The sequence below is a fragment of the Mesoplodon bidens genome (genome assembly GCF_964165515.1).
Source record: "Mesoplodon bidens genome assembly, chromosome: 15".
NCBI classification, from domain to species: Eukaryota; Metazoa; Chordata; class Mammalia; order Artiodactyla; family Ziphiidae; genus Mesoplodon; species Mesoplodon bidens.
The window spans coordinates 67,788,163-67,848,409 of record NC_138171.1 but is presented as its reverse complement, the minus strand read 5'-3'; the positions used below and the strand labels follow the sequence as shown (position 1 = coordinate 67,848,409).

Below are 60,247 nucleotides of genomic sequence, written 5' to 3'. Positions count from 1 at the left end.
CATATCGTGGGACCTTCGATTTCAGGTTATTTGGGGGTTGATGTTTTGTACTAGTGGGTGGGTTTGAAGAAGGGCATCTTGAGCGATGGGTAAAGGTAAACAGACAGCTGGTGACAAGACAGCCCCACACGTGGCTGCCAGGCAGAGGCGCTGGGCTCAGCTTGGCAGGCGGCTCACAGATGCTCTTTGGGCCAGGGTGTTGCTGCAGAGATGCTCTGGCCTCCAGGACCGGGCCTGCTGGCTGAAGCCCATCCCCCTCTGTGAGTCCAGCACCGGGGGTACCGTGGACATCGTGGGGCCGAGGCTGGAGCATGAGGAGACCCCGGGGGCCCTCAGTGCCCCTGCAGGGGGGGGCGGGGGGGGGAAGGTGATGGCGGCGTCAGCATCTCCTTCCGGGCATGTGACTGCTGCGCGAGGTGACCTTTGGCCACCTGCACCTCCTCACGTGGGAGGTTAACAATAAAGCCGACGGGAGGACGGGGAGTGTGTGAGGTGGTCTCCAGGATCCTTCTGTGCCTGCAGGGGCCGGAGGAAGGACCCAGAGCTCTCAGGAGCCCCTGTGGCCGGGAGGGATTGACTTGTAGGAGGTGCCGATCAGCTGTGCCTGGGCGCTGCCGGGCGGAGTGCGCAGGTTCATTTCCACTCTTTTTTTTTTTTTTTTTGCGGTACGTGGGCCTCTCACTGCTGTGGCCTCTCCCATTGCGGAGCACAGGCTCCGGACACGCAGGCTCAGCGGCCATGGCTCACGGGCCCAGCCGCTCCGCGGCATGTGGGATCTTCCCAGACCGGGGCACGAACCCGTGTCCCCTGCATCGGCAGGCGGACTCTCAACCACTGCGCCACCAGGGAAGCCCCATTTCCACTCTGAAAGTCAAGGAAATCTTTCTCTGGGAACGTTTGGATGGTGAGGCCAGTTTCTTATTTCCTCCCTCCCATCCATCATCCTCCCTTGCTCCTCTCCTCTCCTCCCCCGTTCCCTCCCCACTTCTCTCCCTACTTCTCCCCCCTGCCCCCTCCCCTGCCACCACTGTGGGCAGGGCCTCATGCCAGGATCCGGGCAGTTTAAGTGGTACATCCCGTAACTCAGCGTTTCTTTGCCGAGTCAGCACTTTTTTCGGACGAAAGGGAGGGAGGGAGGAAATAAACCCTCTTTCCGAGCACCTACGATGCACCGGGCACTGGGCCAGGCACCCCTCGCTGCATGATGTCCTCTAGAGCACTCCTGGGGGGTCAGCATCCCTGTGCCAGGTGGTGGGGGGCAGGGGAGGCAACCACAGAGGCCGTCGGTCGGGCTGGCCGCTGGAGGGAGGGTCCAGGGCCCCTAAATCTGGTCAGAACTCCTTTTTCCCTCCCTCTCCCCACCCTCCCTTCAAAAAGGAAAGATAAGGCCTCAGGTCCAACGTTGGCTACACCAGAGGCAAACGTGAGACTAGGGCAGGCTTTGGGGGATCCTCACCCCTCCGGCTTCTCTGAAGGTAAGACTCAGTGCTGCGGGCCAGCCTGAGGGGCCACCATGGGTCCTGCTCTGCTGCATCTGAAGGTCTGGGTGTTTGGGCCGAGGCTGCAGTGCCACGTGGTCTAAATGGCCACGTTCCAGTATCAGCAGTGGCAGGGTTGCCCTTGGGACCCACAGTGGCATGTGGGGTGTGGTGGTTGCCCAGTGCAGCCTCAAGGGACACAGCCAGTGCTGAGGGCTCAGCCCTGGTCCAGTGGGCAAACTGGGTTGTGTCTCAGCAGTTGATACAGGGGAGAGAGGCTACAAGGTGGCTGATTTGCTTTCCTCAGTTATCTGGCATTCCTGTAAAGGAATATCTCAATGACTGGCTGGGCCAGCTGGCCTGTGGCTGGTTTTGCATAGGGAATTGTGAACTAGCTGACGTGATGTTCTCTTTAGGGTCAGATTTTTATTAAACAGAACTCTTCTGGTGGCATGTGACAGAAACTCAGTTTAAAATGACTTTAACAGAAAAAAAGAATGTATTAGCTGTAATGTCTACGGTTTTTCCAGCTTCAGGGGTGGCTGGATCTAGGTGCTTAAATCATATCATCCTTTATCTTTCTGTCTTTTATCCAGTTTTCCTCCAGGTGGCTTCTTTCTCAGGCAGATTCAAGTGGGGGCTGGATGGCCATCTACTGCTCTGGACGTCTGTACAGCAGCCCAGCAGAAGGGGGGGTTATCTTTTAGCCAAAGATCCTGGGCTGATGCTTCCTGTGTCTGACTGGCCCCGTCTAGCTCTTGTCATCACCTCTCCCCTCCAACCCTAGCCAATCACTGTGCTCTGCTGGCCAGGCCTGAGCCATGTGCTCCTGCCTCCTCCAAAGCAGGGCTGGAGAGAGCAGGCTGGCTACACCTCTGGCTTGGGAGGGGTGGGAAAGGGCTTCCCCAGCAGAAAGCAGGGTGCTGTGCCCAGGGAGGAAATGGAGGTTGGGTAGGTGTACCAGCTAAGACAAGGCACAGCTGCTGGAACAAAGATTTCCAGCATGTGGTATGGCTTAAAGAAGAGAGAAGGGTGTTTTTTCCTCACCTAGTGGCTCTGGGTTGGCCAGAGCCATACAATCACTCAGGGACTGGGACCTCTTTTTTTTTTTAAAAATAAATTTATTTATTTATTTAATTTTGGCTGTGTTGGGTCTTCGTTGCTGCATGCAGGCTTTCTCTAGTTGTGGTGAGCGGGGGCTACTCTTCGTTGCGGTGCGCAGGCTTCTCATGGCGGTGCCTTCTCTTGTTGGGGAGCACGGGCTCTAGGCGTGTGGGCTTCAGTAGTTGTGGCTCGTGGGCTCTAGAGTGCAGGCTCAGTAATTGTGGCACGCGGGCTTAGTTGCTTCGCGGTATGTGGGATCTTCCCGGACCAGGGCTCGAACCCTTGTCCCCTACGTTGGCAGGTGGATGCTTAACCACTGCGCCACCAAGGAAGTCCTGGAACCTCTTTCATCTGTTGCCCTGGGACCTTGTGAACATGTGCATGGTTGCAGCTGGGGTTCTGGTTTTCAGCCAGTAAGAGAATTGTCCTGGTTTGGTTTCCTCCAGAAGCTGCTTCTGAGTCAAGAGTTCAAGTTCAAGTTGCTGGCTTAGAAGGTGATCCCAGAAAGCAACAGATGTAGGGAGGTGGGGAAGTGGGACAGGAAAAGAAAGACAAAGAATGCAGGGACTGTAACTGGAGAAGTTACTGATGTGGGCAGTTGGAGCTTAATCCGAGAGGGGATTGCTGGGAGACAGTTCCCCCACAGGAGGGGCATAGCAAGCCATGGTCCACTAGCTCCCCATGCCTGGGGGTTCGGTTGAGGGTGCTGGTGTTGGGGGCATTCATTTCTGGGAGCTTCCAACCTGCCCTCTGCACTGGCCAGGCATGCTTCCTGTGCCAGGAAAAGCCCTCAGGCAGAGTTCAAGGGCTTGGCCGTGAGCAATCTTATATACCAACCACATACAGCAGATGCTGAGGGGACCTGGGTGGGGCAGCCCTGGGTCTGGTACAGGTGTGGACGGGTCACACCCACCCTCTGAAGCTGCTGCCCGGACGTGGCACACAGCCCTTCCACTCACATTCCAGGGTGAGGATTTTGCCACGTTACCTGGGGGGCAGAAAAATGCAGCTTCTCAGCCACAGGCTCTTGTATGCCAGAGCGAGGGACGGATTACGGGAGCAACTCGCGGTCTCTGGCGTGGCAGGCAAAGCCAGCTGACGACCACCCGAGCCTCTGACCCCCTCCTCCTCCCAACCCTGTTTGTTTGTCCTGCTCTCAGCCAGCTGTCAGGAAATCCAGCTACAGGGTCCAGGGTCATGATTTAGGGCACTGGTTCTCAGGTTGGCAGCCCTGGAACCTTAAGTCTATAAGTGGTGAGGGTGGAGATGGATGAGCTATTGTCAATATCTTCTGTCCCTCATTGGAAACCATCTACTAGCTTGTACGAACTCCACCCAGCAACATCTTTGCTTTTGGTTGGTGTTAGGTCAGCACCTAGTATGGAAACTGATTCTTGTGCTCGTCAGAAGTGCCCCTGGTGGTTTGTTTCAGAGAGAGGGATCTGTTATCAACCTATGTGCTTTATTTGGTTGATGTCTTAGGTTGGGTTCCTTGAAGCAGCCTGAGACAGGGAATCTAGGGTACATGATTTACTGGGGGAGGCTCTCAGGAGAAACCAGTAAGGAGGTGAGGGATGCAAGTTACAACAGAGAGAAACCAGGCAAGGCTGTGGGTTCTGCTGAAGTCTAGCCTCAGCCCAATCCCAGGGGGAGCTCTGGAGTGTGAGGTGCCATGGACAGTGTCCCGCCGCGAGGCCAGGGGCCGGCCATTGGCTGTGGCTTATCCCTGGGGGTGGGGAGGGGGAAGGCAGGACCACCGGCTGTTCAGCAGCCAACCCTTTTGGAACCTGGGGGTGGTTCACGTGGAGGTTTCCAGGGTGAGGGAGGGAGAAATCACAGGAGTGGATTCTTAGGGGTGAAGGAGATTTAGGTCCAATAGCTATACTTTGATAAGGGCCCTCTATGGGAGCTAAAGGAGAGTGAATCACTTATTGCAAATTATGTGGTGTTTGGGGGGGGAAATAAAAAATGTTTTTAAATGTATGCAGAGAAATGTCTTCCCCCCAGATTCGTTTCTCATCTGCCAAACCTCCTCTACTGTCATCATCAGCCGCTCTTAGCTTCTTGTGTACCTTTCTTGAGTTTCTTTACTCATATAGAAACAAATAGGAATATATGTATCCTTGTTCCCCACTGCTGTTTTTAAAATTAACGTATAGCATTATGCATACTCTTTGGAACCTTGCATTTTTCTTTTTTGAATTTTATTTTTTTTTATTGAAGTATAGTTCATTTACAGTGTTGTGTTGGTTTCTGGTGTACAGCAAAGTGATTCAGTTATACATATATATTCTTTTTCATATTCTTTTCCATTACAGTTTATTAAAAGATATTGAATATAGTTCCCTGTGCTATACAGTAGGACCTTGTTGTTTATCTATTTTATATATAGTAGTTTGTATCTGCTAATCCCAAGCTCCTAATTTATCCTTCCCCCCTCCATTTTTCTTTTAATAATACATCTAGTAGCTCTTTCCATAGTAGTACAAAAAAGTGATCTCATTCTTCTTTATAGCTATCTATTATTGTATTGTATGGATGTACCATAACTTAGGTTATCTGTCTTCTACTGATGGACATTTATGTTGTTTCCAAAGTTTTGCTACTACAAAGAATGCTACAATGAGTAACTCTGTACATATGTGATTTCACATATGTGCAGACATATCTGTGGGATAAATTCCCAGAAATGCAATTATTAGGGCTAAGGGTGGACCTGCCATAACATTGATCAGTATGGCCCAATTCCCCAGCATGGAGATGTACTAATTTTTTTTTTTTTCGGTACGCGGGCCTCTCACTGTTGTGGCCTCTCCCGTTGCAGAGCACAGGCTCCGTATGCGCAGGCTCAATGGCCATGGCTCACGGGCCCAGCCACTCCGTGGCATGTGGGATCTTCCCAGACCGGGGCACGAACCCGTGTCCCCTGCATCGGCAGGCGGACTCTCAACCACTGCGCCACCAGGGAAGCCCGAGATGTACCTATTTGATTAGCAGTCCCACCAGCAAAGTGTGAGATGGCCCTTCTCCCCACCACCCTGCTGACCTTATATTGACATGGTTTGGGATTTGGACCAATCTGATAGGGGAGAAATAGTTTCTCAGTGTAATTTTGTTTTACGTTTTTCTTATTCTGTGTGAGAGAAAGAGGTTACATGGCTTTTCATATGATTAAGGGCTGTTTGTAGTTCCTTTTCCTGGGAGCTGCCCGAATGCCCATTTTTCTGTGGGGTGGTTGGTCTTTTTTTCTGCCCAACCTGTAGGAATTTGTTTTGAATATATCAGGAAGTTTTGTTCTTTGTGGTCGAAGTTGCTGGTTTTCTCCCAGATCGTTGTCGTTTATTCTTCAATTTTGCTCATGCTGTTTTTTTTGTTTTGTTTTTTGGTTTTTTGGGGGGGCCAAGCAGAAGTTTTGTGATGTTTATGTAGTTTGAATTGATCCATCTTTTTCTTTTATGGCTGCTGGAGACCGAGTCATACTTAGAAAGGCCTTCCCACTCCAAGGTTGTACCGGAATCCTGTCAGGCTTTTTTCTAGGACTTTAACGGTTTCATTTTATCACGTATAAATCTTTGATCCATTTGGACTATTTCCTGGCGTATAGTGGGAGGTATGGATCCAACTTTATCATTTTCCAGATGGCTGACAAGAGATATTTTTTAACAGGGAGCTGGTCCAAAACACACCAGAAAACACTGTCTTCAGGAAAAGGTCTTATGCCTCAGCAGAAGGTATTGCAAATTATAGTGAGGAGCGTTTTCTTTAATTAGCAGAGATTCATTTGTTCAGCGAATATTAACTGAGTGCCCACTGTGTGTTCGGTACTTTTCTAAAAACTGAGGCTGGAAGAAATGGACCCAAGTCCTTGCTCTCCAGGAGTGCCCATTCTCCTGGGGGGAGACAGATAAGAAATAAGCAAATATAGACTATGTGGGTTTTTTTGTTTGTTTTTTGTTTTTTCGGCTGCACCGTGCAGCTTGTGGGATCTTAGTTCCCCGACCAGGGGTTGAATCCAGGCCCAGGGCAGTGAGAGCACCGAGTCGTAACCACTGGACCGCCAGGGAATTCCCCTATGTTAACTAGTATAGAAAAAATAAAATTTGGTGTTCCAGTTACTATGGCTGTAAAAACTGTGTCAAAACGTCGGGGCTCTCTGGGGCAGGCATTGGGACAGGGCACAGCACAGGGGCAGAGGGGATGGCTCTCTGCTCCAGGGCGTCTGGGCCTGTGGCCTGTCGGAGGGCTCGTTCACTCGTGCATCTGGGGGCCGGTGCTGGCTGTCGCCTGGGGTCTGGATTCCCCTCGCTGTGGGCCTCTCCTTACAGGGTCTCTCTGTGGGTTTCCTCCAACGTGGTGGGTGCCCAGGGGCGTGTTCTGAAGCCTCCGGAGTCCTGCAGGGTCACTTCTGCCGCATTTTATGTCAGAAGTGAGTCCCTAAGGCTGGTTCACATGGAGGGGAGGGAAATGAGTCTCCCTTTTGATGGGAGGAGTGGTTCTAGAAGAGCTTATGGGAACCATCCATGTTGCTACCGCCCTTTTTAGCAAATGGAACCTGCCACCTACAGCAAGGAGGCTGGGACCAGGATGGACAGGAGATGTTGGTGGGGAGTGTTGGTGTTTTGTTTTTGGGGGGGCAGGGACGTGTGGCCTGGAAGAAGTGAGGGCAGAGGGAAGATCAAAGGCCGAGGCCGGGAAGCAGGAGTGCGTGCGGCCTGGGGCGAGGAGAGCTGGGGCGAGTGTCGACAGGTCAGGGAGGTTGGGGGACAGGTCAGGGAGGTTGGGGGCAGCCGGCGGCCACTGCAGGCCGTCGTGAAGACATCAGCTTTTCTTCTGAATGAATCAGGAAACCATTGAGAGCTTGGAGCTGAAGAGTAACCAGATCTCACTTAGCTTTGAGCGGACTGGCCGTGGCTGCTGTGGGAACAGATTTGGAGGTGGGAGACCTGGGTGGAGGTGGGGAGGCCAGCTAGGAGGCCACTGCAGAAATAAAGGCAGGACACAAGGAACGTTTGGACCAGGGTGATGGTGGAGGAGGTGGCGGGAACGTCCAGATGCCGGATATGTTTTTGAAAGCAGTGCTAACGGGGTTTGTTGATGAATTGGACGTGGGTTATCGACAGACCATACAGCTTTCTTTGTCTGGGGCAGTTCCAGCGTATATATGAACGGCACGATCGTCACCCTGGTGATGAGAAAGAGAGAGGAGTCAAGGATGGCTCCAGAGTTTTTGTGCAAGCGTCGCAGTGCCATTTACTGAGGTGGGGACGACCAAGCCTGAGGAGCTGGGTTGGGGAGGGGTGGGGTCAGGAGTTCCGGTTTTGAGCTTTTCAAGTTGCTGATGAGCCATCCACGCTGCCTGGGAAGGTGGGAGCTCCCTCTTGAGGTCGGAGGTGGAGATGGGAACCTGAGCCTCGCTGGAGCAGAGAGCGAGAAGCCACAAGGCTGGATGCTGTCCTTCCAGCGAAGAGAAGCACCGCGGCCACGTGGGCACGCCGGTGTGGAGGTTAGGGAGTGAAGGGGGGACCCAGTGATGGGGACTAAAAAGCAGCTGTCATCGGACAGGAGGGACGCGGTGGAGGCAGTGGGGCGGGTGCACCTTCACGGGTGTTTTCTGTCACCGGTGGGCACCTGCTCATCCCTTTGAACGAAACCCTCAGTTGTGTGTATTTCCTCATCTTCAACGAAGGACTGTGAACACAATCCGATCTGTTACGAGTGACCTGGTCACTTCATAAACGTCGCCTGCGGTCACACCGTTTGTGTGCAAGCCTTGGCGAGGTGCCGTGGTCCACGGGCTGCTTGTTCCCGCGCCCTGCAGCCCAGGCCATCCCACCTGCCGCTGCATGAAGCATCTGCCCTCCCCCCGGCCGTCACTTTCTCCTTGTCCTCTCACCGCGCCTCCTGCTTTCATCCAGGACTTGTCTGATGACCAGCTCGCAGGGCACCCTGGAATCACAGGTGACGCGGGGGCTGTCCTGTGACCTTTGGTCCCTGTTTAGGCTGCTTCCTTACTTCTTCATTTTTCCTGGATAATTGCTTCCTGGAAGGTGACTTTTGGATAAGCGGAGTGAACTGTAAAAGTTATTCGGATTCACCTGGTTATACAGCAGCAACTAACACAACAGTGTAAAGCAATTATACCTCAATAACGATGTTAAAAAAAAAGTTATTCTGGGCTTCCCTGGTGGCACAGTGGTTGAGAGTCCGCCTGCTGATGCAGGGGACACGGGTTCATGCCCCGGTCCGGGAAGATCCCACATGCTGCGGAGTGGCTGGGCCCGTGAGCCATGGCCGCTGAGCCTGCGTGTCTGGAGCCTGTGCTCAGTAACGGGAGAGGCCACAACAGTGAGAGGCCCACATACCGCAAAAAAAAAAAAAGTTATTCTGCTGCCAACTTCATTATGTTGTTCAGTGTTTACTAGGCAGCCCCACCCCACATGTCTCAAATGTCACGTTAGACCCGGGGTGGGGGCTGCAGGGAGTGACCCATTAGTTCACTCATACAAGTATTAGTCGTGGGCCTACAGACAAAGCAGGCAAAAAACCCTGCCTGTCTGGTTACAGTACATTTTGATTTACAGAAGGTAGGACATAGATAAATTAGTGAAACATGGAGCGTGTAGGGGGCGCTCGGTGCTGTGGAGTCACCCAGCAGAAAAGGTGCCTGCGAGAGCCGGGTGGTGGGGGGCTGTGGGTGAAACAGGTAGTCCTGGGCCTTGGTGAGATGACGGGGAGTCTGCACACAAAAGCTCGGGATCCAGCAGCATCGAGATCACATGACTGTTGTGGGTCAGGGCATGTCCGGTGCTTCCCATCACGCCGAGGTCAACTCCCTGCTCCCCTTCCGTGGCCCGCAGGCCGCCCCCTGACCTCGTGGCCCAGCGCTCAGCTCCAGCCTCGGTGACTCTGCTTTCCTCTCACACCCCAGGCACAGTCCTGCCTCAGGACCTTTGCACGCCCTCGACTGCCACATGTCTCTCTCCTTCACTTTATTCTGGTCTCTGCTCGAATGTTGCACAATCAACGAGGCCTTCTGGGTGGCCGGCCCCCAGTGCTGTGTCCCCTGTGCAGCCCCCTCCCACGCCGAATCTGTGTTGGCCCCGTGACACTAACCAACACTGTGTGTCAGAGGTGATGCTGTGCTACTCCATGCCTAAGCCTGAAGATGGCCTGGCAGCTTCTGCTTTTGAATTTGGGGAGCCCTGAGCTGCCACATAAGTCCGACTACCCTGATGGAAAGGCTGTGGGAAAGGCCACATGGACAGGCCACCCAGAGAGGGAACAGCCCTGAGACTGCATGGAGAGAGGGGTCCAGTTCTCCTGACATCCCAGCAGAGCCCGGGCTTCTTGCTATCCTGCCAGGACACAGATGTGTGAATGAATCACCCTGGTCGTTCCCACCCAGGGAAGCCTCAGATGACTGTAGCCCCAGCGAAACTCCACGGGGTGGTGGTGGTGGGGGGGCAGAAGAACCACCCAGCTGAGCCCAGTCAGTCCACAGAATCTTGAATGATAATAAATTGATTGTTTTCATCACTTAGTTTTGAGATGGCTGCAAATAACTGGAACCCTGCCCCTGGCCACCCACTCAAATTGCAGCCTCTGTCTCTATTTCCTTTCTTCTGCACTATTTTTCTTCACAGCACTTGAAGTTCCTGACATTTATACATGCATTTGTTTACTATCCATCTCTCCCACTGCCCTGCAATCTCCATGAGGTGGGAATTTTGTTCGTTCTGCTCATGGCTTTATCCCTGGAGCTGAGGACAGTGCCTGGTTCATAACAAGCCCTCCATACATACTTATTGAATGGATGAGTTGATTAGTATCCCCTCTTCTGAGATCAAAATGGCCTTGGTTTTAGAATGATCCTTTTCCTCTAAGAAAAAAAATCCAATCGCCAGCTCATAAGGGCACACACTGTTCTGTGAGTACCTCCTGTAACTGACCTTAGGCCTGAGAATCTGCACATTTTTATTGAACTCCTGCGACACGGAAGACTGCTTGGAAAACTAACGGATAAACATTTAAAAATAAAACAGCAACTTTAAACGAATCCAGTTGTGAGTTTGGAGAATCCCCTGTGTTCCCAAAGTGGGGACAAGAAGCAGTAGGTGATGGGAAGCCAGCCAGAGGAAGGGATGGAGGTACCAGGCACCAGGTACCAGGTAGGAGATGCATGGAGGGCTGCTCATGCCTCCCGGGGCCCGCACACCCCGCCACGGAATAATCCCCCAGAGAGGCCTCCCGGGCCCCAGAGTCCAGCCTCCTCTGCAGAGGGCCTGAGTCCTGCGGCTGCCACCACGGTCCACACAGTTGCTATTTCGGGTCTCTCCTTGGTTCCATCCGCCTGACGTTTTCTCATCGGATTCCAAGCCCAGTGCACCATTTTAGCTGACGTGGGGGAGTGTTTCGTGGGGACAGCAGATGGATGGGATGACAGCTAGCAGGCTGGTGAGGACAGCTGGGAAGTGCTTCTCCTGTGCCCGAGCTGTTGGCTGTGCACGTGCCCATTGGAGTCTGGACGTGCCTTGGGAGCAGCAGCCTGCGCTGGGGACGCTGTGCGAGCTGCTTCCATGTCCTGTGCTGCTAAGCATCCTCGTCCATTCATCCAGTCGACCAACTAACTCACGGACTGACCCGGCAGCAGACCTGAGGCAGTGGCTTATTTGCCCCCAGGAAGTGTGAGGTGGTTGTGGGGAAGTGAAACACAAGAGAAGAAAGCCCGGGGTTAACCGGGAGCAGGTTACCACTGCGGGCAACTGGGCCTCAGCCCCACTGCGGGGCTCAGGGCACCCCAAGGGGTGGGGAAGCTGGGCTCTTCACCCACCACCTCCTGTGCTCCACTGGCTGAGGGTGAACCCCCGGGTGTTACCCTTGTGGAATTCGGTCTGCCTGCAGCCCGACGAAACCTCCAGGCACAAGTTCTCAGGTTCTTACTAAGATGCCTTAGCTCGGGCTGGTACAACAAAGTACCATAAATAGGGTAGCTTAGAAACAACAGAGATGTATTCCTTACAGTTTTGGAGGCTGCAAGTCCAAGATCAGCGTGGTAGCATGGTTGGGTTCTAGTGAGGGTCCTTTTCCGGGTTGCAGACAAATTCTCGCCAAATTCTCGTTGTGTCCTCACGTGGCAGGAGGAAAGCAAGCCAGCTCTTCTTCCTGTAAGGCCACTAATTCCATCATGAGGGCTCCACCCTCATGACCTAATCGCCTGCCGAAGGCCCAACTTCCAAACACCATCGCATTGGGATTGAGGCTTCAACATACGAGTTTGAGGGGACACGGCCCATTGCACCATGGTTTAGAACAGCGAGCGCTGAGGGGACGTGGACAGGGCGAGGCAGGGTTTGCTACACCGACCAGCACTGCCTGTGCGTCCGCTGCAGGTGAGGTGTGGGGCCAGACCTGGGGGCAGAAGAAACACAAACCGTCTAGTGGGGGCAGTGGCTGTATGAGCAGACGAGGTGAACACTAACGCAGAGGCCTGGCTCAGATGCCGCGGGAGGCAGACCACACTGAGGGCAGTGAGGAGCTTTGCAGGGCAGGGGACGTGAGCCGGCTCTTGACAGCCGCATGAAGTTCAGGGTCATGTGCGCGTGGTCAGCCGCTCACAGCGTCTCTGCCTCGCGTGGCGGCTGCCTTCTGTGAGGCTGGACGGCTGGGATACTTGCTCCCCCAGGCATTCAGCAAAGGGGGCTGGGCTCAGTCAGCCCCACATCCCAGGGTGACACCCTTGGTGCCAAGTGGGGAGGGACAGCAGCCCAGTGGCCCTGGTGACCAATCAGAGGGTCCTGGCATTGGAAGTGGTCGGAGAGGCCTCTGGCCCTGCCTCCTTGCCCAAGTCGTGTCTGGCTGGCTCCTTGCTTTTAAGACCACACGGGTGGGGAGTGTGCCCATGCTTTGTCACCTGTGCCAGTGATTAAGGAGCAGACCGTCCCTTCCTTGCGCCCACTTCTTCATGCTTGGCCTCAGGGAATATCCTTATGACCTGCTCTGTTTACACAGTAGCTTACAGATTAAGAAGCAAAGTGACACACCCGCTCATGATCGGTGCTTACAGCCACTCCGTAAGGCAGGTAAGAAGTTATTAGCTTTGGGAAACCAAGGTTTCCCAAATGCCCACAGATGGGCCCGAGGTGACGTAGCCAGGACGTGGCAGGTCCAGGAGGCACACCCGGGTCCTCATCCTATGTGTCTCCCTCGTTTTAGAGCCCCCCAGAGGCCCAAGGGCTGTCACGAGGGTGGGAGGGGGCTAAACAGGCCATTCTCTCCCTCTGGTCTCTGGTCCGGCCTCAGCATTTCCCAGATGGCTTGAGACCATTTTGTGTGCTGCCCATGTGCTGCTCTGAATAACACGAGCATGCAGTGGAAAAGGCCTCTTTTCTCTCCGTATTGAGAAGAAAACCCCTGTAGGCTGTACCTTTTGGCCCTTCTTTTGCTCGAATACCCTCTTTAACCAACAGAAAGCAGGCCTCAGATTTGGCCTTCGGAAAGCAAGGGAACTGAGAATGAATAGCACTGTTTTGTTTTTGTTGTATTTATTTTACGGCTACCTTCTGTTTACAGCAAGTCATAGCTGTTTTTCAAGGTGGTGGTGAGATAGTTTGCTTTTGAAAAAATTTCTTTAAATAAGAAGAGTGAAACTGTTGAAAGAAAAACATCATGTAAATAATTGTCTAAGTGGGGTAGTGGTTAAGAGTCCACCTGCCAATGCAGGGGACATGGGTTCGAGCCCTGGCCCGGGAAGATCCCACATGCTGTGGAGCAACTAAGCCTGCGCACCGCAATGAAGAGTAGCCCCCACTCGCCGCAACTAGAGAAAGCCCGCACACAGCGCCGAAGACCCAATGCAGCCAAAGATAAATAAATAAAATAAATAAATTTATTTTAAAAAAATTGTCTAACAGCCCTCACATATGGTAAAAGACCTGGTGGTGGCACAGGAGTGACTGAAGTTTAGGAAATACTTGTACCCAATAGATTAAACGTCTTCATTATTCATAATAGTAAAACAGCTACTATTGAGTATTGGTTATATGCCAGGGACTTTAAATTTGTTATTTCTCATCTTTATAAAAACCCTATGAAGTAGTTATTTTTTAAAAATAATCTTTTACTTTTCTTTTTTAAATTTATTTTATTTTTTGGCTGCATTGGGCCTTTGTTGCTGAGCGTGGGCTTTTTCTAGTTGCAGCAAGTAGGGGCTACTCTTCGTTGCAGTGCGCAGGCTTCTCATTGTGGTGGCTTCTCTTGTTACAGAGCATGGGCTCTAGGCACGCGGGCTTCAGTAGTTGTGGCGTGTGGGCTCAGTAGTTGCGGAGCATGGGCTCTAGAGTGCGTGTGGGCTCAGTAGTTGTGGCACACAGGCTTAGTTGCTCGCAGCATGTGCGATCTTCCCAGACCAGGGATTGAACCCATGTTCCCTGCATTGGCAGGTGGATTCTTTTTTTTTTTTTTTTTGTGGTACGCGGGCCTCTCACTGTTGTGGCCTCTCCCCTTGTGGAGCACAGGCTCTGGACGCGCAGGCTCAGCGGCCATGGCTCACGGGCCCAGCCGCTCTGCGGCATGTGGGATCTTCCCGGACCGGGGCACGAACCCGTGTCCCCTGCATCGGCAGGCGGACTCCCAACCACTGCGCCACCAGGGAAGCCCCAGGTATCTCTGTTTTTGATGAACAGTATCTAACATTTTCGTGCACTCATCTTCCTCAGCTGTGATCTTAGAACTCTTCACAGCAGACAGTCCAAGGCCCTGGCTTGGAAGGACGTTTCACTGGGGCTCAGCTCAGCCCTCAGTGGCAGTTTGCGGGCACATCCCAGACGCCCACCTGCTCCTGAGCCTCCTCCCCTGGAGGATGAGGGTAGCTCAAGGAAAGCCTGCCTGGCTGGAGCCACAGAATCCCACCACTTTATAAACAGCCTCGTTCCTAATCTACCTCCCTGCTCCTTTCTGAGCCAGCGAGCCAGTCCACTGGCTGGAAGTTTCTGTCCAGAGCTGTGCAGACGGGTCTCCATGCCGTTGCACCAGGAAAAGTGAGGACAAGATCACAAGCTGCCTCAAAAGGGGAGAAGAGAAGAACTCTCACGCAGTTGCTTCAATTCAAACCAGCTGTGAGTGACTAAAATGCCCAGTTTATCCCCAGGTATACGTGGGTCCACTCGCATTTGGCTCTAGGCCCCTAACTGCAGTCCACTTCTCCCACCACTAGATGGCAATCCTGTTTTTAAAATTAATTAATTAATTAATGTATTTATTTTTGGCTGCGTTGGGTCTTCGCTGTTGCGTGCGGGCCTTCTTTAATTGCATCCAGCGGGGGCTGCTCTTCGTTGCGGTGCGTGAGCTTCTCATTGCAGTGGCTTCTTGTTGCAGAGCACAGGCTCCAGGTGCACAGGCTTCAGTAGTTGTGGTGCCCGGGCTTAGTTGCTCCGCGGCATGGGGGATCTTCCCGGACCAGGGCTCGAACCCGTGTCCCCTGCCTTGGCAGGCGGGTTCTTAACCACTGCGCCACCAGGGAAGCCCGGCAATCGTGTTTTAAAGCAGATTTTATTCAAGCAATAACACTGTTGAATTTAAAAAGTAAAAAATAACTTTTCACCCCATTATGTTGGAATAAGTCTTAAACCCTTTTGTGAGTGAAGATGAGGGAAAGCAGGACGTTTCAGCAGCCACTGGTGGGCGTGTGAGCTGACATCACAGTTGTCGGGGGACTGGGCAGTGATGCTCACGTCCTGCACGTCCTGGGACCCGGCAGACATGGCAGGTCTCACCCTTGATAAGGACGAGGATGGCCAACATGTACTGTGTTCCTGCTGTGTGTCAGGCACGAAGCCTCATTCAATCCCCACAACTCTAAGAAGTACTATTTTTTTTTTTTTTTTTGCGGTACGCGGGCCTCACTGTTGTGGCCTCTCCCATTGTGGAGCACAGGCTCTGGATGCGCAGGCTCAGCAGCCACGGCTCACGGGCCCAGCCACTCCGCGGCACGTGGGATCCTCCCGGACCAGGGCACGAACCCGTGTCCCCTACATCGGCAGGCGGACTCTCAACCACTGCGCCACCAGGGAAGCCCTAAGAAGTACTATTATTTCCCCTCAATTTACAAATGAGGAAGTCAGCCACATAAAGGTCAGGTAACTCGCCCAAGGTCACAGAGCTCATAAGTGGCAGAGCCACAATCCACACCCTGCTTCCACTGTGCTGCACACGGCTCTTGTGTTCCAGGAAACAGGTACACGTGGGGGTGCTCACTGAAGCACTGTCTGCAGCAGAGAAACACTGTTGGTCTAACAGCCCACGGGCGAGACCGTAAAGCACAAGGGGACAAGGCAGAGCGCTTGGGAGGCGTGCGCTGGATTTAGTGGTGGTCAGCCTGGATGATCTCAGAGACTGATGTTGAGACATAGCAGTAAAAACCAAACACAGAAATTAGAACTGTGTTATTCATGACGACCAGCACAGGTATAAGTAGTAAGACTATAAAAGGATACGCTCAAAATAGCGCACCCCGTTTATGATGGTGTTTGTCTCAGGGGAGAGGCAAGTGGGATTAGGGAAAACGGCTTTTATCTGTAGTGTCTAGTATCTTTTTTCTCTCTCTCTCCCTCCCTCCCTCTTGAGCAAAAAGGAAAAACCTCAAACCCTACTCTAACTCAGAATAGCATTTTATGATTATCTTCAGAAAAACATTTCTTTTTAAAAATATTTATTTGGCTGTGCCGCGTCTTAGTTGCGGCATGCAGGATCTTAGTTGCGGCATGTGGGATCTAGTTCCTTGACCAGGGATTTAAGCCGGGCCCCCTGCACTGGGAGCGCGGAGTCTTACCCACTGGACCACAGGGAAGTCCCCATGAACGCAATTCTTACACCTGACAGCTGTGACTGTCAAGGCAACAGGTGAGCCTTTGCTCAGGCAGGGTATCTCCCCAGAGATTCCCCCAGGCTCCCTCCTTGGGTGTAAATAGCTCATGAGTTCAGCAGGTTAGACCTCCAGCCACAGTCCATCTTTGTTAACCTGGAAAAGAGGGATGGAGGGAAAGCGGGGAAGCCCGGGAGAGTCAGTTCTGCCTTTTACTTAGTAATTGATTGGTTTGGTTTAAGACAGTGCTTTTCTTTAGGACACCAGCTCCAAACAACTGAGGTGTTTCTTTAAACATAAAAGTTCCAACTGTTCCCTTGCTTCGCTTTTTGTGTGTAGGAGGAGGGTAGGGTAGGTTACAATCAAATATTTAATTGCTCAGGTGGAAAGGTCAGTGATTAAAAGAAATTTCCCCCCTCCAACTTCTTCTAAAGCTGTAGGCAAATTGGTTACCTAGAAACACAATGACTTATGACTAACCCACCTCCTGTATTGACCAGTGTCAACACATATGAAACCATAGGTCATTTGTTGACAAGTTTTCCTAGAACTATGAAAGGTTTATAGAGGTTAATGTTCCCAGATTAACGGGGGCTAATGGCTTTGAGCAAGAAGCCAGGTCTGAGGGGAAAAAAATTGAAAATTGGTTTTTAGTGCCAGCATGGAGCTTTTGCCAGCTGCCACATGCATTAATAAGAATGTGTAGGGAATTCCCTGGCGGTCCAGTGGTTAGGACTCTGCACTTTCACTGCCGGGGCCTGGGTTCAATCCCTAGTCGGGGAACTAAGATCCCACAAGCCACACAGCCGGTGGGTGGCGGGGTGGGGGGGAGTGTAGAATTGCAGAGGAAAGGTGGAATAGCTTGGCGTGCAGATAGCTTTGACTCTAACGGATTGCCTCAAAGCTCAGGACGGTACGGCTCTGTTCTGCACTTCTGTGAGGAGGCCTCCTCAGAAGAGCAATCTATACTTCCTTTTACAAATACTTTAATTATCCTCGATTCGAGGATAATCTCTCCATCGCAAATCCTGTTTCCCTTCCCTGGAGTTTAATATGTCACATCGCTTAGGGGAACAAGTGGTTCCAAATATTAGGAACACCCACGGTAGTTCTGGAAGCGCTGTGACTCGTGAGAAACCTCCTCTTCTGCCGTAGTAGTGAAACAAGCTCTTTTCAGTTGACCTCCCCCGCTCGGGGGACTGAGCCTCCTTCACTGGTGAGCCTCAGGCGTGTGGCGGATGCAGGGAGGAACCGGTGCAGTTCCAGGGGCCTTAACTGTTTTCACTCTCACCACGCCTTCCCGGTCGGACTGAGGGTCTTTCATGGTACAATTCGCGCCACCTCAGGTTGGGAGACTTGGGACAGAGTGACAGGTCCGAGGTGTGTTTATCTTAAGCCGAGAGAACCTGCTGGGTCTGGGCTCCTCAACTGTAGGGTGAGGCTTGGTGGAGCAGTGGCCACACCTGGTGGGACAACTCCGAATGCTCTCACTTGGTTTCTGACTTTGGAAATTACAGGCTACAGGAATATACGCTGCTTGAAAAATATGCGAGGTGTGTGGAGTCAACACCAGGTCTCCCTCAATCCTCCCCGCTCCGACCCGAAGCTTACTTTCCGTGTGAGGTGACCGTGGTCAAGGGCACCTCCTTCGTGTGCGCATGTACATACAACACGCCCCAGAGCTACTGGGTCAATGGTAAAATTCTGAATTTAAAAACAAAATCTAAACAATTCCAGGTTTGTGAAATCACTCTATAAATGTACAAATTTAAATAAAAAGCAAAACCAAAAGCCTCATTCCTTAATCACATCTTATATTTTATTTCTTATAATTAATGGCTAATGAAGGAAAAAAGTGTTACTATTTTAAGACAGCAACTGTAACTTAAATGCTAATCTACTCCATAACACAGGGAGCCTTCCCCCAGGGCTGTAGTGGGCGTTTATTAAGTTTCCCGAACCCAGGGGCAACTAGTCAGTTTTATTTCTTATCAAACATAGGAAAAAATTACATATTATTGTTTCCCATAGCTGGAAAATTCCACAAACAATACATTTTCTCCATGCACACAATCCCTTGACTCAAACCAGAAGCTAGCTACCAAAATACCTACAATTACGATTCTCAGACTGGAGCCTGGCTGCTTCTGAGGGTTATTTGGTGGGATGCCAAGGGGCACTGCCCACGATAAGGTGAGTATGCTCCATCTGTCCAGAGAGCAATGCCTACTTGAGGCTAAGGAATCATGTTTATTTTTCAAAAATGTCAAATGGAAGCTTTTTCCCCCAAATGAAATACAGGGAACCACATACATAAAACAAGTTTTAGGAGCCGGCACTAGCAGCAGTAGTTGGCTGATACGAATTCTCACTGCACACATACCCTAGGGGTGCGCGCAGCCCTCCCCGACGGCGTGCCGAGGGGAAATGCTCGGCACACCAAGCCTCACCGCCCTGAATCTCTCAGTTCAAAGACTGGGCGTCCTGCCTGGGACACAGAAAGGTCTATGGGGGTCCAAGAGCCGCCAACACTGTGCCAGTGTTGCTTTTGCCCTTTTTTCGGGTAAATGCTAGTCAGAGGTAGCAGAGCTGGTCTTTTATGTGCTAAAGTCCAGCTCTTTAAATTTAACTTTTCTGGCTTTGCCGTTTTGGTTGCAATAAACTTCAACAAATTACTAGTTCTGCTTGTGTTACTGCAGCTCTCAGACCCTGTGGCACCTCGTTCCAGATCACAGCAAACAGCGATACATGTTCCCAAACTTTGAGAAAGCCCTGAATGTTCCCACACAGCTTCCTGCCCTTAATCTAGTTTCCGAATATTCTGGTTCTTTTCCTTCTTTGTATATTCTTCTAGTCGAAGAAGCCACTTTGCCCAGTACTGGGAGCAGAGCTCTGCGTCCATGAAGTGTGGGTGGGCAGGGGACCCGTCTTTGTAGGCAACCACAATCAAGCCGCACTGAACCTAGGAAGGAACACAGGGCAATTCCAGCATCTCCACAGTAGCAACACAGTTGAGGTCCATTTCCTTCTCACTCCAGGGCACACTCAGAACAAAACAATCTACAGTAACAGCTCCTAACTCAATTTCTTTTTTTTTTCTTTCTTTTGCTGTATCCGGGCCTCTCACTGTTGTGGCCTCTCCTGTTGCGGAGCACAGGCTCTGGACGCACAGGCTCAGTGGCCATGGCTCACGGGCCCAGCCGCTACACGGCATATGGGATCTTCCCAGACCAGGGCACGAACCTGTGTCCCCTGCATCGGCAGGAGGACTCTCAACCACTGCGCCACCATGGAAGCCCCCTAACTCAATTTCTAAGATGGGTTGATGAAAGACTGGCCCAGGATACACACGAACACAAAGATGACAGTTAAGACACTAAAGAATGGACTGTGATCATTAAAGAACTATTAACACCAACAAAAAGCCCAGGAAGAGGGGGAAAGTGCTTTTTAAAGTGGTGGAAGGACAACAACAGAGTAAGCAGTGGGTTACAAACAGAATAAAACCCTAAGGAGGGAAGGAGCTATAACCCAGCATCAAGCAAAGCTTTAAGTAAGTGGAGGCTCCGCGTCCTGACCTGAAAGCTGTAGTTGATGTCATGGTTTATGGCACCAACATACGCCACGACTTGCAGCGGGTTGTCAAATGTATTTTGGATGAAAGGCTTTCGCTTCTCCGATGTCTTCCAATCAATCACACACAGCTTGCCCCTAAAGAGAAACCAAAGGAAGCCCTTGAAGGTCTTACACATAGTTTGCTACTTGTCACCCAATGACTGTTGCTTCTATTCCCCACATTCCAAGAAGACGGCTCTCCTAAGCTTTACTTAGGGTTGAAGAGGGGTGACGTTCTTTCCTTTGAGCCCCTCATTCAGGTCAGCCACGAGGTATGACGGAAGATGCTTCCTAAGTGCACCCATGGGAGCTGCAGGTGCGGGCCCAGGTGTGAGTGCTGGGGAACAACTTCTCCAACACAAGCTTCTAAACTTTCTAGAAGTTTCTTTGGACCTCCATGGTTTAACAGTTGACAAGGGAATTGACACTATTATTATCTTAGTTGATTTGGGTTCAAACGTCTATCAGAACGAACCACAACAGACCAGTAGCAAAGTCCCCATCGTAAAGGACTAAGTGCCTCAGAAACCAAAACTGGAGTTCAAATCCATCAACACTTAACAGGCACCAACTATATGCAGAAATACAAACAAGAAGACCTGGTCCCTGTCCTAAAAGTTTACATACAGGGTAGAGATATTACTATTAGGGATATTGGGAAAATAGAAAAATTCCTGCCACTTTTTTTTAGTTAAATAACCCGTACATCCCCCACCCCCACCCCATCCCGGTGGACTTTTACACTTGCCAAGCACAGATGTCAAAAGGACCGCAGGGCGGGTGCACTGAGAACAGGTGATTCTCAAAGGGCTCTATCTGCTCACTTCAGCTTCAAAACCAGCAGTTTAGAGGGAGATTTGCACAGAGTTACCTTCCTGTCACCATAGCCCTAGATTACAACTTATGCAAGGTATTTATAAAATCTATAAAGTCTAGAATAGCACCGTCTGAAGAAATAAAATGCGAGCTACACACATCATTTAAAATTTTCTAGTAGCTACATCCAAAAAGAAAAAAAAAAGGTGAAATTTTAATATTTTATTTAACCCAACGTATCCAAAATATCATTTCAATATATAATTAATATTAAAAAGTTATTAATGAGATATTTTACATTCTTTTTTGTACGAAGTCATTGAAATCTAGTTTGTATATTTACAGCATACCTCTGTTTGGACTGGCCACAGTCACGTGCTTAATGACGGCCTTTTATGGCTAAAGGCTACTCTACTGGACAGTGCAGGTATACAGGTAACATGTCATCTTTATAACTGTTTTCTATTGCTGTAGAGCTTGACAATCTATGCAAATGAAGAGAGGGCCCCAGCATCCCCAGGGTACTACCATTCCCAGTTCTCTCTCTTGAAAAAAATCAAAATACCCTACAGTAAAGACTTCTGCCACGTACCACTGTTTCTAGCAATGTACTATAACTTGTAGAACTTAATAACATGGAAAAAAACTTAGTAGTATAAACCCAAATTAAAATTGCAATGAGACAGTCCACAAATAGCTCTTTAACAAATAAAAAGAGCTAATTTATTTTGCTCAGCCTACTTTATTTTGAAATGCAGGCTGAAATGACGAAACAGTGTTAAAATGCATGTTCCCCATGGCCCCGCAATTTCCCTTTTAGGTCTGTACCATAGAGCAATGGTTTGCTATCCTGGGTGCAAGTGACACATGCCTGGAAAATTTAAGAAGTATTCACGCCCAGGCCTACTTCAGATCAACGGAATTTATCCAAACCTCACATATCATGCACCAAAACAAACAAACCAATGAACCCGTGCACCTGCCGAGAGAAACTCACGACAGAATAGGAGGAGACACGGTCATTGCTGTAGTTTGCAACTGAAAAACTAGAATAACCTGAGTGCTCCCAACAGGGAACTGGATATGGTTCATTCATACCCAACAGCAGTTAAAAAGAGAGAATAGGATCAAGAGAGAATAGGATCAAAATAATGTTGCTAACATTTACTAAGTAGATAGTGTGCACTTTAAGTACCGTACAGGGAATGTCTCATTTAACGTCTATAACAAACCTATGAGGTAGGTACTATTATTTGTCCTATTTTACAGATAAACAAATTGAGGTACAGAGAAGCCAAAGCCAAGTAAGTAGCCCAGGGTTAAGAAGAAAAGCCAGAAACCAAACTCAGGCAGCCTGTCTCCAGAGCCCAGTAACTTTTAACTGGAGTTCCAAGGGTTTCCACTCACAGATTTTCCCCTTATCCTGTTGTATCGCTCATATGCTTTTATTTTATTTTTTTTGGAATGGGGTATCTGCAGGTTATATCTACCCTTGAAATATGGAGTAAGTGGTGAAAACAGTAACAGAGCAGCAATTTAAAAGCCACGGGAAGCTTTATTAAGCTCAGAGTTCCTATCCATGTCAATCACTGCCTGGAAGCCAGGCAAAGAGTTGATTTTCAGGGCCAACAGATCAAGGTGCTATTTTTAGGGAAACAGGAAAGAAAATGCAGGAATCAAATTGGATCTTATGGCTGGTACTTTGCTTGGGGTGGGGGGGGGGGAGGGGAACATGCTGGAAAACAGGCCATCCTAGGGATACTGGGAAGTTGTACCTTTTCTCCACGAAACACTTTGACTTCGGAATGTAGATTTACAAGGATGAGATGGCTCTTACCTGATGTGACTTTACAGAGGCCACACCTTGAAGCAGGAATTAAAAGGAAAAACTAGCATTGGAAGGGAACCATGTGTCCAACCCAGAATGAATTCACCTCCACACTTGATGTAAAAAATTGAATACTTACTGATAATCAGCTACACAGTCCAGCAGACCTACATACTTTAGGGTCTCATGTTTAACAGCACTTTCCAGAGCCTGCACTCCACTGACATCTCTCAGAACATGCTGGATACTTTGGATGTAGCCAGATTTGAGGAGATTTTCATCAGGTTCTTTTAAGTTCCCCTGGGGTGACAGTATGCTTTCCAAGGCTTCATGAAACCGTTTCCCTTGTAAAAACATGTCTGAAAAGAAAATCGGGGAAAAGGAAAACAACAGCAATAACAAAAAACCCCCAAACAAAGCTAATACTAAGGAACAGATACTAAACTCTCAACAATCAAATTAAAAATTACATGAATTACCTTTAAGTGATAACCCCTAAGACTTGTGAAATACACTAAGAATGCACTTTGAAAACAAAAGGGACTAGAAGAGCCTAGATAATAAGATAGATTAAAATGAAGTATTTCTAGTAGCATTAGGTCAAAGCTAGAATTGAAGATCTGGGGGCTACAGGACCACACCTAGTGAATTCACACAGAATTTAAGTGTCCGTTTAATTTAGGTAACCAGTAAGTTAACTAGCTGTGATAAATAGTTATTAGACATTTAGGGAACTGTGCTTGTTTACAGTTCTTTTTACAACCAAATCTTCATTATGAACTTAGGTGGAGGCATCCTTTTACCAACAGGCTTAGTGACTGGCAAAGAGTGAAAATCAAGGCACACACTAATGTTGTGAGATTTGGGGCAGAGGGGAGGAAAATATATGACATTCTTCTCCTGCACTTTCTTTTAGGGCAAGAACAGCCTAAGACAGTGGCTCTGTCCTGAATTTTTTTTCCTCATACACTATTTTTTTGGCCTCCATGTAGCATGTGGGTTCTTGGTTCCCTGAGCAGAGATCAAACCCGTGCCCCTTGCAATGGAAGCATGGAGTCTTAACCACTGGACCACCAGGGAAGTCCCTTCTCATACACTTTTAAGAAAAGAGGACACAAACATATTCAACAAATGCAAGAAACACTACATATTCACTTGACTCTTGATAAGGGAAGGAGAGAAAGAAAGAAAAAGAGGGCATTGTTGTGCTAAGCAGTGGCCTTGGCGCTTTCAAACTGTTAACTTTCAAACACAACAACCTGGCAAGATACGGATCATCACCCCCATTTTAATGAAGAAGGCCTAGGCAGTGCTGTTAATTTGCCCCAGGCACCAGAGCGTAAGGTCATTCTGGTCCCTCACACAGCAGAGTGAGAGATGAAAAATCAGGGACCATCAGTAAGATACACACAGAAACAGAGCAGGAGCTATACATGCTTGGAGACAGACCCACAGAAAATGAGGAAAACCATCTCATCTAATGAGGTAATGCCAAACCATATTACCTTTGTCAAGTATTTTTTACAAAGATTTTGAAAGGTCAGTTCTACCATTGGCAAAAAGTGGAATTGCTTCAGGGAAATTACTTGGAAAGTGAGGTGAAATTCAACTGAGGAAATAAGTTATTCTACTCCAAATTTACTTGGCTTAATTGGACTTATTAGCACATAAAAGGCCTACAAATTTAAGACTTACGGAATTAAAACCTAGGGAAAAGAAGAGCAGTATTTATCTACAGACTAGCTTTACTGAAGCAGAACACAAACATGTTAAAAACATGAAGGAAAAAAATTCATTTATCAACAGCCAAGCAAATAGACAACTCATTCCCCACTGCAGTCTTAACCCCAGGGAGGTCTTCATATGTAAGGGGCAACAAACATGGGATCTGGGTTACAGAATCCCTTAGGATTGTAAAGCTAAGAACATTAAACATGATTAAACTTGTGAAAATAAATCTTAAAAGATTCAAGAGTAATTGCAGATAGCGTCAAGTCAGAGTATTCACTCAATAAATTAAAGGAATAAAAGTGAAATATTTTCAAGTCCCAGTAAATAAAATGTATTAAAAAAAAAATGAGTCTCCTATATTCTGATTGACAGCGTGGATATTTTAGAATTAAAAAAGTCAGTGTAGGACTTCCCTGGTGGCGCAGTGGTTAAGAATCCGCCTGCCAACGCAGGGAACACAGGTTCGAGCCCTGGCCCGGGAAGATCCCACATGCTGTGAAGCAACGAAGCCCGTGCGCCACAACTACTGAGCCTTCGCTCTAGAGCCCTCAAGCCACAACTACTGAGCCCACGTGCTACAACTACTGAAGCCTGCGCGCCTAGAGCCCGTGCTTCGCAACAAGAGAAGCCACCGCAATGAGAAGCCCGCGCACCGCAATGAAGAGTAGCCCCCGCTCACAGCAACTAGAGAAAGCCCGCGCGCAGCAACGAACACCCAACGCAGCCAAAAGTAAATAAAATAAATTTATATAAAAATAAAAGGCAATTAGCTCCTGCATATAGTCCTTGCCCCAGGGAGCCAAGGAATTTACATGGGGCTCCGACCTTGACCATTTTGGCCATGTCCAAGTGCCACCTAAATACTTAATATTTTTCTTTAAAACACGTGACCACAGGTTTAATGTGTTATGCATACACACAGGTTTTTTCTAAGATGCCTCAAAATAAGTGCATTGCTCTTAAATTAAAAATTAAAGTGCTTGTGTACCACGAGGGGTACATGTACTGCTCTCTGGGAAGCATGGCCTAAGGAATGCTCAGTGTAAAACTTAGCTTCAACAACTATAATCCTGATGGGGGACCAGGTAATTCTCCTGTACCATTGGTCTTTTCTTTCATCTTGCTTTTGAATGGAATCTATTTTTTTTTTTTTTTTTTTTCTTTTTGCGGTATGTGGGCCTCTCACTGTTGTGGCCTCTCCCGTTGCGGAGCACAGGCTCCGGACGCACAGGCCCAGAGGCCATGGCTCACGGGCCCAGCCGCTCCGCGGCATATGGGATCCTCCCGGACCGGGGCACGAACCCGTATCCCCTGCATCGGCAGGCGGACTCTCAACCACTGCGCCACCAGGGAGGCCCAAATGGAATCTATTTTAAGAAAGCTATTCTCTCTTGTCTAAGAAGTTAGTGAGTTAGGAGTTGAAGGCTGAAGTTTATCAATTCTCAGTTCCTAATGAAGAACATCTGATCATCTCAATTTACTAAGACCTAAATACAGATCACATGTTCTGGCTTATTGACCATCTTTAAATTTATGGGTCAGTCTCTGATGATAAGCAGAGCAAGGGGGTATTTACTAGATTCTGAACAGAATGCCTAGCAAACAACTAGAATTCCATTATGAGGCGATCAACTCTCCCATAATCAAACAAAACAGGCAATTCTAACACTTAAGTTTGTAGCTTATAAAATAAATGAATTTCATACATCTTTAGTCAAAGTACTTGATCTCTGTGCTTCAATTTCATCTGTGAAATGGGGATAATAGTATCTGTGCTTCATAGGGTTGTCATGAGGATTGAGTTAATATATAAAAAGTACTGTTAATACTAATTATCATTTGAAAGTAGTTTCTCACTAGTTAACGTTAGAAAAAGAACAACTCATCCTTTTGACACTGGTGCTGTGTTCTGGAAAACATAATAACCATACAGAATCAGGATTAAGAAAATTACTTGAAGTATATTCTGCAAAGCCATCCTCTCCCAGTTCCAGAATCATCCGACGTTTCCACCTCTCCAAACAGGAAATCTGTTCTGAGGTCATGGTCTGCTGAAGGATTCGGGTCACACTTGGTATCATATTCCTTTGCAAAGGGATTTTCAAAGGAATTGTAGGATCACTTGTTGCATTTGGTTTTCCGCTTTTCTCTGGATTGAAGAGAGGACACCAGTTTCGTGGAACTCCTGCTTCTTCTTGCTTTGGGGCCTTACACTTCCTCACAGGTCCGTAGAGTAAAGCATCTTCCTCAAACAAAGACTGTGGCGGCTGAGCATGGCCTCTGAATGATAAGACAGACCTTACTAAATCAGAGTACTTTTCTTGGTCCACTTCTTCATAAGGGTTCACTTTTTTCTTCCGGCCACACAAATAAGAGGAAGTGGAGAAGACCACACGGGGGGCTGGTTCTACAGAAAACCCCTTTGAACTTTTAAGCTGCCTGCAGATGGTCTGAAATACCTTCATCTTTAGATATTTTTCCACTTCCCTCTAGTCCTCTTGTAATGTCGAGGACCTTTTTAATTTTGCTTTCCTATCAAAGAGAAAATTGGTGTTAGATATCAAATGTGTTAAATATTTGAACCATCAAAGCGAAAGCTGCAACAGTATGATACTGCACATTAAAATTGTATTCGGTAAGTTTTTTCGACATGTTTAACAGAGGAAAACAAACCTGACTCCATACTGAATCTATTACTTTAGCTCTAACCTTTGTGCCCTGTTGCAGGGGGCTTAGTCTTTCAGGCTCTGCATCTTTTGGAAAAGTACGTTGCCTATAGCCTGAGATACACAGGAGAACCCATTCTCAAGGCTCTGACCTTTAAAGGTATTAACACTTTTCCAATCATATAGAGATTAAAAAGTCTGCAGGACAGAAAATAACGATCTTGTTGCAGGTATATAGGAACACTGTGACCAGACCTGCGTGGACAGCTGTAAGAACAAAGGATTCTGGCACCGAGAAGTGGGCAACAAGCAGCCACACCCCCTCCCCTTTTAGTATAAAAGAAGCCTGAACTCTAACTGGGGAAGATAGTTCTTTGGGGCACAAGTCCACCATCTTCTCTGGCTGCTGGCTTTCTGAATAAGGTCTCTATACTTTGCCCTAACAGCTATCTGTCAATTTATTGGCTTGTCCTGCAGCCGAGCTTGGACTCGGTAATACTCGGACAAAACTATTTCTAAAGAACCGGCACCTGTTAAACGTGAAGTAGACAGCTTGAAGTAGACAGCTTGAAGTAGACAGCTTGGGGCCACAGGTCCCCAGCTATGGAGCCATGTGCCGGCCACGAAGGGAGGCGTGTGTGAGACAAAGAAACACAGGACGCTGGAGGGGCGGCGACAGAGTTAACAGTGCCTCCACTCATCCCTGAACACCAGATTCTCTGCTACGTATCCTGCGTGGAGAGTTCTCATCTAACCCCTCACACCCTCCAAGGTGGGCACCACTGCGACCCGGCCCGCTCAAGACACGGCACTCGCGCTCCGGAAGGGTCCCCATTGATTTGCCGGCCAGAGGCCATCAGCAGGGCCCACGGCCCAATCCCCGCTCCGGCGGAGGCGGAGCCCCGGCGGGGACAGGACGGCGGCGGCCCCTCGGGCGGGCGTCGGGGTTAGGGAGGGCCGGCAGGGGAGGTACCTCGGAAGCCGGCGCGCTCCGCTAGCTCCAGGGCGCGACAACCCCGCGAACAGGTACTTTCGTCAGTCCCGCGCTTTGCTCCCGACTTAGGCCCCGCCCCAGGCACGGCGGCCCCAGCATGCACTGCGGCGCTCACGCCCCACCCCTAGCCCCTCGTGCACCTCAGTGGACACTGGAGCGATCCGTGGGGAGACCCTCCCCGCACGCAGAAGCGCGGGCGCCTCCAAATCTCGCGCTCTCGCTCTATCTCTCACGAGATCTCGTTTACGTCAGAGCTCGTCGCCATCTTGGACTCTAGCTGAATAATAAATTCCCTCCCTCCAAGAGCGCGCAGCCTTTCTTGAGAAGCGGCTCGCTGGGAGAGTGCCTGTGGCGGCAGGTGGTCGGCAGCTTCTGCGTGGCTCGGAGCGAGGGTAGGCCCCGCGTAGCTTGTTTGCCCGGCTCCAAGATGGACGGCAGCGGGGACGGGGGAGGCCGCCCTGGGGGAGCACGTGGGGCGCCGCTCGCCTTTGCCGGGGCTGCTGGGACGGTGGAGGAGTCGCGAGGCCTCCCGCCGCCGTCGGGCAGAGAGGCTGGCGGAGGCGGGGCTGCGGCCGCCCCCGAGACGAGCCCTGGCGGCGGCGGCGGCCCAGCCTCTTCTCTCCTCGCACAGCCAGGCGGCCACGCTCGAGGCCCGCGTCGCCATGGCCGCGGTTCCCGAGTTGCTGCAGCAGCAGGAGGAGGACCGCAGCAAGGTGAGGCCCTGGCCGCCCTCGGCCCCCGGGCCGGGAGGCCCTGGCGGTCACCCAGACCCCACGCTCCTTGCCTTGGTTCCCGGGAGGGGCTCGCGGGGCAGGGGCCGGAGACGCTGGAGCGCGCGCTCGGCGTGGAAAGTTGCTAAAACTTCTCGGGGGAGACAGCGCGGTGCACGCGAGACCCGTTTTGCAGCAAACGACGGAGCTCGAAACCGCGCCGCAGCCCCTCCAAAATACTGGGGAAATTCAGTCGAGTCAGGTATCGGGAGTGTGTCTCTTGCGACTTCATAAGCGCTCAGCGCGCCTCTCTGGGAGGGAGTTCAGTCATTTTTAGGAGGTGCTCAAATAGTTGAACTTAATTTTCGCTCTTAAGATTTGCGTGTTGATGTAAGGTACCCCCATGCCGCTTGGATCTTGAGGTCTAAAAGGTGACTAATGCAGTCAATTTATGTCACCATAGCCAATTGAAGATTGAGGCAAGCCTCTACTTTGATTGGTCCTTTACTTATAAGTTAGTTTGAAATATACAGGGGTTGGTATGAGCCGCAACGTTTTGTGCAGAATCGTCAACAGAAACGTTTTTCTAACAGAAAATGAAAAAAAACTAATCCAGGAATTCGAGGCGCTCTGACATTTAAGTAACGTGGAAGGCATCTCTTTAGAAATCAAAGGCATTTTTGATCCACAGCTCTTTGGAGAGACCTTTTCATCTAGTGGTGCCAAAGCTCGCAGAAGGCTGCCGGATTCTTCAGCAAGGGGGTCACTGCTGTATTAGTTACTGAAATGAAGCGTGAGGATAGGGTCTTGGTTGGGGTATTTTTATTTCTTTCAAAGTGGAAAGAAGTAATTTTTTTTCCCCTCCCTAAAGCCGGAAGTGGGAACTTGAGAACCATTTTTTCTAGAACATTCCAAAGGTAGTTTTCTCTCTAGAAGTTTAGATGGCTGAATAGAAATTTGGGTAGATGGATTCCCCCCCCCATCCCCCACCTTCCATCTTCTTTCTTGGTCCAGAATTTATTTTAGACAGCTCTTTACAACTTCAATCGACCTTCCTATTTGTTAGTATAGTATACCTGTGGTTGGTTTTTAAAATAACTTCCCCACCATTCTGATTCTCGAGCAGAAGAGGATTCTGAAGGCTGTTTCCTGCCTCCTGGTTTTAGTGACTACAGGAAAGGATTTTATAGAATTATCTTCCTGCTTTTCTTTTAATTGCAGAAATAAGGAAATAATAAACTTAATAAAATATTACTCTAACACGTGGTTTCATTTTTCTTCCTGGTGTCCGATACTAGTCCTGGGATGTGGATCAAGTCTAGATGATTTTTACTGTTCACCAAAGGGGAGTTTGGGACAAGAGTGAAATAACAGGAGGGCAAATCTTGGGCAAACTGTTCTCTTGCTGTAATTTAGCTTTGTTAGTTAACTGAAATATTTTTACATTTTTGCTGAAAATGTAAGTTTAAACTTTCTGATTGCCTTGGAATTTCCATGAGGATAGGGGTTCTTGAGGTTTAGACCTGCTAATAAGGCAAGGAACATAATTAATTCTTGAGGATTTTGAGTGCTCCTGCAGAACTTTTGGCTACTTTAGCAAAAGAGGAGTACTGGCCTATATCCGGTAGCCTGGCACTTCCATTTAGTCGTATCCTTTTGAGCTGAAGGTGTTGATTTGTCTCCTTTCCCAGAAAGCAGTTGTATGATTAATTTGTTCTTTAACTAGTCCTCTACTGATGGGAAAGATGGTGTTCTGGTCTTTAAATTTAGAAAAGTGATTTGCTGAGTCGAGCCCCTGAGAAATTTAACTGAACCTTTAACACCATTAGGCCGCATCTTCATGATAAACTGGTGTAGTGCAGCCCCCGCCCCGCCTCCCTCACTGGCTGCATCAACATTCTAAGGTGTCTGGAGTTTTTAATGGTTGGGGGGAGAAATAGAGATTATGCAGAACCTTGTTCCCATAAGGTATTTACCCAGGCTTCCTGTTTGCCAAGAGGTCCTTTAAACAGCGGGCATCACGTTTAGGCTCCCACTCACAGACTCAGTGTATGTCTATTGTGATGAGTCTTGGTCCCGTTAGTCTTGCCAACCTGCGGCAAATGGAGTGCGAGTCCTGATTGTCTCCTGGGATTTTTATTATTCTTAACTTGTTAGTGGACTGAAGCAAATGATCACACAGGAGAAGCTTTGTAGGGGCCCTCCCCAGCCTAGCGCTGTTACTTTCACTAGTTGGTTACATGGGCTTTGGGTGGACAGTGTTTCCTTCCCAGAGCCAGTCATTAACGTTTTACCTTTATGCTGCTTCTCTTGTTTGCAGATTGTTAACTGGTGTGGAAGTTGTCTCTAGGGACACCACTCTCCACCAGCTTAGATGAAGAGTGTTAAAATTTATGTTAGTATAGGAACAGTCCTGAATTTTCACCAATACTGTAGCAAGTCCAGAGTAACTGATTCTTGTGGAGTTAAGTTTTCTACTATGTTTATGGCTTGACTTCTTAAATTCGGGAAGTGTGGCTTCTCAGAGCTGCCCAAGCCTTAGTTCTGGATCAGTAACTTGCAGGCAGTGTCTTAAGATCCCCATTTGTGAATACTACTATAGCAGGTCATGATCTGCCTACTTTTTTTTTTTTTTTTTTTTTTTGGCTGTAGGAAGAAATGGCCTAGGGCGACTATGAGAGTATTTTCTGGATTCTGAGATCCAAATTCTCAATTGGTATGAGACCTAGTAAGTGACTAACATCTAATGTAGAGCTTCAGTTTAAACCAGGGTTTCTTAACCTGAGCACTACCGATTGACATTTTGGGCTTGATAATTTTTTGTTGTGGGGAATTGTCCTTCCTGCACATTGTAGCAGTATTCCTGGCCTTTATTGGGTGACTGTAGCTCCCTTCCCTTCATTAGTGACAGTCAAAAATAAATGTAGACACTGTCAAATGTCCCTTGGTTGAGAATCACCAGTTTAAACTTTGTAAAATGGTGTGATATGGGTGGGTCAGATTGTGTTAGAGGCTAATCTTTAGTGTGCCAGTCTGTTTCAAGTTTTTTTCAGATGCTTGATAAATTCTAAGGAAATAACAGGCCGTTTAAAACATCAGCATCGTTAACTATCTTTGGTAGAATTAGCCTTCCCCCCGGTATTGAGGAGCCTTACCAAAAAAATGGTAAAGGGTTCGGGGCAGTTGAGAGTTACACTCTGCTGTGTTTACCATGTTGGAGTTCACTGCCCCCTTTGGACGATGGAAACCTGAGGCTCGGATGCCACAGTACTCACAAAGCATTGTGGGGCAGAATTGAAGATCACTGAGAAATGTGCTACAGGGTGGAACTTGGTTTTAAAATCCTGCTTTTTTGCTCTGTTGTCCTGATTGCTTGAGGAAATTAGGATGTACTCCTGTAGGTCAGTAGTACCACTGGCCAGTGGTGAAAGGCACATGCAGTGAAGTTAGGTTGTATTTAGAGAAACAACCTTTTAATGAACCCAGTTATTCAGAGAAAAGTATTTTTGTGCTTTATAAGTTCTGCCTTTTATTTTTGAAATAGCGAAGGGATAGTGGGACATCTTATCTTGCATGAATAGCAAATTTGTTTTTTACAGGTTCAAATTGAGAAGTTTCTTTACATCTTTACATGAGAAACTAGCTCCCCCCCCCAAAAAAAAGATACTTCACCTCCAACACCTGTATATTTTCTGATTGGCCATTGAGTTAACTCTTAAGAAGAGAGGTTTCCCCATAAAAGGGGGATATGGAATTTCTCAATTGTTTCATACCCCAAAGGCAAACCGTAAATACACAGGGAGGAGTGAAGTTGCAGTTTGAGGTTCAGGAGAGACTGAACTTTAGTTTAGTTTAGAGATTGGGTTCTTGGATTGACTCCCCCCCTTCCTTTTAGAAATTTGGTGTGACTTTTTCAGGCGCTGCTATATCGTCTGGAGAGAAAAGTGTAGTTTTCTCAAAAGTTGCTTATGTTAATCTGTGGTATGCGTTTTCTGCCAGAAGAGTTTATGGTTTACTTGTTTTTGAGGGGCAGATCCCTAAGCCTTTGGGTCTAGTTAGTGTAAATGGTGAGGAGCACAAATGCAGATGTCGCCAGCCTTAAGGCTTTCGCCTGATCTTTAGTGAAGAGCAGTACAAAGCTTACATGTTGTGCTAGTGGGGACCAGGTACCTGGTGAGTGATGAAGGGCTGAAATATTTATATCTGAAAGAGCTGGGAAATGTGTGGTGCCTCTGACTAGCATACAAGGAATCCCACCAGGAAGCAGGCAAGCTTTTCTTCTCTCCACGCTGCCATTTGTGTCTTAAACTCATGACACAAGCTCAAGCTCAGCTCCATCCACGTTGCTGAATCATCTTTGTTGGTGAAGGTAAATTTTATTCTCACATCTTTTTCTATTTCATCTTGGGTTGATCATAAAGTAAGACTGCTTTGTAGTAAGGAGCTGTGGACTTGATAGACCAGGAACTTTTGGAAGGGAGACTTGATGAAATCTAGTAGTAGGTGAAGGGCTTTAGCTTTGAATGGAGGAAACTAGTTTTTTGTTTGTGGCAGCTGCTTCCTCTGTAGCAGTGGTATGTTGATTCCCAATAGAATTTCTGTGCTAGGAGATCATTATAGATCATATGGTTCAACATTTCACTTTGTGAACTCCTGAAAATAATCCAGGTATCTTGCAATTAGATGGATTGTAATTAGATGGATTTCACAATGAATTTTATTTTAGCCAGTAATTCAGCTTAATCTCTTTCTGGTTCCATGTTGGGATTCCACTGGCTCATGGGCTTGCAGCCTTGTGAAATGATGATTCAGTTTATCCATTCGCTGAGTGCGCTGCACTGACCTTCTTCCAAGCCTGGATTTCTGTTCTAGGAACTCTGGGCTGCGTAGCCTCCAAGTGCCCTGCAGTCTGCAGTGTTCTACTGTAGACAGCTTGTGTGTTGGTGGACTACCGGTAAGAATGGTTGGTGTCAGCAGGGATGGGTCCCTGTGGGTCTCATCTCACCAAGATGAGTGGTGGAAATCTGATCACTTGCTGCAGCTCTTTATCTAGTTGTTAAGCTTGTGGCTAATTTCCATAACTATTATCTATGTTAGTAGACTGAGATCTAGAAGTCTTTGGTTCTGTTGTCCTTGAGGACTATGAGATGATATTCGCAGGCCTGAATTATAGGAAGGGGGAGCCAGTGGCGGGGGGGAGGAGATGAACACATATACCTGTAAAAGCAGCTCATGTATTGCACACAGTCAATTCAATTGTTTTTCATGCACCAGTGCCTCAGGGATAAGTGGGATAGAGCACAGACAAGTTTTGGTTACCTTCAGGGTGGGAGAAAATAGTAAGAAATAATTCAGTACCATTACAGTATTTGAGCCATAAAGAGGGGTTCGGAGAAAGATACAGTATTAGAATTTCTTACAGAGCACTTCCTTCCTGTGAGCTGAAACAGTAACAAAGTAATATATGTTTCATAAGTATGTATCATGTGAGTCAGTTTTCAGAAATTACTGCAAATCCAGTGTGTCTGCCGCAGAGCATTTTTGGATTTATTTCTTCACTAGTGAGTATTGGACTAGGCAAGGTATTCGTACCTGTCTAGCTGAAATATGGCCTGGTTGTTTCTTGCCTGTTCTGGCTCCATGCTGCTTACAGACCATTCAAAGATTATTTGTCGTATTGGCCCTCTCCCTGGTAGGGGTCTTTTAGTACCTTAGCCATTGGGCGAAGGGAAAGCGAAGCAGAATCCTTAGGAGAGAAACAGTTTGAAGGAGAGGCACACTGATGTAGCATGTGCCGGTTAAGTACATTTCTGCTTCGGGACTGGAGAATGGAAAGTCATTTCAGTGTATACATGCAGGCTTTTCTTCTAAATGCAGTAGTTTCCTTGCAACATTCAAATTAAGATGGAAATAATAGGGGCTGGCATATTCAATTTCTTGCATGTATACAAAACTGGTTAGACTTAAGTGGCTATTCAACTAGACCCCATTCTAGCAGATCAGAGTTACTGTGGAGATGATTTCTTCCCATTGTGTTTTGTCATTTAGCTATATGGCAGTAGTGTAAACTGGAGTCTGCAGCTGCCGTAACATTTTTTATACTTTGTGTATCTTCTTCTGTGGGTTCTGAGTTTCTGAATCTGGCTTTCTGTGTTGTCCAGCCACAGAGGTGCTCTTCGCAATCTCTGTGCCACTTAACCTTTTGAAGAGGAGGCTTTGCAATGGCGTTAAATTAAAGTCATGTACCAAAGTGAGTCATAAGTGAGATCTGGACCAAAAGTGGTCCTTAGCAGCTCAGAGCTTTGCAGATCTGTCCTGTGGCCAGTGTCAGGTGCCCCAGCTGGGAGGCTGATGAACAAGTGAGGGAATGCACAAGGATTGATTTAATTTTTCTCCTTTCCAGCTCTCTTACCAAACCTTCAGATTTCTTAAAACAGTTAAAATTTTGTTTTCTAAATGAAGCAATGCTTGTTTACCCCCTTTTCTTCTCACAAAGATCACTGTAATCCTTACTGTAAGGATTAGTCTGATAAGGAAGTATATTGGGGACTGAAACTCCATCTAAAACTTGGAGTATGTGATGTAGTGGTTTCTGTGGAAATCTACAAAAGAAAGTCTGTTTTAAAACTTAACATTGCGCATTGGAGAGTAAATGTGTTTTAAATTTGATTCTCACCAGTGGCCTAAGGGAATGGGAAAGGGAAAGCTAACGTGCCTAAGGTTAGACTCCTTTCTGAAGCCTGCCTCTCCTGCCTGCCTCTCCCCGCTGCTTTAAACAGCTGTCCCAGTCATTTTGACACCTGTGGCCCAGGTCAGACAGTGTTGGCCAGCAGGGCTAAGGCAGCACTCACTTAGTCTAGGGGGCAGAGATGGTGAGTGGGCGAAAGTGTATGGAGGCGTGTCACCCACTTGCTGTACCCTCCACCCTGTTGATTATTTAGCAAGTACTGTGCCATGGGGCTATGGAGTGTTGGTTCTGTTGACCAAGCAGAAAAAGGAATGCTGAGCTTTTAATCACAGTTGATGCTTCCGGAGTGAGGAGAGAGTGCTGACTTAGAAGCTTTAAACATTTCACAACTTTTTGCTCCTTGGTGATTTATGGGCTTTATTATCTGGAGGGTTATCTTGCTACAATACAAGAAAGTTCCTTTGACTTGTGAATAGGGATCATTTGAGTTGGTGATGGTCTGCATACTCAGAATTTTTCCACCATCCTTTTTCAGACAATTCTTTGAGGCCCAAATGCAGACTTTTTCGTGTTATCTGTTGTGGGTTTCTTTGTTTGTTTGTTTGTTTTGTTTTCGTGGTGGGGTGGGAGTGTTTATCATGTCAGGTGGTGGGATTGTTGAGTCCCTTCCTAGGGTGGTATATTTAGGCAGAAGTGATTACTGCCGGAGAAGCTGGGCGCTCGGCATCTTGTTACAGTGCACAGTCTTTCCAAACGTCTAGTGGTTTTTGTTATTTTGTGTCCTCATCACGCTCTTACACTAAAAAACAAAATATCTTTGCTGACAAGAAGATAGTAACACAGTGAATAACCTGCACTGTTACTTCTGTATGGTTGGAGGTGTGGGAAAGAGGTGACATCTGATGGTCGCTGGTGAAGTCCATCGCCGCTTTGACTGGTGCTTCAATGAGCCCTGTTTACTAGATTACATTCCCCTTGGGTCTTCCAACCCTAATTCCCAAGGCAATCCTGGTGGTGCTCGTGGGCTCACTGGGCTTGGAGTGAGCTGGAATGGCATTGACAGTATGTTCAGAAATGGAGAGACTGCCGGAGACCAGAATTTGTGACCTCGTTAGGAAATGGAGTCTCAGGAAACATGGCTGTGGTTGCTGAACTCCGGGAAATGCACCTTAGACACGGTCCCTGGCCCGGCCCCATCTTTCCACCAGTAACCTGACCCACTTTATTCGTGTACTTACTCTTGACGCATACAAACATGAGATCAGTGGGGTGGCCAGTATTCTGCAGTCAAAGTTAGTGTATATTTTGAGGTCTTTTTGAAAGCTGCATTTACCCAGTGGTAAATTTTCAGGAGGAAGGAAGCTTTTATCAGAAATGTGTCAGAGCTAGAGTCACAGCTGTGATAAAATGAAGTATCCCTGACCTTGAAGCTTTATCTTTGTTTGCAGAGATTTCATAAAGGGACGTGTGAAAATTAAGCCAAACAAGCAAATATTTCATAGGAGTCATCAAGAATCCACTTGGAAGATGTATTTAGGTTGACATGTCAGGAACTGTTAAGTATATTGTGACCTTAAAATACTTGATGTTAAAAATCAAGTTCTGGTGGCAAGACCGTGAGCCTTAGTTCTTAGAGGAAAGCCATTGTTCTAGGGCTCACTCTGGTTTTTGCAATTAAAATTTTTTTCTTGGTCACAGTGCTGAAGGAAAAAGGGAAGTACTGACAGTTTCTGAGATACTACAAAGGAGAGAGAAGTAATCCATGTGTTCTTAGAGAATATGTTTCATCTTTTCATACCTAATAGAACCAGTTTTTCTATTTTCAGAAGTTCATCAGTCTTTGGTCTTCTTATTTTGAAGAAAGGAATTCAAAGGGAAATTTAGAGGGAAATACTCAGGATTCCCTGTTCTCTCATCCTCTTAACTCCAGTCTTCACTTGGCATTTCCTGTGTTAATAGTCTAGAGGGTTCTGGCAACTTTAGCACTAGCTTACAATTGGGGGCTGGGGGAAGGATGAGATGTTTAATCCCTGCAATCTCTTATTTGTGTCAGGCCTTCAGATCCACTGTCAGCTTGTCTGTCTTAAGAATGAAAGAATTTATCATATTTTAGATTCAGTAGGAAAGCTTTTTTTTAAGGAAGACCATTTTAACCACTTTTTCCTAACAGTCCACTTCTTCCAAGAATTCTTTTTAAACAGGCAAAACTGGAGTTGGATATTATTTTCCTCTGAGTTTCCAACTCACAAAAATCATTTACTTTTGTTTCCAGGGCAGTGCTCACACTTCTCCCTTATATGTAATCGCAGTGGAATTCTGATAATTAAGGCCTTTGTTGGTTTTTACAATTCACTTCTTGTGTCTAGATTTCTCATCTCCTTGACAGTCCCTGAATATCAATAGGTCCACTCTTGAGTGGATTTTTATCTCTCCACGCAAGATCCCATACCACCTGACTGTTCTCTGTACTTCCAAATTTTCCCAGCCTCTAACTTTCAGATAGTCTGTTAATGCCTCTTGAATGTTCTTGTAATTTGGGCATTTATGTAAGAAGTTCAGGATTTCATTCTATCCAGTTGAAGCCTTCTTATTCTTAGTACAGTTCTTCAAGTATTTGGTTAAATGTATTTTTCATGTACACATAAAGTATGTAACGTACATGATATTAGAATTATATAGTTGCTTTGTTTAGATTACAGGAATTCACTGGACCCCCCCCATGCATTTAAGAGCAGGTTTTCCCACAGTTTCAAATACTGTCTCAACTGACTTTGTTCTAAATAGAACAATAGAAGTCTTGTATAGAGTGCTTTTTAATTACTAGCTCCCCATTTTTGGAAGGATACTTTTTAGGACTAAAATGAACTTGAGACTAATAGCCAAAAAATGTATTTCAGCTAAGATCTGTATCAGTGGACCTGAATGTTGATCCCTCGCTTCAGATTGACATACCTGATGCACTCAGTGAGAGGGATAAAGTCAAATTTACAGTGCACACCAAGGTAAGTGACAGAATGACTTCAGTAATAAAAACAGTGCCAGGTTGCAGCCTTGGTATTCACATTGGGTGTGAGAAGAGACCTAGTGACCTGAGTGCAGTGTGGCACTCCTGCTGAGTGAGGCCCCTCCCTCCGCTTGCTCCTAGCAAGCGTCAGATGAGTGCTGTTCTTACAGCATCGTCTACTGTGGTGGAGCCCTGGGGCTGTGGGCTTTGCTGGTGTTTAGTGTGGCTTGTGCTCTGCTGCGTGGGGAAGCAAGCCAGGCAGAGCGACAGAGCTGGAGCCACCTGCCACAGAACTCCACCTTTGTTTTTAATTTGCACGCGTGGGAAGTGCTTGCTTTTCCCATATTTACTAAGTTCTTGGCCGTCACCCCACCTATTATGATTCAGAAGAGGTTTTTTTCTTGCAGATTTTTTAAAAAACTTACTTTGAAGTATAACCGATTTATAATGTTGTGTTAATTTTTCTCCAGATTTTTAATTTGACAAAAGCAATATGCCAATCTGTGAAAAATATAGAAAGTTTAATTTCTTGGGATCTTTTCAGGAACATTTTTAGTCTCCTTTCAACTTCCATACTAGTTAAAATGTATTGAGTGCTTGTCTTATGCCAGGCACTTTTGTAAAGAGTTTACATGGGCTTAATTTTCTCTTTCTAACAATCTTATGGTATTCTGTTATCCCCATCTTACAGGTGAGGAACTGAGGTACAGGTTTAAATGAAGTAAATGGCTGAGGCACAATTTGAGTCAGGAAGTTTGAAGCTAGAGCTCTTGGTTTATGCCATCTCCAGCATAATATTGGTAATATGTTGTCTATGAGGTCCTCGCCCATGAGGTTTTCTCTGCGTACCTTGGTGGCTTGATTAACATACCTGTCACTCAGGCAGCGTGAGGCCTACGTGATTATATCTGTCTGAGTTGACCTGAAAGGTGGAGTTGTGTGACTAGAACTCCGTAAAGAACGTGTTGAATCTTAGCTTTGTTCTTTATTGGATCTCATTAAAAAATTGGATGTTCTATTATGCAGAATTTTCCCATAGTGCACTGCATGAAACCCAAGCCACTTTATCTGAAAATAGTAGTTAACAGTCACTTCTTTTTTCTTTACAGACCACGCTGCCCACGTTTCAGAGCCCAGAGTTTTCTGTTACAAGGCAACATGAAGACTTTGTGTGGCTACATGACACTCTTATTGAAACTGCAGACTATGCTGGGCTTATTGTAAGTATATTTTGGATAATCAGGTAATTACTGAAGCCAATTTCTTCTACCTTGCTGTTCATTTTGTTTTGAGAGACTTTTACCCACTTTTTTTTATAATAGATTGTGAAAATAGTCTGATTTCATTTGTCAACTAGAGTATGTGTTAACTGTTACTGATAAAATCTAAAGTATGTGAAAGTAGCGTTTTAGCTGTAAGATGAAGCATAGTCTTATATTCTGTACAGTAAAAGAGAGTAAGCAGTTTCATGGTGTAAAGTCTTGTCTACCTTTGAGTTTAGCATTTCTCGGGCATTTCCTTTCAGCCATCAAGTGGAATTGAACTTTGCTGGTGGTAGTGTGTGCTGGGTTTCTCAGGTGTGTTCTGCTGAAGGCGTAAAGGGGGCAGTTGTCTTTGTGCTCGGCCCTTGAGAGTTAACGCATGGCTCTAGGAAGAGACTTAGCTGATTTTATTTATTTTTAGTTTTTGGCTGCACTGTGCAGCTCGCAGGATCTTAGTTCCCCAACCAGGGATTGAACCCGCGCCCTTGGCAGTGAAAACACAGAGTCCTAACCGCTGGACTGCCAAGGAAGTCCCTTAGTCGATTTTAAAGGAGAGAAACATGGCTTTTCCTGCCAGGCCAGCTGAAGAATCTGGCCAAATAGTTAAACAAAATCAGTACTGAAGCTTATGTTTAAGAGTGTCCACGCAAATTTAGAATCTTTTATCCTCTGGAATAAATTCCTTTATAAATCTAGAGATTATTATCTTCATCGTACTTCATTGGCTTCATTTTAGCATTGATTGAAATATATAAGTTAAACTTGACAGTTGAAGCAGGATAAACTGTCATACCTACCAACTGTCCAGTGATTAACTGAACAAGTGATTGCAGTCAAAGTGAGTGCCCATTGTAGGGGACACTTCTTTTAAATGGCTGAAAGGAATAAGGTTAAGAGAAAAGTGCAAGTTTGATTTTCAGGCAGCCCCACTGGGCTCCCTGCCTCCTGTGCACAGGCACTGAGCTGCACGTCTCGGGGGCGAGAACCCTCACGAGTTACTGTCTTGACTGCAGATTCCGCCCGCGCCTGCAAAGCCTGACTTCGACGGCCCTCGAGAGAAGATGCAGAAACTGGGAGAGGGTGAAGGGTCTATGACCAAAGAAGAATTTGCCAAGATGAAGCAAGAGCTGGAAGCGTAAGTGCATTTTCTTGATGGGGGCTCTACCCTTTGAGAATAAAAATGGTGATGTGTGCAGAAACGAGAATCTGACAGCTAATTTCAGTTAATTAGTTACGTGTCTATTGTCTTCTCAAGCCACATTTTGCAGAGTGTGGGTGAAGGGGCCTGGTCTTTGTACTTTAGACATTGATTCCCTGGGGACTGCTGACGTTGAGTAGATGGTGGTTCTGTTTGTAGACCATGCTTGTCATGGAGTGTTGGTCTGGCATAAAGTGAAGAACTAAACGTTTGTCTTTATATATAAGCAAGTCTTCAGGCTGTGATAATGTACAAAACTTCCTTCCCTGAAGTTTGTTTACTGGAAGTATAGTTGAAACTAGATGGCAGTGAGTGCTGCTACAAAGAAGCATTCTAAGAATAGCCACAGCTATGGCTCTTTTAATCTGGTTGTAATTCATCCAAAGAAAAATGGATTCTTTATTCTGTATCATCGTTGGAGGTTTGCATAGTTTCTTATGACGCCGTCCTTGCACTTCTTTCCCTTGGCTCCCTCCCTTCTTTGGGGTCCATCTCAGCGAGTCTCTTCAGCACGCTGCCACAGGCCCATTGGCCTGGTACCCCGTGGACAGCTCTGAGGATAGAGCGCTGAACACAACAGACTCAAGTTCCTACTGTTGGGAAGTTTAGAGTCATCTCTAGTGTGTAGATTGAGATGAAGCCACTTTGTAGTTTCTGATGGTTCCAGGCTTTGTTAGACTCACTGCTGTGTACATGGCTGCAAAATTAAAGGGTTTTCATGGTTTTAAAGAAGCCAGTGTTTTGTGCTTAAGTACACGTGGGTTTGGGCTTCACAGATGTACCCTATCAACTCTGGTTATATTGCTTCCCCTTTCGGTGGCTGTTCCACAGATTCCAAAACAAGAACTGCCTTATTACCTAGTTGGATGCTACATTATACCAAGCTGCTTTGGGTCCAGTTGAGGTGTTCTGCATGGCTGCAGGAGCAGCGCAGTGAGGTCCCAGGGAGCAGTGTTGGGTGGTCAGCTGAGCTGAGGCCTTGTGCGCTTCTCTTCCAGTGAGTATCTCGCGGTCTTCAAGAAGACTGTTTCTTCCCATGAAGTCTTTCTTCAGCGGCTCTCCTCTCACCCTGTTCTCAGTAAAGATCGCAACTTTCACATTTTCCTGGAATATGATCAAGATGTAAGGCATTTTTATTCCATTTCCATGATCCAGTTAAAATGTACAAAGAATATACTTGATATATTTTCTGAAAAATTGACTTTCAAGGTTGAGTTTCTTATCAACACAACAGAAACCTTTCTTAGATGCTCCTCTCCTTGCTCACCTCCCCCAGGGCAATAGATCCAATGTGTAAGGCATTTTTATAAAATGTTGCATGTAAATATTTTGACCTTTTCCCCCTCAGTTAAGCTTGGGATTATTCGAAAGAATTTAAGTTGATCCACATTTGTCTTTTTCATTGAAAGGGAGACATATGCTTGCTTTTTTACAAAAATACGTTACATTTCTTGGTGTTTAATATGTATGAGGCAAGCCCTGACCTACACATTTCCTCACAGGTCTTCTAACCAGTGAATAATCAGCATAACAGAACAGTAATTCTATCAAGAATTTAAAGGCACTAAGACTTGATATTGATACCTAGATAGTTTTTCAAAATATCTCCTAAGTCATACTTTTAGAATTACAACCTGTGCTTAGATTTAGCTGTTTATTTGATATTTTATTTGTTAACGACGGAATTAGAGGTATCTTAAGTGTATACTTATACTAGTAAACAGTTACTTGGAATGTGTTCAGGACTTGATGGGAAATACATGTACAGTTAACTGTTTTGGATTTCTCTTTAGCTAAGTGTTAGGCGGAAAAATACCAAAGAGATGTTTGGTGGCTTTTTCAAAAGTGTGGTGAAAAGTGCTGATGAAGTCCTTTTTTCAGGAGTTAAGGTAAGTGGCCTTTAGCTGTTTGAGAAAATTCTTCTCTTTGTGTGAATAGGTGACCTTTTGTTTCTTCAGAATAGATATTTGTGAAACAAATGGTATTAGCTTCTCAAAAATGTAAATAATTTTTTTCAAATTTGGTTATTTTTATCTACTCATTGAATTTTCACTTATTTTCCGAAAATACTCCGTTCTTTCCCAGGAGAAGGGATAAGAACCTTTCCACACTTAAGTCTTCATTTTCTCCTTTTCTGTAAGGAGAGGTTACTCAGTTATTTTTTTTTTAAAATAAGCTACAAGACCAGTATTTCCTGCTATTCTCCAGAATTGCACTGTCCCCTGGTAGCCCCGGCCTCAGGTGGCAGTTGAGCACTTGACAGATGCAGTTGGCTGGTGTAATAAAGGAACTGAATTTTATGTTTTGTTTACATGCTGGATTTCAAGGACTTGATAGGAAGAAAGAACCATAAAATATGGGTTTTACCTGTTTCTTTTTGTAACATGGTTACTACAAAAGTTTTAAGCGGCACGTGTAGCTCACATGTTTCTATTGGACAGTGCTGTTCTAGAACATCAAATAAATGTACAAGTTTCTCACTAGCCTTGTAGGTGTGGTTTATTTCTTCACTCCTCAGCGCCCCTCCCTTCTACCATAACAGTTACTGTCTGGTGTCTGACTTTGCCACTTGAGGGCTTGAGTAGGGAGCCCAGGGTGTAGGTGCTGAGAAAGACAGGGCATTGTCAGAAATGTGGAAGCTCTGGGGCTGTCTCTGGCACAGCTGAAGGTGTGCTGTCCCCATGCATTGTGGGGGCGTTTGACATCCCTGGTCAGTGCCCGCCAGATGCCAGCGTTGCCTCCCAGTCTGGAACCGAACACATTGGTCAGGTGCAGGTATCCGAGGCGAGGGAGCCACCCACCAGGCGGAACCACTGCTCTAGCGGAATTACTGGAGGTTAGAGAGGATGCTGAGTTTTACTGGGCTGTGCTAAATGGCTCTTCAAAATGGTTTTCTGTTGACATTTCCTGCCAGCATTTCACTTTTCCTAATCCCAGGTATGAAAAGTGCATTTCAAAAAAAATTATTTTTATTTCCCTAGTCTTTAGAGTTTAAACTTCTTATGCATAAGCTTATTTCTTTAGTGCTTTTTTCTAATATAAAATACATATTTGTAAGAAGTTTTGCTTCTTAAACCTCTTTTTTCCTTCCCTTTAGGAAGTAGATGACTTCTTTGAGCAAGAGAAGCATTTCCTCAGTAACTATTACGATAGGATCAAGGGTTCCTGTGCAAAGGCTGACAGAATGACCAGCGCTCATAAAAGTAAATACGTTCGCCCATTAGCCCCTTAGTCTGCTAATGTGCCAGCTCTGCTCACATAAAAGGACTATCCTTGTTCCTGCAGATGTAGCGGACGATTACATCCACACCGCAGCCTGCTTGCATAGCCTGGCTTTAGAAGAGCCCACAGTCATCAAAAAGTAAGTTTTTGTTGGAAGACATTTTCTCTAATCCCCTAATTGAAAACTGTTGGGTGGTAAAATGGGTAATGACTGCACAGGTTCAGTTCCGCTCTTGAGCCAAGCCCACCTCGGGTCGACCATAGTCTCCAGCACTCACTTGATACTATACAGCCTCTGAACATAAATACTTGTAAGACGTTTGTAGGGGACTCAGGGCACTTCTGTACCAAAACGTGGTAGCTGTTGTCAAAGCCTTTATTTCTGTCAAACTTACATGTGTCTGTTGTTGATTATTTTGGTTTTGGAATTGTCTTTGAGAGAAGTTTGCTTTGTGTTTGCTGGCAAATGGTGCTTGCGCTTTACTCGGTAATGCCCTGGGCTGACTTGAAGAGGTTTGGTTAAGGTGGCCATAAGGGTAAAGTAATGACCCCAGTCTGATTTTGAGCATTTTTTATATTAATTTTTCACAGTTTCTTCATTCTAGTTATTTCTGGTATGAGATGGTGTGGTTGGCCCCTTCCATATCTGTGGGTTCTGCATCTACAGCGTCAAACAATTGCATATCGAAAATACTTGTTTTTAAATTCCAGAAAGTTCCAAAAAGCAAAACTTGAATTTGCTGTGCATCAGCAACTGTTTGCATAGCATTTACGTTGTACTTAAAACTATTTACATAGCATTTACATTTTAGGTGTGATAAGTAATCTAGAGATGATTTAACATATACAGGAGGGTGTACCTGCATTATATGCAAATACACCATATAGATAAGGGACTTGATCAACTGTGGATTTTAGTCTGTGTGCAGGGTGGGCACTGTATCCTGGAACCACCCCTCGCTGTTACTGTCAAACGACTGTGTTCTACTTACACACACCTAGGCTTGGTCTAGGGGGCGTTAGTATTTCAGACTTGAAAATGGGAGTCAGGCTGATGGCAGAACCAAGACAAACTAGTAGCGTATTTATGGCTTAGAACCTGACCTTGGCTAACACAAGTTTAACAGCGGATGAGAACTTGGGGACATAGGTTCTGCACAGCAAGGTGGCTGAGGGGCAGCAAGAGAGGCCAATGCCGGTGAGTGCGGCACTGGAAGTGTGCTCGATTTCGTAACCGTGTTCTCTGCTATATTGGGCCACTTGTGGTGAAAGCATTGCTTTGACATGTTAATTCTAAAGCGCCACAGACTAGGACTCCTGAATTTGCCCATTCATGTCTTAGAGCATTGATAAGATCATATTTCATACATGATTTAAGACCGTAAGCCAAAATCGTGTATATTTGCAGGTACCTGTTGAAGGCGGCTGAGCTATTTGAAAAACTTAGGGTAAGGATTTTTATGTTGGTCTTCAAGGTATGTATTTTATAATCTGTAGATTTCTGCTTAGACGGTGGTGGCCTTTGATTTTTTAACAGAAAGTAGAGAGTCGAGTCTCCTCAGATGAAGACTTAAAGCTGACAGAGCTCCTCCGATACTACATGCTCAACATAGAGGCTGCTAAGGTGAGGGAGTTCTCCCAGAAGAGGTCTGATGATACAGATGTATTCTCTTTGTTAAAAATGAAAGAAGATAGGAATTTGTCAGGATTGTTCATGTAAGTGATGTCAGCTTAAATAAAGAAGTAAACTGAGGTAAGCTCGAGTTTCTTCAGGAATAGCAGAGGAGTTGCATGCAGTATGGGAAACACTGTAGCAAGCCACAGGAGAGTCCATTGAGGGTGTGGGGTGGGATGTATTTTGGGGCAAGGGGTGCAAAGAGGAAGAGTCTTTGGCAGTAAGATGGTTGGCGTGGGGGAGCTGGTCCCCAGCAGTAAGCTCATTGGCTGGTGTTCACTGGTCGGGAGGTAAGTCTGGGTCTCCTGTATATCAGGTGTTTGTGGGAAATCAGTCTCTCAGTTCTTAAGTTGTATAGTTATATTCTGAGGGTGTGGGTGTGTCTCCTCCAGTTCTGTTTTAGATTGAAATCATCTCACAGTGACGTGCCTTTTTGTTACATTGTGTCCTTAGTTTGTATTGCTTAGGAACTCAGGGGCAGTAGGGCTGGTGCTGAGTAGGCAGGTAATGGTTTGGGAGATTATATGCCGTTGGATGCAGAGATAACTGGACACATGCCAAAGGGGCTATTTCTGAGGCAGAAAAGTCTTTGGGGTTGTGGTCTTTCATTGAATTGCAGTTGTCACTGCAGCCTTTGAGTCATAAAGCATCACTTAACCAAAGCAAGATGAAGTGGTCAGCAGAATGACCTTTGGGAATGGAACATGCATTCTTCACTGTCTACACTGTCCTGAAGAAAAATGTTTAAATTATTTTTATATGAAATATACTAAACTTGGCAGCATAAAATTAGGTAGGGAAAATACCTAATGGGAAAATGTCATCAGGTAGTAGAAATTCATTCCTTCCCTCATAGTTTAATTTTAGGTGACTTGTCTTGTGACATGTTTTCTTAGAGAAAAAAATCCTGTAGTTGTCACTGTTTGGTTCCTTCTCTTGATCCATATAAAGAATTCTGGAAAGGCCGTCAGCAGTGCATTAAGCACTGCTAATACCAGCCTAATGTTGAGATTTAAAGGGGGGGCGGTGCAGGAGGTGGTTGATGTCTGACATTTTAGGCAGTGCCCCAAGGTACTTGTCTGTTTTTTAGAGTACTTCAGATAGTCTTCCTGTTCTGTTCTAGAGGTTTTTCGGTATAGGTTTAACTACCATGCATCATACCTGTTAATTTTCTTCTCAGGATCTCTTATACAGACGCACTAAAGCCCTCATTGACTATGAGAATTCAAACAAGGCGCTGGATAAGGCCCGGTTAAAAAGCAAAGATGTCAAGCTGGCTGAGGCACACCAGCAGGAATGCTGCCAGAAATTTGAACAGCTTTCTGAATCTGCAAAAGAAGGTTGAGTGGGGCCACTCTTTATTTACCTTTTGCTTTTTATTAGGAAATAATCTCAAGCTTACAGAGAGAAGTTGCACGAATGGTACAGAGAACACCCATACATCCTCTGCCTTGTCACTTGCACACGTACATGTGCTCCTACTTGTGTGATTTTATAAACATATCTGGGTTGGTTGGTTTTTTTTTAGCCATTTGAGATTAAGTTGTATCTTTCTTAGTCGTTTTATCCCTGAAAACTTGGCTGTGTTTCTCTTACATCCCTACAGTACAGTTACCAACTTCCGGTAACCTTTGATACAGTACAGAGTTGTCCCCTCCCCCACGCCTCCAGGTCCGCACTTGGTGCTGTCTGTCCTTCATTAACACAAGCCTTCCCTTCTCTCCCATATTTTTTTTTTTATCATCTTCATGAGACTCATGGATTCCTGTTTTCAAAAAGTTTTAAAATTCATGACTGTACAAAGTTATTTTGGTGTTCATACTGTCCAGACTGAGCCAGTGAGAGTGCCTTTAAAGCTGGCGTGTCCTTACGACACCCCCATATTTTTGAGGATTAGATGTTTTGTGCTAATCTTAGACCTTTTCTACTCCAGCCATGAAAATCGCCATTTCTTCCAGGAGCCCAGGTTGAGTGCTGCGTGTGCTCATTTCTTCTGGGGTGCCTCTGCTTCTAGACCTTTCAGCCAACAGTGGGGAAATGTCAGGATGTGTGCATACACGTATATACTCTTCAGGGATCACGAGTCTGTGATAATGACTCAATTGTATTCCATCTCCACAGGGTTGGTTCTTGCCTTCCACCATTCCAGAGTAAGGGGCTTTTAAAATATAATTTAGGGGCTTCCCTGGTGGCGCAGTGGTTGAGAATCTGCCTGCTAATGCAGGGGGCACGGGTTCGAGCCCTGGTCTGGGAGGATCCCACATGCCGCGGAGCAGCTGGGCCCGTGAGCCAGAACTACTGAGCCTGCGCGTCTGTAGCCTGTGCTCCGCAACAAGAGAGGCCGCGATAGTGAGAGGCCCGCGCACCGCGATGAAGAGTGGCCCCCACTTGCCACAACTAGGGAAAGCCCTCGCACAGAAACGAAGACCCAATACAGCAAAAATAAATAAATAAAATAAAATAAAATAAAATAAAATCTATGGGAAAATATCTCATTTAAAAAAAATAATAATAAAATAAAATATAATTTAGGACTTCCCTGGTGGTCCAGTGATTAAGACCCTGTGCTTCCAATGCAGGGGGCACAGGTTCAATCCCTGGTCAGGGAACTAAGATCCCGCATGCCACGCAGCGTGGCCAGAAAAATAAAACAAAATAAAATTGGGAGATGGTGTCCCATGTCCATTGAACATGAGTGTAATAGGTAGTCTTTTCCTTAGTGGGGATCTCCCTGTCCTGAAGTTCTTAGGGGCCATGGAACATGCCAGAGCAAAAAGTAAAGACTGTGTCTTCCAGAATGTGAATGTAAATTAGAGTGGACACTTGATTCACCCTCAGAACACCCTCCTCCTTCAGAACTCAGGTTTCCATGTGGAATCCGTATCTCATCATAAGACTGTTTCCTCAGAACTTCCCCCTCCTCTGTGGCGCTGGAGTCCCGGGGTATCTGGAAGAGCTCCGCTCCTTTGTCTTGGCTTCTCTCTGTTCAGGACTCCAGTGCCCTCACTGAGGGACAGGGCTTCTCTGTACAGTCTTTGCAAATGGCCTGCAGACATACTCCCATGGCTGCCCTTTGTATTCTTTCAGAGGAACCTCCTTCTCGCTGCCCTGTAGTTTAAATAAAAATTCTAGCTTTAAAAAAAAAAAAAGCTAATTTAAATTTATAAGGAAAAAGAACACTTCAAAACTACTGAGTTGAAATCTTAGGTTATTTTATAGGCCAGAGTTTAGTGGCTTTGAGAATTTTTTTTAAAGAGAAGCCACAGAGCTTTACAGTGGTGCCGGATTAGGCCTGTCTCTATTGCCCAAGGTTTGTCCCTTTGTTGTTTGATCGTATCCTCCTCATTCAAAATGTAAGCCTGGGTGTACACTATTTAAAAGTGCAGTACTCTGTAGAATAATGAGATAAATGGCTCCTAGCCTGTTTGTCTTAGGCTGAGGTTCTAAGGTTGTGGCTGAATTGATGGGAGCTCTTGCAGAAGCACAGGGCAGTGGGCAGGTGTCCTGGGAGACAGATGGGTCAGTCTGGAGTTCTGGTCCTGGAGGGAAGGAGAAGAGCTTATTCTGACATCTGACAAGACCAGCCGGATCTATCCGAGTTACTGTCGTTAACATCACTATACATTTTTTGAGTTTTTATTTTTTAATGTGGCTGCTTGTATTACATTTCTGTTGGATGGTGCTGTGTAGACAAGATACAGGATTCTGAGCACCAGCTTAAGCTAAGGGAGGATTTTGATCACAGGAATGATGGTGAGAGCTGCAGGGTAGAGCCTGAGTTCTCAAGTGTGTGGAAGGAATCAGAGGGAGTCTGATAGGACAGTGATCCTGAATTTTCATGATGGATCGACACAAAGGTGGCATGTTTTGTAGAAATAGCCACAAAAAAGCAGTTTTCAAAGTTTAAAAATGATCCATAAAAAAGGTCATTGGTGCAAGTATGTGTGGTCCACTACCTCCCTAGCCCACCCTCCACAAGCACTGGTTCCTAGAGGGAAAGGGCAAGGCAGCTCAACTCAGAAACCTCCAGGTGTTAAGGGGCCATTCTTGGTGACTGGGGGTGTGTTCCAATGGCAGAGATAACAAAAATGTGAGAAAATGTGTGGGGTACCAAAGCTTTGGAGATCATTTTATTTGCTAAGAATGGTATTGGAAGTTAAAGATGAAGATTGTTCTGTTTTACTTGGTAAACTTTGCTTTGCAGAGCTAATCAATTTCAAACGGAAGAGAGTGGCAGCATTTAGGAAGAATCTGATTGAAATGTCTGAACTGGAAATAAAGCATGCCAGGGTAAGTGTTATCTCCACACTAAGTCAACTTTGGGGGGGTCTTTTTCAAGTTATTTACCAATTCACTATTCCAGTGTCATCAAGCAGATGGCATTTGCTTTGTGGTTTTAATCCCCTGAGGTGTGGGTGGGAGCCACTTGTCAGAGTATTTTTTCCACTGCAAACCAAAACTACGTATGTTTTGATGAAATACTGCTTTTTGAGAAGGGCATTCTTGGTGGCGGTTACCCAGCTTCTCTCTTGACGTCCTTGCGGGCCACACCCTAAAGGAATTTTTCCAGTAATTTGTGAGCATCCATCATAGCGTTTATAAGCTCTTCGTTATCTGGAGTTTTCATGGAAGATTTTTTTTTATAAATAGTTTTCTAATTTGCTAAGTGTCTTCTGATATTAATTCCCTTTTGGTTTAAAAAGGAGGAAAACTTCCTCATAATGTCTGTAGCATAATTTAGCCCAGAAAAGATGGAGAACAGTGGTTCTCAGTGCTAGAGCATAGTAGAATCCTACTGGGGAGCTCTTAGGGGTTTTTGGGTTTTGTTTTTTTTGTGCCCAGGCTCATTCACTCAGTGTTTCTGGGCTCTTTGGGTGGTTCCTGGGTGCAGCAGATCCTGAACCTCAGGGTGCTGTCTGAGCCAGGGCAGTCAGGTTACTGTCACTGTCCATCTGTGCTGGTTAAAGCAGGAAGACTGAACGTTTGTGTGTATTTTGAATTCCTTTATTTTGACCACAACAGAGATGCTTACTCACTTGCCTCTTTAAGTCCTGCTGTATATATGACCTTTCAAAGTGGAGTTTTAAAGTATCATTTATGGGTCATTTATGATAGTGTTCTGAGTATTCTAGGTTTTTTGAATTCCTTTAAAGTGAGAACTTTGTACAGTATTTCCTGCCAAGTCCTTTGTGAATATTTATCATTTGTAATCTCATTTATAATCTCACCCATAACTACTTTTTAGCAACTTTTTATCCACTTTTTCCAAGGCTTTCAAATACCACATTTAGGTTAAGTCACATGAGTGGGATTGGCATGATTGCAGTGGGAGCAAACCTGGGGTGTGGGGTGGAGGTGCTGAAGTGCTGACCAGCCCTTCTGAGGGTGAGGAAATCCCCAGCGTGAAATTGGGATGAGGGGAATTGTGGTTCAGGGGTCATTGAATGAAAAACAAGCACCCGGCCAGATGTCTTGTGACAAGTGAAGTCTGTGGGTCTGAGGTCCGTGCCTCACCAGTGCCCTGACGTCTGTCTTCTAGAACAACGTCTCCCTTCTGCAGAGCTGCATCGACTTGTTCAAGAACAACTGAACGAAGGATGTGAATGTGAAGAAAGCCCGCATCACTTGCACTCAGATCATTACCACGGAAGATTTATTACCTTTGACTTTAGTTTAAAATTATGTGAATAAATATTTTGATTTCTAAAGATCTTAACACTTAACCATGTTGGTTCAAAAATATTTCTATTGCATGCTACTTGGACATAACTGATCTTTATGCATTTAATACCTCAGAGTGGGTAGAATCTAAGTACTGGGTTCTCCTCTAATTTGTCTTTCGTAATTAAGAAAGGGTGTGGGAATCTTGCGCCTTCTGGAGTCTGTGTAAGCAGTGGTCTGGCACACACTGCCTCACTGTTCCTGTGCCCATGCCCCTACAAACCGGTTACTTTAGGGTAGGTGCCGATTATAACAGATGAGTCAGCCGCTTGTTACAGGTAAGAGACATTACATCTCTTCATTAGGTAATTTCCCCCTTTCTTACTCTCCTGGTTCTTTAATCACCTTGAGTTGTTTGTACTATAACAAGAGCAAGAAAAATCTCATATCTTTATATACACCCTTTGCAACTCCATTTTTGTAGTTGGGAGATAAATATTTGAGGGGAGAGAAGCATCTTAAGGGTATAAGAACAAGTAATAAGGCCTAATTTAGAAGGTGGCCAGATCTACGTTAAGAAAGATGTGAACCCCCTGCTTAATGGGGGGGGGCGGTATGTGTGTGTTTGGACTTTTTATAAAGTGTACAATAAAATAATCCATGCTCTACTATGGAGTGTTTTTGTGGGAAACAAGGCCAGGTGCGCCTTGAGACTGCAGTTGCAGCTAAGCCTTGGGGGTGGTGAGGGCTTTGGTATCTGCCAAGCGTTGTCCCAGCCTCTGTTCTAATCTTAACAGTTTAGAAGACTGCAGACCTGTTTTTAAGGGTATATCTGTCCCATCATCGGTGTGACTGAGCCTTAAGGCGGTGCCTGCCAGGTTTATGTCTGTCTTTTGTAATTATTCGAAAGATACTTTGAGACTATGTAAAAAGTTTACCCACTCTTTTAGCCTGTGTTTTAATCAGCTGTAACTGGTGTGAGGGTTGTAAAACTCTGGTTTTGGACACCATAGGTGACTTTTTCTGATGTTAAACTGATGCCGAAGTCTTGCCCTCCCAGCCAGTTACAGTGACTAAAATTTACTAAACAAGCCTAGACACAGTAATTCCTGCTCCCTTCACGTAAAGCATTTGGGAGGTGTGGTGCAGGAAGCGAGTGCATTTAAACAAGCTGTGCTCCAGTCTGGGTTCCTAACCATATCTCGGTTCCCGCACACCTGTCACCCCCGGATCCCCCACAGTAACACAGGCGTCGTGTGGCATTGGGGTGTGCGACTCTGCCTAGTGTGCCTGGGTCACAGCTGGTCCCAGGAGTTCTGGCTATGGCTCACCTTGCCTCAGCCCTTGACTGGGGGCCACTTTGGACTAGGTCTGTTGCTGGATGTGGAACAGGTGGTTGGGATGCTGGGGTCCAAGTCCCAGCCCTGCTTGGTGGCTAAGGGGACACCCTTCTGAACCAGACAGATCTGTAAGGTGCAGCAGTGCTTTAAACTAGGTGCCCCTCAAGTTAATTTTATACGAGTGATTTCAGAGTGTTTGCGTTTACCTTCTGCACTAAAGTCTTCATAGGCCTGCCGGTCATTCATGAAACTGCACGGGGTTCTGGGCGGGTGAAGGTGTTTGTAGTCCTCCCCTTCCCTGCCCACGTCGGCCAGTGGAGCCATTGCTGCCTCTGCAAACCTGGGCTGTTCCTGAGGAGCCAGGCGACCTGGCTAAGAGGGAGCCAATGCCCTGATGCAGGAAGGCGAGGCTCGGTGTGGGACTGGGTGCTGACATCTGCGTGCCGCCTGGGGGGGCGGCAGAGGGTGCAGACCCCAGGGAGGGGCTCCCTTGTGCAGCCTCGGCAGGAGAGTCAAGTGGGAAACTTAGAGCTGCCCAGGCACCTTCCAGGGGCACAGGTGGGCACAGAGCATTCTAAAGTGCTTTTCCTCAAGCCCATGGGTGAATTGGGGCCACTTCTGAGTGGTACGTGGGAGGCTTTTGTTGGGGTGTCTTCTGAAAGCTTCAGTGAGTGTGCTGTAGGGTTGAGGATTGCTCTGAGAGACCTGGTAGCTAGTGACCCTTCTGTACCACATACAGCGCGTGTCAGGTACTGCCTTCGAGGTTCATCTGAGGTGATGCCTAGACCCAGCTCTGTAAGAGGTGGTTTCCATTTGGAAGTCACCTTGCACCGTCAGCTTCCACCTGTATGGGCAGAGGCAGCCAGAGCCCACACGTGCCCTCAGCTTGTGGGACAAAGGGGCAGCCTGGTGTCTGCAGTTGTTTCCGATGGTCTCTTCCCAGAGCAGCAGCCCTCTCTGGGTGACCCAAGACACTCTGTTGCTGAGGCTGCTCCTTGCGTTCTGGGACTGGTGTCAGACAGGTGGCAGGTAATGGGTTCGGAGCTGGGCCGTGTGACAAGTCTGGAAGGAAGGCAGGGGGCACCACAGCTGGGCAGGGGCCGGTTATGAACTTGAGAGACAGCTGGGAGTTGAGCGGTCCAGGAGGAGCCTCCCCCATCCCTGTTCCCCATGCCCCTCAAAACAGATGCACGGCTCCCCTTGCTTGGGTGGGCAGAGCAAAGTGACTCCTTATTGCAGGTTTAGTTTGTTGCCATTCAAAAGGCATTTCATTGCTGTTTTTAATCTTTACTTCTGACTACCAAAAAGGAATTCAGACGATACAAACTAAACTAGGAAGTAAAAATCCTATTTTACCATATCCCATAAAAGTCAGTTAATATGTTTCTGATTTTCCCCCTACCTATGTTGGTAGTGTATTTTACAGAGAATGGTTCAGGATGCCAGAGTAGGGCTTGGTTTCTGGAGGTTCCTAACCGTTGAGTACCTTCTCTCTCCCTTTGGAATGGTCTCCATGGTCCAGGGGCCTGAACACCTTTTGTTTCTTTGTCTTTCCACTGCCAGTCCCACCAGAAAGAGGGCAGGACCCCCTGGGGGTCACGTGTGGGGGAAGTGAGGGTTGCTTGGCCTTCCCACCCTCGGGCCTCTCTTCAGCAATCTTTTTTCCCATCCCGCAAAGTCTTCACTTGTTAAACCAAAGACTTACATAGCCATTTTAGGAAGATTTTAATTTTAATTGGGTCTTACTTTCATGTTTTACAAAACCTCTTTTTAAAGCTTGTTAAATTGTGAGACGTGTAATCTTCAAAACACTCAGGAGATAGGAGAGCCCATAATCCCAGCCCACAGCCATTTTATTTCTGATGGCTGCCTTCCAGCTCTTGCATTAATTCATCTGGTGCACCCTCAGCTGAAGGAGGATTTTTAAGCATCAGTCAAAGGGGAGAGGCTTGTGGGGTCGGGATAGGATTTCCGCTGAAGCTTGCTGCACAGATTATGTAGTGGAAGGCTGGCCAGGTGCTACGTTTCAGGAACTGTTTACTGGCCTCATTTTTTTTTTTTTTGCGGTACGCGGGCCTCTCACTGTTGTGGCCTCTCCCGTTGCGGAGCACGGGTTCTGGACGCGCAGGCCCAGCCGCCATGGCTCATGGGCCCAGCCGCTCCACGGCACGTGGGATCCTCCCAGACCGGGGCACGAACCCGCGTCCACTGCACCAGCAGGCGGACCCCCAACCACTGCGCCACCAGGGAAGCCCTGGCCTCATTTTTTAACTGCCACGCTGCAGACTCTTGTCATTTTGGTGGAGTTTGGAGATGAAATGGAGATTGTGTGTCTGTACTTTGCCATGTCCCCTCACACTGCAGAATCACAGGAGGGGTCTCTGCCTGCTCTGGATGATCAACCTAAGACAGCAAGATTCCGGGACGCTGCTGCTGGGCTTAGGCTAGTACCAATTTCCCCAGATTCAGACCTGGTACACATGCTAATTCCTGGCCTAGTGGTGGGAGTCCCAACGCCACAGTGGCCTGTCCTGTCTGGGGAAGGGAGGTTCCTGCAAAGCAGCTGAGCAGGTCACTCGAGGGTGAGTTAGCCTTTGGCTCCAGCAGAGGCTCTTGGGGCCTCCCTGTCCTCGGGGGTTGATCGTATCACGAGCCCATTTGGTCTTGTTGGGAGGCATGCGGCATGGATTTGGGGGCAGAAAAAGTGGCCAGAGGAGGAGGGGGAGGAAAAGGGATCCTCAGGAGATGAGGGGAGAAGCAGCCAGTGAGCGCCCACAAACAGGTGATGGATAAAGCCCATGTCGAGAGGGAAACTGGAAACGCCTGCTCAGAAGCCTGTGGGGCTTGCACAAGTGTTTTTCTAGAGTCTGGTTTTTGTCTTTGGGCCCGTTCACACCGCCTGCAGAGTGCTTGTCCCACTGAGGGGGGCGGGGACAGGCCAGCGTGGGGTGCTGTCGCGAGGGTCCTTGTTGCGTAAGCAGAGAGGAGGTGGGCAGGGGCCGGGATTGTCAGGGAGCCTCCGCATCACCAGCACTGGCAGCCACGTGCTGGACGAGCTCACGGTCCCCCACTTCGCTCCTAACGTTTCAGTTTAAAACTGAGTCTGATCATTACCCTCATCCACAAAACACCCTTCCAGGATGCCCCCATCTGATGCAACATAAAGGCGCAAGTCCTTCCAACGACTGCAAGACCCCACCTGATTTGTAGACCCCACCCTCAGGTGGTATTTTCCAAAGGTGTCCACGTCTCCTGTGTGCTTCCTTAATGTGACTGCCCGGCACAGGAATTTAATTCCCCTCCCCTTGAACCTGGGCTGGCTTTAGTGACATGTTTGTAATCCATAGAATGGGACAGAGTGACACTGCGGGTGGGGTGGGGGTGGAACTTCCCGGTAGGGACCAGAGGAAGCCTTGCGCGCTCTCTTCCCTCCGGTCTCTGTCTCTCTCCGTTCCCAGTTGCTGTGCTGGGAGAAGCCAAGCCACATGCAGGAGAGGTCACGGGTCCCAGCTAAGCCCAGCCTTCAAGCCATCCCAGCCCAGGAAGCAGACAATAGAACTTACCGTGTGATGGGAAGGTTCTGTCTGTGCGGTCTCGCGAGGTGCCCGTCGGCCACATGGTAGCTCTCGTGTAGAGAAAACACAGAATACCCTGTCAAATTGGTTCTGAATTCAACACTACTTATTTAGTGTAAGTATGTCTCATGCAATATTTGGAATATATTTATACCAAAACAATTGTGTTGTTTTTCAGATATCCAAATTTACTGGGCATCCTGCATTTTTATTTGCAAAGTCTGGCACCCGGAATGCAGCTAGTACAACTGAGGAAGTGACTTTTTTCTTTTTTTTCCCACGGCTTGTGGGATCTTGGTTCCCCAGCCAGGGGTCGAACCTGGGCCACGACAGTGAAAGCACCGAGTCCTAACCACTGGACTGTCAGGGAATTCGCAGGAAGTGACTTTTCAATTTTTTAAAATTTGAATAAATTTAAACAGCCACATGTTCCTGGTGGCTACTGTATTGCCCAGTGTCCTCTAGAGAAAGCCAGGTCCAGTCATTCACCCCAGGACAGTTGCCGCTCCCCAGCTGAGGCCCCAGATGATGTGTAACAGAGACTAGCTGTCCCCCTAGGCCCTGAGCCCTTGACCCACAGAATCCCTGAGCGCGTGGTAAGGTGGTGCTTGTTTCATGCGCTAAATTTGTGGTCATTTGTAGCTGGAACTCCCTCAGTCCCCCAGGAACCCAGCTCACTTCCACCCCGGGCCCTGAGCTGGAATGTTCTCCTCCCACACGCCCTTGGCTCCTTCCCTCACCTGCTTCCAATCTTTGCTCAGATCTTGCCTTTCACTGAGGCCTCCCTGACCATCCTACTTAATTCCTGATCTACTTTACCTACTTTATTGAAAAAATGTTCACAAACCTCTCCATCTTTACTCTTGATATGTTCAGCTCATTTTCTGTCTCTTTGCTGGACTGTGAGCTCAAGGAGGCTGGGCAGGGCTCCACACCTTTTCTGTTCCCTGATGTGCCTGGACGCCTGGAACAGTGCCTGCCATGCAGTGGGTCCTTGGCAGACGTCTGTGGAAGGAGTGACCACTGCTTAGTGGAGAGGCGGACCTGTCTTTCCAAACGCCCTCGAGTATTCAGCCCGGCTGATTGCTGACCCTAGATTCCTTGTAGGTGTAAGGTTTCGTTCTGTTACCAGCATTCATTCAACAAACACTCTATGCCATGTACCGTCCCAGGCCCTGGGGCTGCAAAGGTGGCTGTGACAGATGAGGGCCCTGTCCTCAAGTAGTCTCTGTTCTAGGAGGGTGGGGATCTGGGAGGGCGACCCCAAATCAGCCATTTAACTTGGTGTTGCTGACACGAACCAAGGAGTTGTAGCCGCTTTCACAGGCCTGGTCTAGTCTCAACCTGCTGTTGGTGTGGGAGATGTTTAAATGCTGATGCCTGGGCCCACTCCCAAGGTTCTGACTTCAGTGGTGGGGGGTACAGCCCCAGTGCTGGTAGTTCACAGTGCTCACCATGGTTCTGATGGAGAGGCAGGATCAGAACCATTTGTTAGGTGTATCCCTGGTCATTGCCTGTGAGCCAGGTTCTCGTAAGCCCCATTTCACAGATGAGGAAAATGAGGCTCGGCCGGGCACGCAGGTCAAAGGGTCCCTCTGGGAGCCCCTTGGCTCCTCCCCTACAGTGAGGGGACAGGGTGTGCCCAGAAGGCAGAAGCCAGGGCTGGGGTGCCCTGGGCTTCAGAGGGGCCCTCAACCCCCCAGGAGGTAGGTAACCCCTCCGCAGGGCCTGGGCTCGCACTGTACAGCTCACCAGCCTAACGAGAGGCTCTCTGAACCGCCCACTCCCACCCTGTGATTTGCTCACTGCCCTTCCCTCTAATTTTGTTGTCCCCCCAGCAGTGTCCCAAGGCCTGGGGGCTCCGTTCGCAGTAGGATGCCCCTCCCTGCCTTAGTGAAGGGGCTGCTTTCCTGCTGGCTGACCCCTCTGGGGGAGGGCGGAGGGGGACAGCGGCTGTTTGCAGAGCCCTGCAAGGGGTGGGAAGATCTGTTGCGAACAAACAGTTTAGAGTAGGAGGCAACAGCCCCTCCATCCACCCAGTGCTGTTCTAAGTGCTTTTTCAGACACTTGTTAGAAACTTCACAGGGTTGGTAAAGAGCAGGGGCAGGACAGCTGGTGCCCAGCGTCTGGCTCTGGGTGGCACCCTCTCCTGTGTCACTGCGTTGTGTTGGGGTTTAACTTCTCTTGCTCATTTGCATCCGGGGCTTGTTTCTCTGCCTGGACTGTGTCTCTTGTGGGTAAGGACTCTGTGATGCTTCCAGGTCATCCAGGCCGAGTTATCTACCTCCCTCCCATCAGCGGTGACCGGGGTTCTGCTCCCGAAGCTCAGGCCTCTGCACGTGTGTGCAGGGACGGGGGACAGGGTGAGGCTTGCTCTGAGCACAGTAGAGGGTCCAGCTGGGGAGGTATGGGCCCCTGCGCATACCTGAGATGCTGGAATATGAGTGTTGTCTCGGATGAGTGTCATAGCTCAGGCTAGATGGAGGGGCTGTGAGGACCCAGGGAGGTGGTCTACGCAAAGCCTTGAGCGGCGCAGTCAGTGCTTCACAAAAGTGAGGTCGTCCTGTTACTCCTGGCTGAGGGCCGTGCACACAGCAGACTCCCACTCACTGCTGTTTGTTCCACTGGTTTGGAGCCACTTTGCTTGGGGCTAATTCTAGGAGTTCCAGCTCTGCCAGAGTTCATATCTCAGGTGCCCACAGGGCAGCCAGAGGCAACAGGCTTTACTCTGGCCAGGTGGGCAGCTCCCGAAGTGGCCTAGACCTGCTCCCCAGACTGGAGCTGCCCTCCGAGAACACTGTGTCCACACAGGGGCCTTTGCGGGCAAAGGCCCTTAGCCAGGTGGGCTCGGAAAACCCAGCGTTCGGCCTGGAGGTGGAGAGTCAACCACTTGAGCCCTCCTCCTGGCCCTGCTCTCCTCTGACAGCCACTGGGGAGCCACTCTTTCGTCTCTGTCCTGCACGGCACTGCAGGTACCCTGGGTTCAACCCTGGCCACCAAGGCCACCTGCTGCTGTTCCTGCACATACAGCTGACCCTCTGCCCCCGGGCCTGGCTGCTCCCCTGGGAGGGACCCCACCCGGAGAGGGGCTGGAGCTGGGGGGTCCTTGGCCCTCGGTGGAATGAGTTAGAGGTGGGTCCACAGTCCCAGACCCTGCTCACCTCCACACCCCCTTCCAGGGCTTCCCGGGCCACGTCCCAAATACAACGTTGTGCCCAAGTCCTCTCCCCATACGCTTGGGAAGAGCCAGAACCACGGCAAACAGGACGGAGCGCCCACCTGGGAACTCCAGAGACTTGCCCTCGGTGCTTTTCCTCCCAAATTACTAGGACACCCCCGAGGTGCCCATGGGGGCGGGAGGGAGGTTGAGGTGCTGGCGGCAGCAGCCCCGAGGCTGCAGGGGGCCCCCTCCTTGTCCCTCTTCCTTAGTCTCTGAAGCTCTTGGTGTAGAGGGGCCCCAGGCCAAAGTCGAAGACCCCTGTGGTGTGCTTCACATTAAACAATGCTGAGGTCAGCGTCATGAGGCACGGTTGTTGGAACGTCTCCTGCGGGGAGGGCAGGTCAGGCCCCAGTGCAGCCTGGAGCAGAAGAAAAGGCTCCAGCGTGGCCTCGCGACCAGGGTTCCAGTGGGTCCCTGGGCTAGGAAGCAGGAGGTTCCTCTGTCCAGTGGTCTGAGGGAGCTCTGGGCAAGATGTGCCTTGAAATACCCCCATCTCCTTTGGCAAGTCACTCGGCCCCCAGTTTCCCCTCTGAAAAATAGGGGTGAGAGTGTCCCCAGTGGTGCATGGAGGGAAAGGGGACCAATAGATGGTGTGGAGTCCC

At 47.5% G+C, this 60,247-nt stretch overlaps 2 protein-coding genes across 5 annotated transcripts; one reads left to right on the top strand and one right to left on the bottom strand.

Annotated features, from left to right (window-relative positions):
• Nucleotides 1-18,244: 18,244 nt before the first annotated feature.
• MGME1 (mitochondrial genome maintenance exonuclease 1) lies at nt 18,245-28,286 on the bottom strand. Of its 2 annotated transcripts, none has more exons than XM_081257319.1 (5): nt 28,231-28,286; nt 26,385-26,962; nt 22,839-23,058; nt 20,019-20,151; nt 18,245-19,402 (listed from the first exon to the last, which is right to left on the bottom strand). In XM_081257319.1, exons 2-5 carry the CDS (start codon nt 26,893-26,895, stop codon nt 19,241-19,243), a joined length of 1,026 nt encoding a protein of 341 aa, XP_081113445.1. In that variant the 5' UTR covers nt 26,896-26,962; nt 28,231-28,286; the 3' UTR covers nt 18,245-19,240. The 2 variants fall into 2 exon arrangements, with proteins under 2 accessions (XP_081113445.1, XP_081113444.1); XM_081257318.1 differs by lacking the exon at nt 28,231-28,286 and adding an exon at nt 28,070-28,171.
• Nucleotides 28,287-28,377: 91 nt separating this feature from the next.
• SNX5 (sorting nexin 5) lies at nt 28,378-51,572 on the top strand. 3 transcript variants are annotated; one of them, XM_081257317.1, is made up of 14 exons: nt 28,378-28,482; nt 28,726-28,803; nt 38,386-38,490; nt 39,602-39,712; nt 40,768-40,889; nt 41,951-42,074; nt 42,746-42,841; nt 44,050-44,155; nt 44,238-44,313; nt 45,583-45,622; nt 45,712-45,798; nt 47,030-47,189; nt 50,054-50,139; nt 51,389-51,572. In XM_081257317.1, the coding sequence occupies exons 2-14, from the start codon at nt 28,753-28,755 to the stop codon at nt 51,437-51,439; spliced, it is 1,215 nt and encodes a 404-aa protein (XP_081113443.1). In that variant the 5' UTR covers nt 28,378-28,482; nt 28,726-28,752; the 3' UTR covers nt 51,440-51,572. The 3 variants fall into 3 exon arrangements, with proteins under 3 accessions (XP_081113443.1, XP_081113442.1, XP_081113441.1); XM_081257316.1 differs by having other exon boundaries at nt 28,392-28,482; nt 28,722-28,803; XM_081257315.1 differs by lacking the exon at nt 28,378-28,482 and having other exon boundaries at nt 28,574-28,803.
• The last annotated feature ends 8,675 nt before the right edge of the window (nt 51,573-60,247 follow it).

Bases quoted from the DNA above. Each gene is read 5' to 3' on its own strand.
- MGME1 (XM_081257319.1), bottom strand. From the start codon at position 26,895: ATGAAGGTATTTCAGACCATCTGCAGGCAGCTTAAAAGTTCAAAGGGG. The intron at 20,152-22,838 runs GTAAGTATTCAA...GTTTCTCTTTAG, and splicing joins GACTGTGTAGCTGATTATCA to GGGCAAGCTGTGTGTGATTG. The intron at 19,403-20,018 runs GTCAGGACGCGG...GTTCCTTCCTAG, and splicing joins ACATCAACTACAGCTTTCAG to GTTCAGTGCGGCTTGATTGT.
- SNX5 (XM_081257317.1), top strand. From the start codon at position 28,753: ATGGCCGCGGTTCCCGAGTTGCTGCAGCAGCAGGAGGAGGACCGCAGC. The intron at 45,623-45,711 runs GTAAGGATTTTT...ATTTTTTAACAG, and splicing joins AGCTATTTGAAAAACTTAGG to AAAGTAGAGAGTCGAGTCTC. The intron at 50,140-51,388 runs GTAAGTGTTATC...TCTGTCTTCTAG, and splicing joins TGGAAATAAAGCATGCCAGG to AACAACGTCTCCCTTCTGCA.